This window comes from Cyanistes caeruleus, chromosome Z, assembly GCF_971803275.1.
Source record: "Cyanistes caeruleus chromosome Z, bCyaCae1.hap1.1, whole genome shotgun sequence".
Lineage (NCBI taxonomy): Eukaryota > Metazoa > Chordata > Aves > Passeriformes > Paridae > Cyanistes > Cyanistes caeruleus.
The window spans coordinates 67,614,605-67,684,751 of NC_141732.1; the positions used below are offsets into that span (position 1 = coordinate 67,614,605).

Genomic DNA, 70,147 nt, shown 5'->3' on the forward strand with positions numbered 1-70,147 from the left:
GGGAGCAATGACAGGGGAAAGGACTGGTATGGTAAGAAAGGAGAGCAACTGAGCCCCGAACAGCTCTGTGCTTCCAAATTTAAAGAGGGGAGGGTACAAACTGAAAACCAATCAGGACACAACCTGGGAGGAGATGAAGGAGGGGTTTACAACACTTGGGACCAATGAGAGGAAAATATGGGTGGGACGGTGGTCACAACACCAATGGGGCCTCGAGTAGGGGATGAAGGGCATGGAAAATGCTGGAACAAAGGGCAGGATTAACAATGACGGACAAGGGCTAGGGGCAGGCTGAGGGTGATAAGCAGGGAAGATTCAGGAACAACGGGAGGGGTTTACTAAATTGACAACTGGGCAAAACCACTATCTGACAGTAACAGGGGGAGAACAGGAACATACCATCAAATCGAACAGAATTAACAAACAGAATGCAACAGGCTTACAATGCTGGGGACCAATGGGAGGAATACATGGGAGGGACAGCAGCTACAACTCCAATGGGGCTTCCAGCAAGGGATGAAGGACATGGAGAATGCTGGAACAAGCGGTAGGGTTTACAGTGACAGGCAAGGGCTAGGGGCAGACCAAGGGTGATGGACAGGGAAAGTTCAAGAACAAGGGGAGGGGTTTACGAAAATGACGTAAGGGTGAAACCATTACAAAACTCTGGGGGAATAACAGGAACAAACCATTAAAATAAACGGCACAAAATTAACAAACAGGATGCAACACCTGGACGTGATCCTGAGGTTGTGGACTACAACAGGGGAGATTGATGGGAAACTTTACAGCACAAAGAGTAGGTGCCAGGTGTGATTGACAGGAAAGGTCCTGGAATAAGGGGTTGGGTTACACTGATGGACATTTGGGAAACTGAGGCAATTGGTTCAAGGGGACACTGGCACTGAACATTCGGGAACATGGGGAAGGGTTTTGGAATAAGTGACAGTGGAAAGAGGTGGGGGTAACTAGGAAGGAACCAGTCGTATTTCCAGGGAGCAACTTGGGGCAAACCAATCGCAAAACAGTCCATAATACTGACAATAACAAAATCCACTACCACAATTTTGTGGTGGGGTGAATAGGAGTCCAGCAGGGACTGCTGGGTTGTGTGTGACGCAGTGTCAGATTCTCCCAGCCAGCTCCCAACACCGAGTCGAGGAGTAGGCTGCACCCAGAAGTTATTATCTGGGATGCAGCTGCTGTGGGGTGCAGAAGGGGCTGGTATGAGAGGGAGTTGACAGGTGGTGGGAGGAAAAGGAGGTGGATCTAGGGAAAATAGACATCTAGAGTAAGAATATGTAACTTAACACCACAGGGGGGAATGGGACATTTGCAAATGAAATACAAATGCACCACAACATCTCCCCTTTTTTTGTTTTGAACAGGAAGAGAGGGAGAGTTTAGGGGAACTAAAAAAAATATTTTAAACTTGGGTGTCTATCCACCAAGACCCTTCTTCCACAGATGCGACTACAGTGGAGGAGGAGGAGATTACCCTTTCAAAACTTTTATTTAACACCTTTCTAAGAATGCCAAAACTGAAAGAATATGGAACTGACAAAATCCATACAACGGTTTTAACAATAGATGACACCCATCCTGTCAGTCCCCAGCCCTTGAAGATGTTGTCAAACCAGTCCTCAGAAAACTACAGGGAAGGTCCCCCATCCTGAAGAGGTCCTCCTGCTGGTAGAGGGTCTCATCACTCCTGGGAGCCGCAACAACCAAAAAGCAGGTGAGCTTGCACAAGGCTGCTGATGCACTGTGGACTTCATTCCTGAGAACCCCTGATTCTTCAGAAGAGCTGCTCCATTTGGGTCCCAAGGGGCCTCACGTTGGGTGCCAGCTGATGCAATGCCAGAGAATTCCCAGCTAGCCCGTTCCTGGACTCTGCCAAGGGTGACTGCCCTCTGACCTTAATCGGTCCGAGTGGTGGGTAGAGCAGGGCTGCTGAATGCTGTGGCAGCAAGGCTGCTCTCAACAACACTGGGTGTATCAGCATTGAGGATCAGGGCTGGGAGGGATCTCTCAATGTGATTCCCCAAGGAATTTTATTCCAGAAAAGGATCAGAGATGAAAGATCTTGGGCAGAGTTGTGCAGAGGATCTTAAAAGTGGGAGGTCTCAAGGACGGAAAGATATTTTTAACCAATAGGGTGAGAAATGGGGAGGAGCATAAAGTGGGGCATACAATGCTCAAGCCAATGAGAGACGGGATTTCTACAGGGGAGGTACAAACAGCAGGTTGGCATGAGGAAGGATTGACATCTAGGAAGGGAACATACTGGAATAAGGGGCAGGGTTGGCATAAGAAGGACAGCTGAGTAAGAGGATACAACTTAGGTTGAACCAACAACATACGGGAGAAATAGGAGCAAACCATTACAAACTATTAAAGAAAGAAAATGCACCACAACAGATGACAAATTAAAACAACACATTCCATCAAAGTTCTCGCACCCATGGCCATGCGCCAGCAGCAGAAACTCAGTCACCACTCAATTGTGTAGTGTGGCTTTTCTGGTTATTTCCTCATCCTCAGGGAGGTCATTAACTGTGGCGGATGTTAAATTAGCTTGTTTGGTGACCCAATACTCTGGGTAGTCCAAGTCACCTAGAGTCTTTGCTGCCGCTACCCATGGTAAAAACAGCAACACAGCAGGTCTTTTTAGATAAGACCAATGAATAATTTTGAAATCACTATTTTCATCCAATTGGTCTACACTCTGCTTTTGAATGGCCAAATGGTTCTTTTGAGTCCAGTTTATGATTTGGGTTTTTCTGGGTGCAAACAAGGTCACCTTGCTGCAGTACATGGGCCTCTGTGAAGGCAAGAGGGGATTCCTGCCCAAGCCCAATCCCCACAAATAAGGAAGTTCCCCATGTCTAGTTTCATAGGATGTTCTGTGGAGGCCATTTGCATGTGCATGATTAGTTCAAAGCATTCAAAGTGGTGTACTTGTAGCCGTTAAACCAGCTGGGTGACCTGGTTCGGGAACCACACGGTGACTACCTCAAGCCTGCTTGGGCCACGAGCTCACAGACACCAATGTGGTGGATGGCAAATGGCATTTATTAGGAAGTAATCTTGCTTTTTATATCTTCTAGCCTGCCACGTCATTTCTGCCTGCTTATGTCACTGCCACCTGCAGCTGGAATTAGAACTATAAGCATAACAGGTTTAACTATAAGCATAAAGAGGGGGTGGGGAGGAAGGGGCCCTATCTCCTCGTACAGCGCTCCATCTTCCAGTCGGTTAATCTAACTCTTCACTTGTCCCACATGTACTGCTTCTTGAACTGTTTTACATTGAGGTATCTATCCTTAGGTTGGTCATAGAATGGAGTGCAATACAGCACACATGCAGAGCCCAACAGGTCAAACTCTTGTGTCTCATCTTCCATGGGTGTCAGGGGTTTTTTTCCCACTGCCTCCACAGAACGAGGCAGTTTTTTGGGGAGAAATGGGTACTAGACTTCCTTTTTTTATAAGTGTGGGATGTTTTTTATGTAGGCTCTTTAATCCTCCTGGAAACTTTTGACGGTGGGAGGGGAATCCCCACCAGACAAGAAGACAATGGGTTCTATGTGGCTGGTGATGGCACACAAAGGTGATTGGTGTATTCCTTCTCCCCGATGGGACCCCTCTGTCCCACACGCCATGGTGCAAGCCCTGCTCGTCTCAGGGCACAGGCGGCGGAGGGTGTCCTGGAGTGGATACAACACAGACTCAAAGTATCTAGACACAGGAGGCTCAAACTTGCTGGAATAATCCCGGGTTTATTGTCTGTCGTCCATTCGGGGCAAGAGAGAGAGCAAAATGCTCTGGGTCTTATCTCTTATACCAGGGGGCAGGGGTGATTAGGGGATGCAGGGAGGTCACAGCCAATGGGAAGGGGGGGGAGGGAAAGAAGGTTTTCAGGTAGGAACTAACATTACACAAACCAGAGGTGAGTTTTACCCTTGGGAGGTACCAAGATTTTTAGATGCACTAAAACACCTCACCCTTTTCTGTTATACAAAAATGAGAAACATGGATTTGAGTAAGAGGTAGGTTATTTCAAAAAAAAGGAAACAGAATTTTTTTTAAAACATATTCACAGCCAAAGTATGCAGGTCTGGGGCTAGAGTGGTTTCTTCTTGCTCTCTTCAGCGGCGTCTTCTCTTGGAAGCAACAGCCACTTGCTTCTCTTCTCTTCTTGCTGGTGCTGGATTCTTTGGAACAAAAGGTTTTACCCATTTCTGAGGGATCCATCGGGGGCCTGAAGGGGTGGATACACACGCATAGCCACGCCCCCAGGTGACAAGTTCATAGGGACCCTTGGTTTGCCAAGTTTCAGGGTCCCTGATTAACACCGGTGGGTGCTGTGACAATTTAAACTGATCACCACTGTTAAAATGCCGAGTTACAGGAGGATTCATGTTTTCAAATGAGCAGTTTAGGAAATTAATAGTAAACAGAGCTTTCTGTTGGGGAGCCATCCACACTGCTTCACTACCTTGCTTGGCTAGGACTTGTTTGAGCGTCTGGTGTGTACGCTTGATTACAGCCTGACCTGTGGGGGAGTGGGGGATGCCAGTTTTATGTTCCACTCCCCACTGCTGGACAAATTCCAGGAACTCCTTGGATTTATACGCTGGGCCATTATCTGTTTTAATTTCTTTAGGGATTCCCAATACAGAAAAGGCTTGTACTAAGTGTTGTTTAGCATGCACAGACTTTTCTCCTGCATGAGCAGAGGCATACACTGCTCCTGAGTATGTATCAATACTCACATGTACATACTTAAGGCGACCAAAACTGGGATGTGAGTGATATCTGTTTGCCACACCTCACAGCTCTTAAGGCCTCTGGGATTAACCCCAATGCCTAATGATGGCACTGCCTGGAGCTGACAATTGGGACAGGTAGCCACGATGGCTTTGGCCTGATTCCGTGTCAGCTGGAACTGACGGATCAGTCCTGGCACATTTTGATATTGCTGGTGACTTATCTTTGCCTGCTGAAACACATCAGGGAGACATAACTTTTCAGCTGGGGCAGCAAGGGAATCAGCCTTCCGGTTCCCCTCAGCGATTTCACCTGGCAATGGGGTGTGCGATCTTATGTGCATCACATAGAAAGGTTGTTCTCTATTCGAGACCAAGTAAATCAGTTTTGAAAGCAATCTAAAGAGATGCTCGTTCTCAATGTCCTTGAGAACTGCCTGTTCCGCTCTGGACACCACTCCTGCTATGTAGGCTGAGTCAGTAACTAAATTAATTGGTTCTGAAAATTTTTCAAAGGCTCTTACGACCACAGCTAGTTCAGCTATCTTGGGTGACCCCTCTACAAACTCAACATCAGCTTCCCAAAGCTGAGTCTGTGGATTTCTCCAAGTCATCACCGACTTGTGGGATGTCCCAGAAGTATCAGTGAACACTGTGAGAGCTTTGAGTGGCCTCTGGCTCCTTTTCTCATGAGGAATGAGATGGAATTCCTCATGAAACAATTTGTGTGATGGTGCGTGAACTGAAATTTGCCCACTATAGCTGTCCAGAGCTAACTGGAGGTTAGCATTGCTCTGCAGCAGATGTTCAAACATCTCTTTGGTCAGTCTCTCAGGGGAGTTTTTGCCTTCTCCAGAGAGCCTGACTGGGAGGTGAATACACATAAAGTCACAACCTGCCAGTTCCCGCAGCCTTACCCTGGCCTTTTGAATCAGCTGAGCCATCAGCTCTTGTGGCTTGGTGATAGTCTTGGGTCTTTGATGGGAGAGGAAAACCCATTCTATTATTAAGAGTGGGTCTCTCTGCCCTTCAGCCCATTGGAATATTAACCCATGTAGGTGTGGCAATTTCCCCAGGACAATAAATTTGAAAGGCAGCTCAGGTTTGAAGCGGTGTGCTTGTCTTTCTGTCAAGGCCCTTTGTGCCTTTTCAATTACAGTTTTTGCTTCTGGAGTCAGCTCCCTAGGAGACAGTAACTCTCTCTCCCCTTTTAATAAATTGAGTAGGGGGCCCAGGTCCTCATTGGTGAGACCTAGCCAGGGTCTGACTCAGTTTAGTGACCCACATAGAGAATGAAGATCTGCTAGAGTTTTAGGATTACCAGTAATTCCCAATTTTTGTGGAACAACAGTCCGTGCTGTAATTTCCAGGCCCAGGTATTTCCAAGGTGGCATCCTTTGAACATTGTCTTCCTGCAATTGGAATCCAGCAGAGGTTAAAACTTTAACCACTAGGTCAAGGGTGTCTTTCAGTATGTTGTTATTGGGACAGCATATTAAAATATCGTCCATATAATGCAAAATGATAGCCTCTCTCTTTTCAACACGCACTGAGGACAGCAATGACCCCACATACCACTGGCAGATGAAGGGGCTGGCTTTCATCCCCTGAGGTAATACTGTCCAGTGGTACCGTTTCATTGGGGCTTCCCTGTTAATGGTAGGAATGGAAAAGGCAAACCTTGGTGCATCCTCTGGATGCAGGGGAATTTGAAAAAAGCAATCTTTAATATCCAGTACTGCTAGTAGCCAATCTTGTGGTAGCATGGTTGGGGAGGGCATTCGTGGTTGGAGAGATCCCATGTCTTGTATTTTTTTGTTTATTTCTCTTAAATCTCGAAGGAGACGCCATTTATCTTTCCCTGGCTTTTTTATTACAAACACCGGGGAATTCCAAGGGCTGGTTGTTTCTACTATGTGTCCCTTAGCCAATTCTTCTTCCACTAATTTTTCTAGTGCCCCAAGTTTTTGTTTGCTGAGAGGCCACTGGTTCACCCAAATTGGATCATTATCTAGCCAAGATAATTTTTGGACAAGATGCTCTACAGTGGCCTCTATCAAAAATCCTGAGGTGTCTCAGGAATAGTGAGTTTTACCCCCCACTGAGACATGGTATCTCTCCCCCACAGGGGGCACTTGTAGTCAATTACAAAAGGTCGGACACTAGCTATCCTACCGTCCGGACCTTCGATCTGGACGATATCTCTAGCAATTTTTGCCAGTTTCATCCCTCCAACACCCTGTATTTGTCCTGCTACTGGTTGTAGTTCCCAGTGTGAGGGCCACACCTTTTCCGGTATGATGGTCACATCTGCCCCAGTGTCAATTAACCCTTCTACATGGAGATGTTCTGATTTATGTGTTAAATTGCATCCTATAATTGGCTTGTTTTCACCCACTACTTCTGCCCAGTAAACTCCCGGTGCTTTGTCATCTACTGGGACTTCTGTTGGAACAGGGATTACCTGGGCTATTACCTGCCCTTTGTCTATATAGAAAGGTGGTTGGGGGCACCTAGCTAAGAGAGTGAGGTGTGTTAGGTCTCCCGTGATTGTCATGGGAGCCACCTCAATCTCTATTGGTGTGTGTGCTGTGTCTCCAATAACAAAATACCTACTATCCAGTCCAGCCAGGTCTTGTGAATTATCCTGCAAGTCTACTCCCATGACAATCCAGCGGTCAGATCTGAAACAAAAAGCTTTAGAAGTTACAAGTCTGAATCGCTTTTGCGGTTGCCAGACCTTATTAGGCAAACATTTTTCACAATTATATTTTTGCAGTCTTTCACCTCCCTTCCCCCTTTTTATTAAAGGACAGAGATTCGTTTCCACTTCATTTATGTCTGCACGCTGAGTGGATAAGCACTGTGATGTAAGTTTTTTGGCAAGCTGGTATCCGTGTGTTTCTGCTGTTTTAAAGGACAGTTTTTAGCAAAGCGTCCTGGTTTTCTGCAATAAAAACGAATTCGCTGTTGCTGGTCAGACGTCATCTGTTCATTCCTTGTCTCAGACGAAACTGCAGCAACAGGTCTTGGGGTGGTCCAGGGAGGTCTCTTTTCCTGCGAAAACATCTCTGCTTTCCTTGCACAGGCTGCTGACATCTGTGCAAGGGTCGGAGGGGGATCCACAGGCAAACCTAAAATAATTCTACGGCAAGATTCATTAGCATTTCTCTGAGCAAGTTCCTTGACTAACTCTGTCTGTACCACAGGGTCTTATACCTGACGGGAGACTTGTTCTCTTAATCGGTCTAAGAATTGCAGGAATCCTTCTGAGGGCATTTGTTTTACATTAATATAACTGCCCTTAGTGTCAGCTGTAGGTAGCTGTGTGAAAGCCTTTTCTGCAGCTGTAGTGACTTTATCTATCACAGCTTTTGGCAATGCCCTAGTTTGGTCCTCAGGTTTTTCCCATACTCCTTCACCACATAAATGCTCTAAAGTAATAGGATTATTTAATAGATCTACATATTGGTGATTAGTTTTTAATAATTCCACCAGTATGTTTTTTAGAAATCGCTTCCATGTGTTTTCCCATAATTCAAATTCAGATGGTGTAAGCAAACACCATAAAAGATCTTTAATATCTGTAGGAGCTAAATCATTTGAGGTTAATGTTGTTTTAACAATGCTTTTAAATATTTCACTATTACGGCCAAATTCTCTTTGTACTTTGCAAATTTCCTTTTTGTCTTGGTATGAAAACGGTTTATAAGTACGATTCTGTGGTCTTGTTCCAGTAAAAGTTACCGGAGCAGCAGTAGGGAAAAAGGCTGAGTCACAATCATATTGTTCTCCATTCCCGGGAGTTGCATTGAACCAGTAGGGGGGAGAGGCTTGTCCTACCCGGATATCGGGAAGGCTCGCATTTCCCCATCCCCCAGGGGCACCATGTGGCTCCACACTGGGAGCAGGCTGAGGGGATCCACCCTTCCATCCCCTGGGGCGTCCCCCGGGGCCATCAGGGCAATTTGCAGCAGTGCAACCACACCCGCCTATGGAATGTGGTGAGGCAACCTCACCTCCCTGCTCAGTCTCGGGCCCGCCCCCCGGACCGTGGGAACTGGGAAGGGCTCCGCCCCTCACCCCCCCTCGGCCCAGCCCCCAGCTCCGCCCCCAGCTCCCACCCCATTTCCAGCCCCCACCCCAACTCCCGCCTCATCTCCGCCCCCTGGACTGCCCCCCAGACCGTGGGAACCGGGAGGGGCTCTGCCCCTCACCCCCCACTCGGGTTCCGGGGTTCCGCCCCCCATGCCAGGCTCCGGGGTGCCTGTTCCCCCGCAGGAGCCGAGCAGGGGGCGGCCCCCCCTTATGCCGGGTTCAGGGGGTCCGCATCCCCCCATGCCAGGCCCCGGGGCTCCACCCCCACCCCATGCCGGGTCCCGGGGGTTTCATTCCATCATTGGGTCTGTGGAGAGACTCAGCCCCACCCCTGCAGGAGCCAGGAGAGAGCCCGCAGCCCCCCATGCCGGGTCCGGGAGGCTCACAGCCCCCCATTGGGGGGCAGAGCCAAGACACCCCTCCCCCTGCCCCTCTGCAGGAGCAAGGGGTGTAACTCTCTCCCTCCCCGCCCCTCCTCCCCACGGGACAGGGGCGGAGGAACAGGGGATAAGGTTACAGCCTCGGGGGACAGGGTCATAGGGTGGGGCCAGGCAGGGCTGGGGGGTGGTGCAGGGTGGAACATCAGGAGTAACAAAGGGGTTGTGATAAGGGTTGGGGGCGAGAACCGGTGGGTGGGAGGGATCATGGGTAGGAGAAAAGGGATACACAGGAGGATTCACCATGTGGCCGGGTAACTCGTGGCCAGCGCCATTTTGGTTCTGCACATGTTCTTGAGTAAGTTCAGCAGAGCTCTCGCCTCCTTGCAGGGAGGATTTAAAGCTATGTTTTTCGGGGTTTTCTGCGGGGAGGGAAGGGTACAGGCAGTTTTTGTCTGCCTGTAATGCCTGGGACAAGGCCTCTGACGGAGGGGCTGAGGGAAGGTGAGGGGAGGAGCAAGCCGGAGGCTTTTTCCTCTGTAGGATGGTTTTCCAAATTAAAAGGAAAAGGGAGAGGTATTCGCCAGCTGTGCTGTCCCCCAGTTCAACTTGCATAGTAAGTGCTTGTCCAACCTTTTCCCACTCAGGCAGGGAATCAACATTTAAATCTGGAAAATGCAAAAAAACCCATTTTACTAATTTCCTCAGCTTATTTTTTGAGAAATTGATATTTACAGCCTTTATAATATTCTTAATAAGGGAATATTTATTCCTTTCCTGTGTAGACAAAAGAGACATGGGCAATCTTAAGGCTTTACTACACAGGCTGGTCTAACCTTTTTTTTTTTACCTCCGAAAAAGCAGAAAAGATCCAAACTGCGGTCAGGGTTTAGAAACCACCACGGAGCCCAGGACCTGCTGCCGGTGCACCCCCCCCACTCCACGTGGACTCCCCTGGTCCCAATACCAGGGAGAGGCTCTGGCACTGGCACTACCACCACCGTGCCCCGCAAAAACCCCACAACAATTGCCAGATTTCCCACACCCCCAGCGACCCCCCCAGTACCTGTTTCCTGAAGGATGCGCGGTGTTCGAAGAAAAGAAAAGAAAGAAAAGGTTCTCGGTCTGAGTTGACTCGTGTACTCACCGAGCTACCAACTCGACCCCCATCAGAAAAACTGCGGGGTAGGTGACAGTACCTAGGCTTGTTAAAACACCCGTGGGGTGTTTTCCAGCCGTCCCAAGGGGTTCTAAAGTCCCGTGATGGGCGCCACCCTGTTGTATTTCTTCTGTGATGGCACACAAAGGTGATTGTTGTATTCCTTCTTCCCGATGGGACCCCTCTGTCCCACACGCCATGGTGCGAGCCTGCTCGTCTCAGGGCACAGGCAGCGGAGGGGGTCCTGGAGTGGATACAACACAGACTCAAAGTATCTAGACACAGGAGACTCAAACTTGCTGGAATAACCCTGGGTTTATTGTCTGTTGTCCATCCGGGGCAAGAGAGAGAGCAAAATGCTCTGGGTCTTATCTCTTATACCAGGGGGCAGGGGTGATTAGGGGATGCAGGGAGGTCACAGCCAATGGGAAGGTGGGGGGGAGGGAAAGAAGGTTTTCAGGTAGGAACTAGCATTACACAAAACGGAGGTGAGTTTTACCCTTGGGAGGTACCAAGATTTTTAGATGCACTACAACAGGTGATCTTGTTTAAGTGTTTTGGTCAGAGTAATCCACACATTCTTCCTGGGCTGAAAGATGATCCACACCTCTGAGGACTGGTTTAACACAGCCAGGAGCCATAAATACTTCAACATTATGATGGAAGACAGGACAGTGCTCTCTTAAAGAAAAATAAGAAGTAGGAAAACTGAAAAACTTACGCAATCTCAAAACCAGATACGGAGGTGGTTGAGGTTTACTGCTTCCCTTGAGCCAGCGCCTCCTAAGGGAAGCTACTGTTACATCTCTCGATTTGCTCAGGGTTTGGGGAGCCACATTTGATCCCTCTTTTTTTCATATTCATAGGGAGAAAAGGTTTTACCCCTTTTTGCGGGGCCCACTTTGGTCCTGAGGGCATGGACACATGCATATCCACTCCCCCATGTGATCAACTCAAAAGGCCCCAAGACCTCCCACATTTAGGGATCCTTGACCAGGACTGATGGTTGCTGTCGAAGTTTGAGGTGTTGATGTTGACTGAAGTGCCTCAGCACTGAAGGATTTAAATTCTCAAATGTACTGTTTAGAAAGTTGATTGTGATCAATGCTTTACATAACCTGAGATGCAGTGTGTTGACTCAGACATCTCTTTGCTGCTCCAATGTCCGCTTTAAGGTGTGATGGGGCATTTCCACAATGGCCTGGCCAGTGGGGGAATATGGGATGCCAGTTTTATGTTCGACCCCCCACTGCTGCAGAAATTCATTGAAAGCTTTGGAGGTATGTGTTGGCCATTATTAGTCTTTATAACTTTGGGGAACTCCAGCACAGAGAAGGCCTACATTAAATGTTTTTATGCATCAGTGGCCTTCTCCCCTGTGTGGGCAGAGGAGTAAACAGTACCAGAGAAGGTGTCAACCAATGCATGCACATATTTTACTCTCCCGAACTGGGGAATGTGGGTAACACCAGTCTGCCATACTTCACAACTGCCAAAGCCTCTCGGGTTTAGGCAACCCGAGCCTAAAAATGGTATAGATGACTTTTGGCAGTTAGGGCATGTTGCCATGATCGCCTTTGCCTGGTCCCGCCACAGATGGAATTGGTGCACGAGACCAGGGATGTTTTGTTGGAATTGCTTATGGCTCAGCCTGGCCTGCTAGAAGATGTTGGGCAGGTTGGCCAGTTGCACTGGGGTGGCTAGGGTATTTGCTCTTCTATAACCCTTGGCAATAAAGCTAGGAAGGTCAGTGTGTGACCTCACATGCATCATATAATGTGGTTGCACTTGGTGGGAGACTAGATGTATCAATTTTGAGAGCAACTCAAAGATGACTGGGTTCAAGACCTCCTTTAATGTTCTGCTGTAGATGCTACCCTTGCTACATAGGCCGAGTCAGTTACCAAACTGAGTGTCTCTATAAACTTCTCAAAAGCCCTGATGACAGTGGCTAACTCAGCAACTTGAGGAGAACCCTCAACCTTTTCAACATCAGTCTCCCACTGCTGAGTATGAGGATCCTTCCAAATTATCACTGACTTACGGTATGTTCCAGATGCATCAGTAGAAATTGTCAGAGCTTTGAGGGGCTTATGGCTATGCTTTTCTTTTGGAATTAGATAGAAGGCTGCATTAAATAATTTGTGGGACAGATTATGTATTGAAATTTGCCCTGGGTAACTATCTAGAGCAAATTGAAGAGTCTCATTTGCACTGAGCAAATGCTCCAGCACTTCATTTGTTAATCTCCCAGTTGTTAATCTTATCGGCAAGTGAATACATGTGAAATCACACCCTGCTAACATACACAACCATGCCATTTTCCAAATCAGCTGGGCCATCAGCTCTTGTGGCCTTGTAATACTCTTGGAAAACTGGTGACCAAGGAATACCCACGCTGTGATCAAGAGCAGGCCTCCCTGGCCCTTGTCCCATTGAAAAATCAGCCCATGTAGGTGTGTCAGCTTCCCCAGAATGATGGAATTAAAATGGACGTCTGGCTGGCAGCAATAGGCTTGCCTGCATGACAGTACTGATTGAACTCTCTCCAATGTCTGTTGCCTCCTGTCAGCCTCCTGGGTCAGGATCCTTGGGGAATCCAACCCCTCTCCCACTTTCAATAAATTGAAAAGGGGAGCTAGGTCTTCAGTGGTAATACTTCAGTGGTAATAGCCAAGGCCTGACCCAATTCAAGGACCCACACAGCTGGTGGAGATCCCTCAAAGTCTAAGGTATGTCATTGATCACCAGCCTCTGTGGCGTGATGGTTTTGTTAGTGGTTTCAAGGCCCAAATACCTCCAAGAAGCTATCTGCTGTACCTCCTCAGAATCCTGCAGCAGCCAGGGTATTGATAGTCATGCCCAGTGCCGATTGCAGCGTTTGGTTACTGGGGGCACACACAAGCACATCATCCATGTAATGTAGGATGATGACCTCTCTCACTTTGGCACAGACCATATTTTGGCAACATACCATTGACAGATGGTCAGGCTGTTCATCACCACTTGCAGCATCACCCACCAGTGGTAGCGCTTCATGGGAGCTTCCCAGTTTACAGAAGGAACTGAGAAGGCAAACTGTGGGGCATCGGCCAGATGTAGGGGAATTTGAAAAATAACATTTTATGTCAATCACAGCCAGATTCCAATTTTGGGGGAACATCGAAGGGGAAGGAATGCCTGGTTGAAGAGACCCCATGTCTTCAATGATTTCATTAATCTTCCACAAATAATGGAGGAGTAGCTGTAGCGTCGGGTGGAGGTGGTCAGGTGGGCTACCTTCCCAAAAGCGCCTCCAGAGAGGAAAGCATCTAGGAAGGCCAAAATCACACTCATGCACACACACACAGACACGCCACAGATAGCTGAATGACAGCAGAGAGCCAGAAGGGGTCTTTGTATAGAGTTCCAGTGGGGTTTATTGCAACCACACACTGAAGGGGTCCAGGAACAAAGACAGGGAGCAATGGAGGGTCCAGAGATATATATGGGCTTGAGGGGGTGGATCTGAGGGTCAGGGTCCAATAGGAACAGGGTAAAATGGTGCATAGGCAGAGACAAGGAGAGGGAGAGACAATGGGATCAGAGGGGCAGAGGATTGCAACAAACTAGGGCTAATGGAGAAACAGGGAAGGGAGAACTTTCTAGGGAGAGGACATGTAAGGTAAAAAGGGGAATGACAGCTCAAGACTAAATGGCTACATATACCTGGAGTAAAGTAAAATGGGGGTGCAAAGAACTACGGGAAAAGCTTTTTCTTACTATCTTTATGTGGGGGAATACCTTCCTTTCATGCTTTGAGTTCATACCTTAGAGGCCTCCTTCCACACCATCACTGCCTTTGGCTCCTGTGCCTCCACAAATCACTACTGTTATAAACAAGGCCTGAGATTTCTTGATGAAAGAGAAGTACTGAGTACTGGGGCAGTTACTAATTCTTCTTTCAATTTCTTTAATTTGTTTTCATCATCGTCATTCCAGGTTACTGGCTCTTCCCCTATAAATTTATCATACAAAAATTTGACCAACTTTGTATGTTCTTCTATCTATAATTTATAATACCCAATTAATCCTAGTAATTTTCTTATATCTGTTTTAGTTTTGGGTGCTGGTAACAGTATTGTTCCCCATATCCAATTAGAGTCTAGTTTTTTATATGCTTTACCAATTAAATGGCCTAAATGTTTTACCTATGTAACTGTAACTGCTTTTTGGATACTTTTAAACCTTCCTCTGCCAGAAAATTCAATAGTTTTAACTGCGGTTTCTTGGACTTACTTTTCTAATTTCTCTGAGATCAATAAGTCATCCACATACTGTAAGACTTGTGTTCCCTTCCGGTGTAAACCCTTCCATCAACTTCTCTAGGGCTTGACCAAACAAATTTGGTGACTCCATAAACCCCTGGGGCAACCTTGTCCACTGTAATTGTTTACCTCCAGTTTCTTCATTCCACCATTCAAAAGCAAACCATTCTCGACTGCTTTCAGCCAAAGGGCAGTACCAAAAGGTATCTTTTAAATCTACCATACTAAACCACTCGTGTTCAAATGATATGTTATTTAGCAAGATCTATGGGTTAGCTACTATGGGATAACGAGTGATTTTTTGCTTATTTACCTCCCTTACATCTTGAATAAGTCTATATGTGCCATCTAGCTTTTTAACTGCCAGTATTGGGGTATTGCATGGGGATATACATGGTTCCAAAATTCCTTCTTCAACCAATTCTTTAATTATTGGTGTTAACCCTTGTCAGCTTTCTGCCGACAAGGGATATTGCATGGCTCTTACTGACAGTGTATTGGGTTTCACGTTAACTTCCACAGGGGGTATATTTAACAGTCCATGATTGCCCTTCTCTTCCCATACCACTGGATTTATTCCTTTTTCATCCCCTTCTCCTAATACCATAATTTTAACCACCATACGTCCTCCCTCAGGTATTATCCCTATTCCTAATTGAACTTGCAAGTCTTGACCTAATAAATTACGTTCCAAATCAGGCATATATAACAAATCAACACACCCTTCTCGAAAATTTCCTCTTAACTGGACCTTTTCTATTACGGATGTTTTAAATGGGTTGTTCTCAGCACCTTTAACTGTACATCTGTGATTACTTAATTCATATCCTTCTGGAATCTCAGTTATGCTTGATCTGTCTGCCCCAGTGTCTACTAAAAAATATTTCTTCTACTAAAAATTCATTGCTCTGAGGGCCTATTTCCAGGTTTACCGGGGGCTCTTTCTGGTGTTCAAATTCTTCCCTCAGAGCATAGAGCCCCTGACACCCCTAATCATCACCTCTTATTATTCTTTCTAAAACATCCTATTCCCTAGCAATCCCCTCTCATCCAGTTGTCACCTTCTACAGAATCGCTGGGTGTGTCCCTTTTCATTACAATAGTAACAGGTTATGTTCACCCATGGTGACCTCCATGCTTTAGTTTCGTTCCTTTATTTTGGTCTCCTCTTTCATCTCCCATTGGTTCCCTTTTCCTATCCTTTGCTGGCTCCTCAGCTGTTCCATCTTTTCCATTTCCAATACTTTCCCTTGCAACTGCCACCATCATCTTCGCTTTGGTCTTTGTCTTTTCCTCCTCTCTCCTCAGATATACTTTTTTGTGCTTCCCTTAATAGTGCATTTTAGACTTTCTCTTGCCAATCATATAGTTTTTCCAGTTTTCTTCTGATGTCCATCCAAGCTCTTGTTACAAATTGAACTTTAACTAATACCTGCCCTTCTGGACTCTCTGGATCTATGCTGAAATATAACTGAAAATTTATTTTTAACCTTTCTAACCAGGTGCTTGGGGTTTCATCCTTTTCTTTGGTTACCAAAGGCCAATTTTGCATTTGTGGTTCTGGGTACAGCTTCCTTTATTCCTTTAATAATTAATGACCTATAGTTCCTCATGTCTCTCCTCCCCTCTTCCTCATTTGGGTCCCAGTCAAGTGGATTATGGGGCATTTTCTCTCACCCCTTGGGCCAGTTCCGTTTTCTCATTCTCAAATCTGCATGCCAGCTGCCCAGATTAATTGATTTTCCTTGGGGAAGAAGAGTACTCCTAAAACTGAATTTAATTCTTCCCAGGTATAAATACTTGGGCCTAGGAATTGATCCAATTGATTAGAAATGCCTATTGCATCTTCCAATAGACCTTTTATTTCTTTCTTGAAGTTTCATTCTTCAGAAGCTGTAAGTGAAATATTTACAAAACCAGTTCCTCCCCAAGTCCCTCCCATAGGTTCTTCCCTTAATGGCAACAACCTCTCAATTTTTTTCCCATTATTTTTGTTCTTTCTTGCCTGTAATCTTGTATTGTAAGCATGACCCTCTAAATCCTCATCCTGTTTTTCTCGTCCACTTACTCCCATGGTTTTACAACAACAATTTTCTCCTACTCTCGGTGGATCCAATAACACTGAATCTTTTAATTTTGTTTCCTTTCTATTCTGTACTTCTAAGGTACCATTTACAGATTGGGATATATGAGGAAAATATGAAAGAATATGCTGGAATGTATTTGGGGCCAATATGAGCCTTGGTATATTTTGAGAGGTGGGCTGCAGGTTTGAGGAACCAGGTGCAGCTACTAGAGTAGTTGAAGGTTGTGTGAGGGAAACACACACAAAAAAATTTGAAGTTTTGGTGTGGGTTCCATGAAGAAGGGATTTAAGGGAGCCAAAGATGAAATATCCTTTGTGGGGAAAACAGAATGAGTAGACTCTACAGGTGCGGGTATGGGTGGATGTAGTGGTGTAGTAAAGAGCTGGGGTTGAAAAGGATATTTTGGTAAAGATATCAGTTGGGTCTGGGGTGCTATAGGTTCCAAAGGGAGGGGAAAAGGGTGTGGTGTTAAGGGAACGGAGGGAGAATTAAAGCTGGTAGCAGTTGTGTTTTCTAAAGGGGTGAGTATTGGGGTTCAGATATAATTTGGGATGGAACAGAGCAAGCAGGCTAGGATGCAGGTTGGGATTGAGTTGCTGAAGGTGGGGGAGGAGAGTGTACTATAGGTATAGCTGGAGAAGGTGGTGAAGGAAGCTGATCCAAAGGATCCCATTTTTCTCCTTAATAGATTTTTCTCCTTTACACTCATCTTGTTCCTGAGACACCTTAAACAACTTCACTTATTTTTTCCCATTCCTATTTTCTCTAACCAACGTGCCGCATATTTTATTTCTTCTTCCCCTTGAGTTATCTTTAAATCAATATGCTTGTTCAGTGCCAGGTACATCCATTCTTCTTTAGACCCATACCATAGCCAATATATAGGGCCTTCTGTGATACTTTCTTTTGGACAAATCTGTAGACAATATTCAATCATTTTATTTTATCCAGACTGTTTAAAGTGGTGTCCCTATCCCATCAATCTACCATCTCTCCCAAGGGACTATTTGGAGGGATATCTTTTGACAGAGTCTTTCTTCTTTCTGACCTGCCCATTAGTTTACTACCACACTATTCCATGGCCCAGCTACTCAGATAATTGACTGCTTCACGAGAAGAGGGAAAAAATAAATGTTAGCTGGTAAATATAAAGGTGTTAAAACTTTTAATGTAAAATGGCATACCCTTAAATGATGATAGCTTGGGAAAAATAAAGATAACTAGAAGGAAGCATGGGAAAAACAAAAATGGCATGATTGACATGGTACCCGATTTTTTCTCCAGCCAGCTCCCGGCACCGAGCCAAGAATGGGCTGCTCCTGGAAAGCAGGGCAGCTTAGGGCTTATGCTCCACGGCACTGGCTGTAGAGCGTTGAGGGCAGGAGCAAGGATGAGGGAGAGGTCTTCCATGTGGCTTCCAAAAGGGATTTATTCTCTTGAAGGTTCCAGGGAAGAAACATGAAAGATATGGGGGTACAGCAACTTATGTATGGGGGAGGAGCAAGGGGAGTGTACAACAGTGAAGACTTAGGGGAGGAGCACAAGGCGGGATTACATAATATATAAACAAATGGTGAAAAAAAGGGGAGGAGCGTGGGGCACATGGGCCAATGGAGCTTGGAGGAATAGGGGAATTCCAAAGGGGACAGTCCAGGCAGGGGTTGACACAAGGGAGACAATTGACAGCTCAATGGGAGCGGAACGGGGAACATTCGGGAACAAGGGGCAGGTATCAGGGTGGATTGACAACTGGGGTAGGAGGGCACAACTGGAACCAAAGTATAAACATGGGGTGGGGGGGGGACAAATTAACAATAAAGAATGCAATTGAACCAAATATAATGAACAACAGTGCACCACAACATAAGATGGTGGAAGTGTAGCAAAAAATGACAGATTCTAAAAAATAATATGGCGGATTTTTAAATAAGATGGTAGAATAAGGGAAAAATAGTGTGGGAAAAAACAGACATGGCAGAAAGGAGTGTAAAACAAAGAAAGATGGCTTAATTTATAAATTAAAATGAAGTAGTTTATAAAATAATATGGCTGAGTTTATAAAGTAAGATGGCGGAATAAAGGAGAGTTAGCGTGGGAAAAACGGAAATAGCAGAAAGGAAGTGTAAAACAAAGATGGCTTAATTCATAAATTAAGGTGATGGATTCTATAAAATAATATGGCGGGGTTTATAGAATAAGATGGCGAAATAAGGAAAGATGGCATGGGAAAAACAGAAATGGCAGAAAGGGTGCATGGGAAAAGTAAAGATGGCTAAAAAAGACGAAACACGGGAAAAAATAAAGATGGCAGAACTTAGGAAACAAAATGGCAGAATCCCTAAAGTGAGACTGCAGAGTATACAGAATAAGATGGTGAATTAAGAAAATAAAGATAACGTAGGAGAAATGGATTGGAGATGACAGATTTTTAGATACAACATTTGTGGGGAAATATAATGAAAAGGACAGGTTTTAGCTGGAATTAATAATAATGGACTTTCTTCCTCAAAGAAGGATTTAATCTCTTACAAAATGGCTGCCACTCTTCACTCTATTTTCCCCAAGATGGCGCCTTCCACAACGGAGAGCTTACAAAACAGCAGACTCCTCCGTCTCTGTCCTGAGGAGTGGTCTGGGGACTCTTGGCTAACTCTTACCCCAGAACCTCACTCCTCAGGTGCCCACGATTTCTAAACCAGTGACAACCAAATATGAGAACGGCTGACCTTTATTGATAATAAGCAACCCCATAAGAATAAATATATAATTAAAAATCTCACTAAAGGATAATTTAATTAATCAAGATTAATTAATAAGCAAATAAACTAATAACAAACCAAATCTTTTCATTGCTGGCAAGCAACTCAATTTAATAACTCAATGTATCAATCACTAATAAAATAATTCCTAAAGGACAATATAGTTGATAGATCTTAGGAAACAAGAGGTTAAACCAATAACAAATTAAACTTTAACTGATGACACACAACTCAATGTATCAAACCCCAGTAAACAAGCAATTCAATAAAAATTGAATGGTCAACTTGATAAACAAATGAACTAAGTATTTGGTATTAATTAATTACTTTAACAGTAGGTAAATAGCTTACAAGTCAGTGAAAGCATAAACTTAAAGTTATTTAATCTTTAATTTAATGGATTAATTCCCTATCCAGACAGGTTCTAAACCATTCCTCCCAATCCTAATGACTGGGAAGACCCTCTCACAGCTGGTGGCTCCTCCCTATAAGCCCCTTTTTGGGCTCCTAGACTGGGGAAGTGGATCTCCCCCTACGAACTCCCTTGGGGTTTCTAATTCGGGCCTTTGGAGTCACCTTGCCGTAGGGTATGAGCGTTCCCCCTACAAATCCCTTAGGTTTCTAGTTCAGGGAAGTGTTCCTATGAAAACTTCCCCTATGAACCCTGTGGATTTCTAACTTGTGGGCCCCTACCTTTCCCCTAGAGTAGATACCCTCCCCCTGTCAAAAAGAGGGGCACTCACCTATCTGAGGGCCCCCTTTTTCTTTGGTGGTCCCCAGGTAGGTGTCTTTTCTTCCTACTCTAGAATCCTAGTTCCCCAGACAGTGGACTTGATATAATCTGTTTCTGAGGAACCACCCTCCAGGTATAATTCAGCCTCCCCCTACAAATTCCCTGGACTCCTAGTTCAGGGAAGGACATAAAAAGGCTTCCCTATGAGTCCCTTGGATTTCTAACTCAGAGATAAGGCTGGACCCACCCCTTGGAGCCTCTCTTTTGGGAGGAGCAGGAGCTTTAGTGAGTAAGGACAGCTGGAGAGAGTATACTCCCCATCTCCCCCTCCCTGGGGTTCCCTAGGGTGCACACAGAGTTACCTTTCACTTCCCTGTTCCCATCTGACCCTCTTGTGGGAGTCTGAAAACTCAGTACTAAGGGGTCCACACTTGCTTCAGGAGTCTGTACTAACAGCCTCCATCTCACACTCACTCACTTCACACCCCCCTTTTACCTTAAACCCCACTTCTGACACTTACCAGCATATCGGGAGCCTCACTCTCAGAGAATCCTTAAACTACGGGTTGTAGTATTGTAGTATTGTCCGCAGCCCCGGGTATAGCCAGCAAATCCGACGACGATCCTGACATAGTCCAAGATCAGGCAGCAAATAAAAAAGCTGGATGCGTGACCCCAGTCTTGCCTTACGCTGGGACCACTTTAGGGTGCTGGCTATCCCACACGAGACCCCAGAATTGTTTAGAAGGAGACCTGAGACTTCTGATGAAAGAGTAAAGTCCAGCTTGTTCATTAAAAATGCGGCCGAAGAGAGACCAAGCTAAGCTTGCGTGCCCCACGCTGCAAGCCCAGTAACTTAAAGGTCCCAAGAGGAAAAAAAAAAAAACAACATAAAACCCCTGATTGCATTAGCCAGCTTAATTTATACCCTTCCCCTAGTCCTTGATTGGTCTGGTTTTGAATCTTCTTCAGGATTGGTCTCTTTCCCAGGTCTTGATTGGTATCTAATGGCATTCATCCTGGTCCAACCATTTTCTCAATGCGTTGTGCGATTGGTGGATGCTTCTTCCAATCATTGCTCAAGGTAGTGACATGACTTTTATTACCTCACATTCCTGAATGTTCTTTTCTTCTACTATACCAAGCCCCCACAACCCCCGATATTCCTTGCTAACCCACCATATTCAAACCACTGAACCCCAACCCAGTCTCAACCCAAATAAGCAATAAACATTAATATTTACCATCAACTTGACAACCTTACATTATAATCAGACATAATTAACATTTATTTCTTACAACTTTTGTATCATGTAATATCAACCTCAATTAACACTTAAGTAATAACAGCTTTAATTAACTTCTCAAACTTAGTAAAGGTTACTTATAACAGTTTCCCAAAGGGTTTATTCTCAGGAAGGGTCCAGGTACAATAGACGCTAAACAAAACTGTGCAGGGATTTAAATGCATAGGAGGTCTCGGGGGGAGGGTAAAATTTTCAACCAATAAGGTGTACACTGGGGAGGATCACAGGATGGAATGAACAGCTCACAAACCAGAAAGACAACACAAGGGGAGGGAACAATTAAAACAAATCAATGAGACACCAAGTATTAGGGGATTTCCAGAACAGGGGGTGGGCACAAAAGGAGGACTTCACAGGAGACTTTCTAGAATAAGGGGCTGGTATAAGGGAGAATTGACAGGTGGTGGGAGGAGAAAGAGATGGATCTAGGGTAAGATAGACATCTAGGGTAAGAATGTATAACTTAACAACACAGAGGGGAACAGAACAAACCATTTGTAAACAAAATACAGACAACAGGGTCATGGGAGCCTCCCATGGTGAAAGGGTCCCGGCAGTGAAAGTCTCTGGCACCATGAGTGTGGACCCCAGAGCACCTCCTGAATGGTCACACTGGGATGTTTCCACAGTATTTTGCCAGTTTGCTTGGGTGCCTTACAGATTACTCTTGGAATCTACTGCTCAGGTTAAGTCTTAGTTTTGTTGTAATTGCTGTTCATGACAGATGTTTCTGTACAAGTAGTTGGTGTGAAAAAACCAGTCATGGATAATGCATTCTTCACTATGAGTCTTTAAGTTTCTCTGGAGGTATACTCTGGAAGATGAGACATTTGTATTATGTAGCACATACAGCAGTGGTATCTTTGCCCATTCACTGACTTTTGTAGTTCTTCCCCCACTTAGAAAAGGCATTCCCAAAACTTTTCCTATTTTTTTCTGTATGGTAATCAAAGTGAAGGTCTGGACTGGGGAAATGCAAGAGTATAGGCCAATATACGTCAAGACTTTCTGGATAGCTAATGACACAGCGTAGGACTGGATTTCATATAATTGAAATATTTTTTATGCACTTGTGATACTGAGGAGTTCTAAGTAGTTAAAAGTATCTAAGGACACCTTTTCCTCAAGTGTTTTGTCAGCTGCTTGATAGGCATCTAACAGCACTTGGTAGGATGATGCTTCATTTTTCCTGAGTGAAGAAGAGCCACCTCCTTGTACATGTTTTGGATGGAACAAAACCAACCGGTTTTTATAGTTTACATTTGGTTTGTGCTTTGTGTTTTCTCGTTAAACACACCCCACCCTCTAAACAGTTCTACCTGACCTGAAAATATGGGAGGAGAAGGCAAGTCTGACCAGTTAAAAGATTTGAAATAGTTCATGAGCTGTGAGTCCTTCATAGTCTGCCAGTTTTTAAATAGCTTCTGGGGAGCCACTTAAAAAGCAATTTACCATATTGCAGATGGCACACCCTATCTGATTCGCCTGTGACTGGTAGCTGGCATACTGTAGGTGCTGCAGGCACCAAATCTCAGTAACAAATTAGTTATCTGATTCTTTTCCCATTCCATTTTATCCAGCCCTCATTTTTTCTCTCTTTTCTAATAATGTCCTTATTTCTAACAAGAGTTCCTTCTGTCAGCAAACTGAGAACCTCAGCTTCTGGGCCAAATTTCTGCCACCTTACCTAGAAAAGAAAATGTAACAAAATGAAACCACTGTCAGACTCTTACATAAGATTGAGTACAGACAAATATATATAAAACCACTGTGGCTTCCTATTTTATGAAGTAAATAGGCCACATCAGAACAGACTATTTTCCATGAAGGTCTGCAAAACTGCATTCAGGTAACAGGAATGAAAATATTCCTCTGAGTTGAAGTTCAAGTTGAATAGCATCTTCATAAAGGGGCTGCTTATTGTTGCAACCAGGTTAGGCAAATGCTTTCTTATGGCTGAAGAAAACCTGAAAATCATTGCAGCTCGCTGTACATACCTGAAAACAATGAAGAAAACAGCCTGATTAGGCAGTGTGCTGGATAGTATCACAATACCAGGCATGAATGATGACTTAGGCTCTTTCCCACAGTATTCAAAGCCCTGCAAGCTAACTTACTACTTGCAAACACAAAGACATGGCACTAAGACTCAGGCTTTATTTCCGATTACACAAGAGCTCCAGGTTGCTCAGCACCTTGCAGAACTGAGGTCTTTAGAAGAGGTGAAGCCCTGAAGCCATTGCAGGTGAGAAATTAGGAGAAGATGGCAATAAAAAGAGCATTTAATTTTGCTATGCTAACTCCCTTTGTTACCAAGAAACAGTTCTCAAATACAACGTTTGCCTTGTTTGCCTTAATTTTGTTCTTGACCATCTAATTCTTAAAGAACTCTTCTCAGTTTCCGTCTGTGGAAAGCAACACCTGCCACAATGCTGATAGACAAAAATAGTACCAAAGAAAGACACTTGCAGTTGGGTTTTTTAATGCAGCCTTCATACGGTGTTGTAGCGTCAGACGTTTTCCTTTCCGGCCATCTCCTGGCACTGTGACAAGAGTGGGCTGCCCCCAGAGAGCCAGACAATCCAGAGGACAGCTTGTGGGAAAATGTGGGCTAGGGCACAATGCCCTACAGCTCAAGGTAGTATGGGGTGCACCAAGGATTAGGGTAAAAGAAAGAGAGGGTCTTCGGTATGAAATACAGAGAGTTTATTCTTAGGGGGGTCAGGGACCAAAGAAGCCAAAACACAGAGGTACAGCAGCTTATACGCAGTAGAGGATAAAAGGGAGGGTACGAAACTTCAACTAACTGGGGAACCTTAGGGGAGGAGTGTGAGGTGGGGTCTTGGAAGCCACAAACCAATAGGGTTACACTGGAGAGGGAGAAACTTTTATTACCCAATAGGGTTTCCAGCATTTGGAGGTTGACAGGGAGGTTTCTAGAATGAAGAGTATGTATCAGGTGGGACTGACAGGGATGGGCCTGGAATAAGGAGTTGGGTTACAATGATGGGCAGTTGGGAACTTAGGGTGATTGGTCAAGGGACAGACTGGCACAGAATTTTCTGGAAAATAGGGAAGGGTCTTGAGGTGAGTGACATTAAGGAAAGGGGGAGATAACCTGGGGTAGAACCATTCCCCTTTGGCGGGGCAAGTAACTGGGACAAACCGTATGTAAAACTTACATTAACAAAATGCACCACCACAATATGGGGCTTTTGATAGGGATTCCTGGGGGGCAAGATAAGAACATTACATTCCTATTAACAGTGCTGCCTCCCAAAATACCTGCACCATTCTCTACTTGTGCTCCATATAGGCCTGTCCAGAATGAGGGAATTGAATAGAGGTGAGGTCCAGGAGTTGACAGCCAATATGGGCATACATTGGGGAGCACTGGCAGAGGACTAAGGATCAGATGTTGAGCTGAGTTAAAAGATTCCATCTCGTTATGAGATCACAGAGCCCCGTTTGATGTGAGGTTCCAGAGCCCCACTCTGCTCTTTAATGCAACTCTGGGCAACACTGCAGCAGTGACAGTGGAGGCAGAATGTTACAAGCAGACAGGGTCATGGTCCTGACCCACTACCTCCTGCTCCTCTTTCTCCTGGCCCTGCAAGCTCAGAACACCCAGAGTACTCAAATACCTGAGCAGGGAGCAGGTAGGCAGGCAGGGGCCAGCACACAGCCCTGGCTGGCAGCAGTGGGGCCAGGACTGGGGCTTGGCTGAGCCAGGAAGCCACTACAGTGTGGGAAGTTCATGTGCAAGCTGCAGCTGTGTTCCAAGGGCAGCCAGACCTCCCTGCAGCTGTGAGAATGCAGGCCTGTCTGTGTGTGCCCTGTCAGCACCTTCCACATTCAGGTCTTGAGGTGTGACCATGAGGGCAGTGCATCTGATGGTAACTTCTTGTGAGTGTTTACTTCTAGTTGAGGACAGAAAGGATTCACCTCCAACTCCTGAAGTAGATTCCATGCTGATTCCAAGCTGGTATCTCAAACGTGAGCAGTCAGTTGAATAAGCACTCCTTTTCCTTGTGCTATTCATGAAAAATGGACCTTTGTCTCTAAATGTTCTTTTATAAATCTAATAGGGAGGGATTACCAGAAGATACCTGTGGTTCCAAGAGGGCTTCTAAGAGCATTGGTGAAATCTGCATCTGGTTAGTATATCCCACTCAGTTAAACCTGGGACCTGGGAAGCTGAGCTTCTGCTTTCTTTATGGCAGTGCTGTATCCTGGACAGCCAGAAGCGCTCAGTCAGAGTTTTGCTGCAGGGACACTCCATTTCACACCTCCTAGTGTGAGCCATAGAGATGGCTGAGCACAGTGTCTGCTCTCAGTTGTGGTTCCAGATGATTACCAGGGGCACCTCCTGCTACTGCTGCTGCTGCAGTTGTACCATTACTGGCCAGAGCTGCTGTGTGCAGACACTGGCATCCAGATGTTGGGAAAAGGCCTGTGCTGAATTTGTGTTTGCCTCACACTTAGCACAGTACTGAGACAGATCTGGCATCGCACAGAATGGATGCCATATCCAAAACAAAGAGGCAGGGATGGGTTGAAGCTGCACCTCAAGCACGAGGCTTTAGTTGAAGAAATTCCTTGTGTGTGTCATTCAGTTAGCCGAGTCTTGGGTGGTTTGGGTCTGCATTTCTTGCTGTATTGCAGTAAACCCGGTTGTGGATTCCTCTTGTCTTTGGGGACAGCGGGCTCCTCACTGCCACTTATCAAATTGCCCAGGCCATGGTACCATGCTCTTGGTAAGGGACAATGACTTTTATTTAAAGTGTTCCATGTTCTTTCTAAAGAGACAGATCATGAGATGGTGGAGAAGGAGACCTTTCCCTTGAGAGAAAATAACACCATGCCAAGCACAGATGAAGAAAAAGAAGCAGTAACAGATACCAGCACACTTGCTCATCATGAGAGACATTCAGGAAGTGAGTGCTTGGGAGATGTTTGCTTAGGGAAATAGGATCATTTCTGCTGTATCCCAGCAGTGCTCTCCATGGATGAATTGCAGGTGCCCAGCACACAGTCCTGGCCTGCAGCCCGGAGGAAAAGATAGGGGCAGTGCTGCTCCCTGATACACACTGGGCTCTTCTCTTAGAGAACTTTATGGGATCTCCCTTGATCCCTGGTGCTGAGACAAGAATCCTTGGGCATCTGAAGCACACTGTGAGATTATCCCTAGTGCAGAGTACAAACATTGTCTCTTGCATTGTCTTTTCTCCTTCCAGGGTCAGCTACTGTGCAAAAAGCTGAGACTGCTGGACTCTGTGAGCTGAGCAAGAACTATATCCTAGGGACAGCAGCAGCCTTGGCTGTGCTGCTGCTTGGCATACGGATTGGTGTCATGTCATATTGGCTGAGCAGACACACGTGAGTGGGCTTTCCCTTTAGTAATGTATCCTTTCTGTGGGTAATAATATATTTATGCTATGCTAGAGTGCCAAGGCAGCTCCTAGCGGTGCTCTATGGAAACCTCTTTAATTGTGCAATCCTTTAATTGTGCTTTTAATTCTTATCTGTGAGGAGTCTTCTCTAACCTTTGCAGCAGTGCTCACCCAGCTGTACAAGTACCTTGGCACAGACCCCTCACCTCCACCCATCGCTCCCATGGCTGACAGTGCCTCTTCAGGCGACCACTGGATTTTCCTGGACTCACCTCAGCCCACATCATCCTGATGTCACTACTGCCAGTACCAGCAGTAATACTTAACGTTACTAGAAAATAGTAATTATTTCAGTGGTAATATATAAATAACCTTAATTCCAAAAGCAATAAATTCTTGCCTGTTGTGGCTGTTTCTGTTGGGGTAGGAGGCACAGAGCTGGGAGCAGGGCTGGAGCTGTGAGACGAGCTGTGAGGGGTATGCACTGCAGTGCGGGACTTGACTGTGCCAGCCTCAGCCTGCTTTCCTAGGCTGTCAAGGCTTTCCTGCACCAGAACAGGGATATGCTGGTGAGATGTGCAAAGGCTTGTCCATGAGCACAGTTATGATGCTGCCTGAAGGACTGCCCCATGCGCGATCTCCCCTAGTCCTTTTCACAATCCAGGAACTTCTGTAATATTTCCTCTCCCCCATCCAGCTGAGAACAGGAATAAAAAGAATGTCTTTGGTAGGTGTCTGGTATCCAGCTTCACTGGAAACCACTATTGTAGCAAAGTACAAGAAGTTTCTTGTGTAAGTGGAGCATTTCACGTGGTGTTTTAATTGCTGTTTTAGGATTTGACTCAACACTTGTTTCAGGGGCTAAAGAATGAGACAAAATACATATTGGTATTTCCTGGTCGATTTTTAAAGTGATGCAATGTAAGATTGTGAAGAAGAAGGTCTGCCAGGTGGGAAGAAGTGACAGAGTGCTCATCTCAGATGAAGAAAGGAAGGCACTGCAAGAAACCAGGATACCAGGGAACTGCTGTCCTGGGCTTGTGAGTCAGATTCACTGTGGTCCTGCAGGCTTTTCCCTGTGCCTACTCCTACTTGGCCATCTACAGCCAAAGCTGGAGGTGTGAGTGCAGCAGATGTGTTGTCCAAGAAACATGGCACAGCTCTCTGAGGCTGTCACCTGCAGTGTGTGTGGAGGATATTTCCAGCAGCAATTAGCAGAGAAATGCTTAAAGACGTCTCTGGACACTGTGGGGTTTTGGGAGTTATTGTATAATTTTGGCTCAGGTGGTAGACTGTCCTAAGACAATTCAATTCCCTTAGAAGTGGTGAAGAGGAACCACTGAGCTGCTCACCCTTGACCCTTTCCTCTCTACAGCAGCTCCAGCTCCACCTCTGGGCTGTCTCTCATGGGCCTCTCAGCAGCCTCTGAGATTTCTACCTCCTGAGAGGGCAGCCTAAGGCTCTTTCCAGAAGAGAGCTTTGCCTCAACCTTTGAATCAAGCCCCACTAACTCTTGTCATACAGACATCCACATGTACAGCCCTGCATATGCAGATATGAACTGAGAGCTGAGGGATGCATGCAGGGTCATGCCCTGCAGTGCCATTTCTAAAATGCCTTGGCTGCTTCTGAGGGAAATGACATGCCCACAAGGCACTGCAGCGGGAAAATACCTCTGGATTCAACAGGGTGCAGCAAAACCCACCCCTGGCTTTCTTCTTTCATGTTGCTCTGTCCAGTTGCCTGTGCCTTGGTTTCTCGCTATATACTGGTTCTTTTCTACTCCCTCTCAGGCTTGCTGTCCCTCTGTTATGAATGGGCCAGGAGACCAGCTCCTTTTTAAAAAAGCCTTTTTTGAACAGTACAGCTCTGGGGTGGGGGCCCAAGGGGTCACGCACACCGCCACTGCTCCCACTGGACACCGCAGAAGAGAAGGATCCATGCAGCTTTGTCACTAGGGCAGAGCTGGGCCCTCCTTCCTAGGCAGTCCCCAGAAAGACTCTTTTTCTTGGCCTCGTAGTCTAGGGTGTCATCCTAGTCGAGTCCCCTCTGGTTATGTTGGCCTCTGGAGGGAAGTCAGGGGACTCCTCTGAGTCCTCCTCGTTTGATGGTACTGTTTTTATTCCTTCCTTTTCGTGTGGCTCCTTGTCTCGGGGTTTTTCCAGTCTGTGTGCGTCCCATGAGCCTCTGCTTTCTCTCGTTTACATAAAAGTCCTTATGTCATCCTCCTCCTGAGGGCTGAACAAGGTACAGCAGCTTGGGGCAGGGGTACAATGTTGGCATGTGGGAGTCTAGGAGCAGTGGGGGCAGGCCCTGGCTGAACAAGGAACGAGAAACACAGGGTACAGCAATTTGGGACAGGGGTACAAAGTAAGGGGTTTACAAACAGTAACAGTAATATGGCTAATAATCTTCTAATTACTCTTAACACCTCCAAAGCTTATCCAACAGACTCGATGCTCAGTCCCAGCCCAGACTTTCTCGCTGCCTCCTGCTCATTCTACCTTCTTCTCTGTCCCTGCTGCCTCTTCTTGCACCTCTGGTCCCATTTCCTGCACTGCTTTTGCTCTAATTGTTTTTTTGTTCTGCTTCCTGTACCGAACACTTCTGTCGTCACTTCTCGGCTCCTCTCCCTTCACGCTCAGCTCAGACTCCCAGGCGAACTGCAGCCGGAACATGGTGGGGAGCTCTCCTGCAGCAGCACGACAGCGGCGATCAGGCCCGGGACACGGGCCTCGGCCCTCAGGCTGGAGCGGGGCCGCTCCGAGCCAGTGGAAGCAGCTGTGGCCCAAGAAGCGAGGCCGGCAGGGCCGGCACAGCCCCACATCCCCGTGCCCACCCCTCACGGCCCTGTGGGAAATGGTGGCAGCGGGACCAAGGCACCCACTGGCTGCAGGCAGTGTTGTCCTCCTGCCGTGCCACACGCAGCAGGCGGCTTCAGGAGCACCACAGGCAGTCTGGGGACAGTGGTCCCACAGCTGGCAATGAGCCGCCGAGTAGCACAATGCTGTGGAATGCATTAAGAGAGAGACTGGGTGTGTAGGGAGTTAAGGAACACAGACGGGCAGTGTTCATAGGTGCCACCCCTCAGGGAGGAATGGCGCCCAAACCCAACGCCGAGGCAACTGGGCAGCCTGCCTGGGTTCTGGGTTGGAGATGTGACCAAGAGACCCTCCAGCCTGGTAGCACCCTCTGCTCGTTATGCACTGCAGCCTTCAAGGTGGGTAGCGTTCTGTGCTTGATTCCAGAGGTTGGTATTGGCCAAGTTTATGCAGCTTGTCAGCTGGAAACTGCTTATGAGCCTTGGAGACAGCCCAGAGGTGGAAAGCTGTCAATGCCTCTCTGCTTGTGGCTATAAACACCTGGGGTTTAACAGATGCTTCCTGGGCATTTATACCAAAGGTGCTCTCTAAGGCCTTGCAGAGATTCTGAGCCTGGGGTGGCCGGCACACGTAAGTCCATGAGTATTTCCTTCCTGGAAGAGCTGCTCAGCTAAAAGGCCACTCGTGTTAGCTCTTACCTGCGGGAACATCACACCTTTGTGTCCATGGCAGTACCTCATGGTGTCCAAGGACAAGCAAGAGGGAGGTCAGGACCTCTGGAGAACTGCTGAGGGATCTGGGGCACACAAAGTATTAACTTCTTCCACTTGCCATGAACCAGACACAGGAAGGTTCTAGAGTTGAATACCTGTCACCCTGGTCTTCCCAGCAAAGTGTGGAGCTTTTTCTGTGGGTTGCTCTACAGGACACCAGGCCTGATGGTGGCATGTGGCACATTTCCCTGCCTCAAAGGGAAAAAGGATCTTTGCTCAGGAGTTAGCAAGGCTCTTTGAGACAGCTTTAATCAGGATTGGAAGAGAAAAGGGAATAAAACCAGGCTCACCTGGGAGAAGCCTGAGCACTGCACACCCACCTTTGCATCATAGCAGTGGAGGGAAGCAGTGCTGCCTGGTCATGAAGCTGTAGCAGAAGTATTGGGAAAAGCAGGCTTCTTGCCAGAATGCTGTCTAGACAAATGTGTAGTGCCAAAGAAAGGCACCTGCAATTGGGTTTTTTAATGGCACCTTCATATGAGGCTTTTGATGGGGATTTCTGAGGAATAAGATATGAGTGCCTCTGCATTTCCGTGCACAGTGCTGCCTCCCAGAATACATCCACCCTTCTCTACTTGTGCTCCTTCTGTTCCTATGCAGAACAAGGAAACTGAACAGAGAGATGGTGCCTGAATGCAAAGGCAACATAGGTGTACTTTGGGGTGTACTGGTAGGGGGGTGCAATGCCCAATGTTGATGACAGTTTACAGGATGCCACGTTGTTATGAGGTCACAGAGCCCCAGTCTGCTCTTCAGTGCAACTCTGGGCAACACTGCAGCAGCAGCAGCAGTGACAGTGGAGGCAGAATGTTGCAAGCAGGCAGGGTCATGGTCCTGACCATGCTCCTCTTATTCCTGGCCCTGCAAGCTCAGAACACCCAGAGTGCTCAAATACCTGAGCAGGGAGCAGGTAGGCAGGCAGGGGCCAGCACATAGCCCTGGCTGGCAGCAGTGGGGCCAGGGCTTGGCTGGGCCAGGAAGCCACTATGGTGTGGGTGGTGGGGCAGACTCACCAGGGCAGGTATGAGGGGCTGCAGCTGCTTCAGGGTGCAGCATGGAGAGAGATTCCTAAGGAGCAGGGAGGTGGGGAGGGGCAGTTCAGGCCCAGAACCTCGGCACTGAGTTATCAGTCACTCAGCACTGGTCATCCACCCCGAGCTCTGATTATCCAGCCTCCTGGCCAGGCTCCAGTGCTGACCCGCCCATGGGTCCTGTGGGCACACCATGGTTTTTCACTTCATGTGAGAGCTGCCAGCTGTGTTCCAAGGGCAGCCAGACCTCCCTGCAGCTGTGAGAATGCAGGCCTGTCTGTGCATGCCCTGTCAGCACCTTCCACATTCAGGTCTTGAGGTGTGACCATGAGGGCAGTGCATCTGATGGTAACTTTTTGTGGGTGTTTGCTTCTAGTTGTGGACACAGAGAGTGCTCTTTCAGCCCCTGAGCTAGAGCCAGATTCCATGCTGATTCCAAGCTGGTATCTCAAGCGTGAGTAGTCAGTTTCTACTGCCTTACAAGAATAAACACTCCATTATCCTATGTTACTCATGGGAAATGTACCTTCATAGGTTAACCTTCTTTTATAACTCTAACCTAGGGAAGAATGATGACAAGGTCCCTGAAGAAATCCCTGAAGGAGTCCCTGAAGTTCCAGAGGAGCTCCTGACAGCCTTGGATGATGCCTCATCTGGTTAGTGTATCCCACTCAGTTAAACTGGGGACCTGGGAAGCTTTTCTCCATATAATAAGAATCTGCTTTCTGTATGGAAGTGCTGTATCCTGGACAGCCAGAAGCACTCAGTCAGAGTTTTGCTGCAGGGACACTCCATTTCACACCTCCTAGAGTGAGCCATAGAGATGGCTGAGAACAGTGTCTGCTCTCAGTTGTGGTTCCAGATGATTACCAGGGGCACCTCCTGCTACTGCTGCTGCTGCAGTTGTACCATTACTGGCCAGATCTGCTGTGTGCCGACACTGGCATCCAGATGTTGGGAAAAGGCCTGTGCTGAATCTGCATTTGCCTCATACTTAGCTCAGCACTGAGACAGAAATGATATCCATGAAATGTTGGCTGCCCCTGCCACATTCAGGTATGGCTTAAAGCTGGACCCCAACTGTGAAGGTGAACCTGAAGGGATTCCTTGTGTGGGATTTGGTTGATCAAGTCTTAGGTGGTTTGGGTCTGCATTTCTTGCTGTATTGCAGAAAATCCGCCTGTGGATTCCTCTTGTCTTTGGGGACAGTGGGCTCCTCACTGCCACTTACCAGAATGTCCAGGTCATGATACCGTGCTCCTAGTAAGGGACAGTGGTGTCTCCTATTTTTTCTGAAGAGACAGATTCTGAGTCTGTGCTGGAGACACTTCCTATGGAAGAAAGTGACAGCGTGCCAGGCTCAGATGATGAAACAGAACCAATACGGGACACCAGCATGCTTGCTGAGTCTGAGGAAGATTCCGGTGAGTGCTTGGGAGGTGCTGTTTTGGGAAAAGAGCAGCATCTCTGCTGTATCCCAGCAGTGCTCTCCATGGATGAATTGCAGGTGCCCAGCACACAATCCTGGCCTGCAGCCCGGAGGAAAAGATAGGGGCAGTGCTGCTCCCTGATACACACTGGGCTCTTCTTTTAGAGAACTTTATGGGATCTCCCTTGATCCCTGGTGCTGAGACACCAGAGCCAGAGGAACCGATCTCTGAAGACAAGAATCCTTGGGCATCTGAAGCACACTGTGAGATTATCCCTAGTGCAGAGTACAAACATTGTCTCTTGCATTGTCTTTTCTCCTTCCAGGGTCAGCTACTGTGCAAAAAGCCAAGACTGCTGGATACTGTGACCCGAGCAAGTACTACATCCTAGGGACAGTAACAGCCTTAGCTTTGATTCTGCTTGGGGCAATGTCTGGGTATATAGGCCTGTATCAGCTGCTGAAGAGAGGCATGTGAGTTATTTATTGCTGCCATTGGCAATTAAATGTTTGCACTGTGCTGGAGTGCCAAGGCAGTTCCTGGCAGAACTGCTCTGTTTCTGCTCTGCAGAAACCTCTATCATATCATATTTTTTCTATCATAAAATCTATCATAAAATTCTTATCTATGAGGAGTCTTCTTGGAAATCTGTTTCTACAGGAAGACTCGGGAAGACAAAGAAGCACCAGGAGAAGTCTACACTGACTCTTCCTGGGAAAGCCATGGTCAGCCTGGAGGTATAGGTGAAGCAGAGTCAGGAGAAGGATCAGGAAGGGGCAGGAGAGCCCAAGTCAACAGGTTCAGGGACAGCTGCCACGTATTTCCTGAGGTCTTTGCAGCAGAGCTTGCCCAGCTGTACAAGAGCATGGGTGCAGACCCCTCACCTCTGCCCGCATGTCCCTTCTGTGCTCTGGCTGATGGTGCCTCTTCACAGGACCACTGGATTTCCCTGGACTCACCTCAGCCTACACCATCCTGGTGTCCCTGCTACCAGCACCAGCAGGAATACTTTATATTAGAGGATGATGATTTTTTTAGTGATAACACATAAAGAAATGTATTTCCAAAACCAATTAAGTTTTTGCCTGTTGCAGCTGTTTCTATTGGGGTAGAATGCACAGAGCTGGGAGCAGGGCTGGAGCTGCCTGAGAAGCTGCACTGCACCTGCATTTGCACTGCAGTACAGGACATGTTTGTGCCAGCCTCAGCCTGCTTTCCCAGCAATGGCCATCAACAAGGCTTTCCTGCACCAGAATAGGGACATGCTGGTGAAGCATGAGGTCCACAAACTTCTCTATGAGCTCATTTGGGATGCTGCTGTGAAACAGCATGTTCTGGGCAGAGAGGGAAGGATGTTCTGGGAAGGATGGCTGAATAGTGCTGAGCACATCAAGGAGACTTGACATGGTGACTTAGGTCATGGGGGATGTGGTAGTCCCCCCCCACATAGCTCAGAGAGGATCAAGGAGCAGAAATCTGGAGCCAGACTGGGTGAGACACAGAGGGGAAGAAATGTGGTATTAATCACAGGAATGAATGGTATTAAAAATTAAGTTGTTAACATAGACAATAATTATAATAAAAATTACAGTCTTCTCCCCCACACAATGGAAAAAAGCCATTAGGTGGAACAAAGCAAAGGAAGCGTGCTCTGGTGTTTTGTTTAAGTGAGGCACTTGCAGATTCTGTGTAGCACCTTAATTACTGTTTTCAGATTTGACTTAACTTTTGGTTCAGGGAGATTAAGATGGAGGCAATATACACCTGTGTTGGTGGCTGGTTCTGAGGGTCTTTTTGACCCCCAGCTGCCACCAACTACCCCAGACAGAGGTCCCGCAAAGAACGGCTGTCCAGGAGTCTTGGGTGGTTTCCCAAGGGGTAACCCCTATGAGCACGGTCTGAGGCATCAAGTGATCAGCTCTTTTAGATGTGATTTCAGCTCTGTGATCAGCTCAGCCCAGCTCTGCTCACCGGTTACCCCAGCTGACATGTAGACGACAGATGGGAGGCTGTGTAGCATTCCACAGAGTCCTTTATTGGCAGGCTTCAGCAAAGGGGGCTGTTGGGAAGGTAGAATTAGAAAAGAGTTATAAATATGACTTCTTAGCCAGAAAGGCTAAGGAAGAAATACAAATGAAAGCACGGTTTGAATAATTCAAAGAAACCAGTCTGGTATGCCAGAACACATTCTTTCCCCCAGTAAAACTTAGCTGAGACCCCTCTCCCCAGCCTTATAAGGAAAGGTCTGAAGGACCCTGAAATAACTAGAAATATGCAAAAAGCAGCGATTTCTATAGGCCACACACAAATGTTACTGTATTACTATACTTACAAAGATTGGTTAGTAAAGGAATAGAATATTCAAAGGTATAGGTTGTATAAGTAATTGTAAAGGAGAGCTCAGCCTCTTTTTCCCCGGCTCTCTCACTTCTGTTCTGTCACTCTCCTTCTTAAGTCTTGAACTCATGTATTCATATTTTACCCCCTTTTGTATTGTTCCCTCTGAGCCTGCTTTGAGCTTCATCTGCTGGCTCCTAGCAGGGTTCTCTCTCTCCCACGCCCTGAAATAAACTACTAACATCTAACTCGACTATAGAGGTCTCTGCCGTGTCCTGGACCGTCCACACCCCGAAGTATCTCTTACAGGGGCCAGTGACGAACTTCCACTGAACAGGGCAAAAGCTGGGGTTTTATAGGGAAGGGGAGAATTGGGAAAAGGACCAATGGTTTACAGGGAGATAACAAGGGGTCCTGAAGCAGGAAGGGATCCACAGCTTAGTCACCATGACTAAGTTGTTTTGTCTTGTCTTAAGGAACAGATCTCCAAGGAAAAAGCCCTTTGGAGGACTTTCTTCTTCTTGTATAACTCCTCCACACACCTGTATGAGCAGTTCAGAGATGGGGGTATCCGAGTTGAGATCAGAAGCCAATTCTACTGAATATACAAGGCATTTATATAGGGTTTTACTTGTATGATACTTACATAGGGTTCTATTTTTGGTAACAATTTCTCATTGGTTATACATTCTTCATGATATCAGTTACCTGGTAACCATTACAAAGTTTCACAACATACTTCTTGGTCACTTCTACCCTGGGGAGTAGTTATCTGTGTCTGTCTCTCCCATGGTTTCTGTTTGATTAGGCGTAAGATGTTAGGCTCCTTTATCAGTTCCATTGTGCCCTCTGTTCTATTCAACTTGCATCTGGGTATTTTCTGTTCAGTTTCCAAAGTGATGGAATGTAGGATTGTGAAGGAGGTCTTCCAGGTGGGAAGTGACAGAGTGCTCATCTCAGATGAAGAAAGGAAGTCACTGCAAGAAACCAGGATACCAGGGAACTGCTGTCCTGGGCTCATGAGTCAGATTCACTGTGGTCCTGCAGGCTTTTCCCTGTGCCTACTCCTACTTGGCCATCTACAGCCAAAGCTGGAGGTGTGAGTGCAGCAGATGTGTTGTCCAAGAAACATGGCACAGCTCTCTGAGGCTGTCACCTGCAGTGTGTGTGGAGGATATTTCCAGCAGCAATTAGCAGAGAAATGCTTAAAGACGTCTCTGGACACTGTTGGGCTTTGGGGGTTATTGTATGTTGTGGTAAAGGTTGTTAGAATGTTACTAACTTAGAGATGGTTAGTTTATGTTTGTAGCTGTTAGCCTGGAATGCATCCTCCCCCAAGCATTGGCTTCTCTTCTCCTCTCCTTCTCTCCTTCTCTCTCTCTGCTGGGGGATGATTTTACTGTGGTTAGTGGAGTTTTTCTTCGTCAGATCTCTGTCTTTGAGCCTTGCAGCCGCCAGGGGCCGTGCCGATCCCACCCCCCCTACCCGGCAGCGGGGAGGCAGCGGGGAGCCCGACGGAGTGGAGGGAGGGCGCCGCTGTCATTTCCAGCCGCTCCGGGTTTCTCTAGCACGAGAAAGGCGGGAGAGGGACGGGAGAGGGACGGGAGAGGGACGGGAGGAGAGGGACGGGAGGAGAGGGGGGAGGGTGGGGAAGAAGCACCACTGCTGCTTCCCCGCAGCCAAATCAACTCCGCGCTTTCGCTGGAACTGACAAGGAATTCCTAGATACTTCCTGGCTTGGAGCAGATTGTCACGGTTTCCTCTGAGCCCAGCAGAAAGGGCCCGGGAAGGCACAGGGGTAGGAAAGGCCAGAGCCCACTCTCTGGCATGCGGGAACTCACGGCTTTGTTCTCCTCGTCCCTGACCTGTAGTCACTGCCTCCAGTTTCTGTGCATTTTCCGGTTCCTGTGTCCCATCTAAAGGAGACTGAGTGTGTACCTTTGCCCCACCTCTTCCCCCCTGAGCTTCCAGGTTTGCTTTGTACATCCCACGCAGAGTAAGAAGTTTCTTATTCGAGGGAATGTACGCCTGTTATTTCATATCTTAGTGTGTTTAGCCTTGATTTGTATGAAGTTTGTAAATGTGCTAGCTGTGAAAAATAATTGGTTCTCTCTAATGTTCCCACCCTTCAAAGAAGCCCCTGTTAAAAGAAGCACCCCAGACCCCAAACCTTTTGTCTCATTCTCTGGAGTTCCCTTCACAGAAATAAACTGTGGAACACTGTTACGGCATGGGGTCAATGGTAGGGTGCCACAACCTTCCCAGAAGTGTCTCTGGGAAAGCCGCTTCGGACAGCGCCACACACCCACACAGACATGCAGCCAGATAGATGCAGTTGGAGTCAGTGGCGAGGAGTCAAGAGGGGCCCTTGTATGGGTTCCACAAGGAGCGTTTATTTCTTCTGACTCGTGAAGGGTCCAGGAACAAAGGGCCCAGAATAAGGGCTGTGCAACACATTTTGTACTGGGGGTGGAGAACAACTGGGACCAATGAGCTTAGGGCCAGGGGGTGGTACAGAGGAGGGTCCAGGGTGCTAGAGCCAATCAGTCCAAGGTAGGGGGGGATTAGGGAAATCAGGCCAATGGGGAACCAAGGATGAGAGACGATTCTAGGGATAGGGGAAGGTCGGAGGAAAGGAGGCAGGGAGGAGACTGCCCAGGGGGAGGGAAAAGGGGCTGGCCAACAGGCCAGGGGGAAGGGTAGAACTGGGGTACATGTGTCATCAACAGGGAGACTCCATAAGAGAGGCCTCAACCATTAAATTATAGTGGCATCCCTCCAAGGGGATTTCCCACTCTCCTGGATAGGGGGCTCACAAATCCCCACAGAACATAACCCAGCAGAAGAGTCCTCCCTGTTTCTTTACTTGTTTGAGAGACTTGAGTTCCAAAAGTAAATTGTTAAGCTCAAATCCTACTCCTTCTGGCACCGAGCCAGAGTGAGGAAAAACCCCATCTCTGAGCTAGCCAAGAAACTCTGGGCTCTGATCAATTGTACACTTCTGGCTCAGGCGGTAGACTTTCCTTAGAAAATTCTATTCTGTTATAAATGGGCTTGGACTTTTTGGGTGAAAAACAAAGTCAAACCCTTTCTTAACCAAGAGAGGCAAGAGCCCAGGATAAGCCAGGACTCTGCTACAGCAATGCCAAACACTCTCCCTTAGATCAGACTCCATGGGAAGACTCCAAGTGAAGTCCTGCTGCCCCTTTTATAGACCCCCCATCCAGGATTGGTCCATTCATGATCCACTCTCTGACTGGCCCATTTCCAGGGCTCTCATTGGTTCTTAAGAGGGGTCACTCCTGACCAATCATTCCTCTGGGGCATCAATGATTGGTTGTCTTCTCCACCAATGGTTGTTTCCAGTACAGACGTCACTCCTGGGAGGTCATGTTCTTGAGTGTTCTTTTAGCTGAACCTTTCCTAACACCACGCAGTACCTCACCAGCCCTGGGCCATCGTCATCTCCACTTGAGTGCCTTCACACCAAACCACCATACCTCATCCATTTCACTTATAAACCCACAAGAACCCACACTCCCTAACCACAAATATTAGCTAGGAACAATTTATTTTGAACAGCTATTAACTTATAACCCAATGTTAACAGTTAATCAACATGTTACAACAACTAGTTTACTTATAACAACTCTCCCCTCTAAAACTTTGATACTTCTTGTAGAGTTTTTCTGCTGTCTCTGGCTTTTGGTCTTCCTCTGCGTTAGTAGTCTTTATCAGATGAAGTTTCCCTGTATCTCCTTTACTCAGCTGTTTTTCCAAGCTTAGGTTGAGTGATTTTTGCACAGTTTTTGTGATGGTCCGAATTAAGTAGGGAATCAAATGTTTAAGGAAAGAGATAATGATTAGGGCACCTCCAACAGTTATCAGTACTTTCTTCCACCATTCACCATCAAAAATGTTATCCCACCAATTCGTTTTTAATAAGAGGGTCAATTTCTGGACAGGAACATGGACTAATTTCCTGATGTTAGTGCTGATGTTCTTAATTACTTCACTATGGTCATCGATCTCAACACAACATCCTGATGAATTAAATTTACCACGTACTCCCCCTTCTTCTGCCAATTAATAATCTAATGCCAGTCTGTTCTGATAGATCATAGCTCTCATTTGACGGGCTTATGCTGAGAGTAAATCGAGAACCAGACTAGATTGATTAGGTATGACTTCTACTATTACTTGTAAAAGAATCATCTGATTGAGCATGTACACAGGGGTTCTACAGCCCCATGATCCATCCTGGGCCCAGGTAGCAGGACCGTAAGTGGCTATTATTCTTTCTGGTAGCCATTCATCTTCTTCCCATTTCTGTGCCCCTCCTATCAATGTTTCCCTCCTTTTTCTTTTTAATTCATCATACAAAGGTACCCCTAAATGTTTTTCTTCTATCCAGGGAAGTAAGAACTAAGAGGGTTTGATTATGCCTAGTGTGCTACTCCCTGCCCAATTCTTTGGGAGCATAACATAAGCTGGTCTCCCACAGATCCAGTAGAGACCATTTGGGGCCTTCCCGAATCCTGGGGGCTCTATAGTGTCTACACCAATTCCACGCCAAAATGTTGACAATCTCTTTTCTCCTTGAAATGGATTAGTCTCCTTGGTGGCACACTCATATAATTTCTCTCGCTCAATGTAGGAACATCCCTTTCTTTGATCCTTTGCCCAGTACAAATATGAGGCTTGGGGAATCCATCATTTATGGGTATCATTTGTTACTAGATAATGTTTACAAGGTAGCTCACCTACATAAAAGGTGAATTTAGAGCCTCTTTTCCATAAACACTCCTCACCAGTGGCATCAGATCACAAGCTCCATACTTCCCCTTCTGGTCTTTTCTCTTGTATGGATTCTCCTTTTCCTAATATCCTTAGTAAATTCTGTGGACTCAAAGGAATTCCTTCCTATGGCCAGATTTCAGCCATTTAGGTGTCACCACAAATCCAATAGTTAGTAATGTTAAATTCATGACTTATTCTCTCTGCCAAGTACAAGATTAGGTTTTTCCCTCCTAGTACCTTTATCCAAGGTCCCTGCTTAATTATCTCTTTCACCTATTTTTCTTTGATCCAGTCAAGCTTATAAACCCCTTTGACAGCCCCTCTTTTTATACATTATTTTCTCTGAACAAATCCACTTCTCTTTCATAGGGCATTCCCCCAACAATTTTTGTGTAAAGTTCCCTACATTTTCAGACAGCCAATAAATTTTTCCATCCTCGTTACAAGTAGTAAATTCTGAAAAGTTGATACAAGTGGGATTCGTGTCTGAGAGTCTCCTGCATATATAGGGTAGTAGCACTTATCACAAGGAGCTGCTTCTCCTGTCAGGATCATTACTTGTAAGAAGAGAAACATCAGTGGGAGTCCAGTACAGGGCACTTTCCCACCCATATCTCACTTTCTCACCTGTGACTCTCTTTGTGGGATCCTGATCTGTTCTTGCCTCCCTTCTTTTGCATTCCTTACTGTCTACTACTTCTTGTTGCAGAAGCTCATTTTTTCCCCTTTTGTATCAACTTGCTTGTTTCTTTTAGAGCCTGATTGCTAGATGTGTAGGAGAATGCCTCTATTTGCTTCCTAGGATCTTTTGATCTGCAACAAGAAATACCAGAGGTTAACAATAAACCTTCAACCTTATACATTCTAATAAATTAGACAGTCTCTTAAATAAACTATATACAGTTAAAACCCCATCCCTAAACAATTCTTTAAATAGATTATATACAGTTAAAACTTAATACATTTTTGTCCTGGGGTGACTTTATGATACTGGTATCCCCAGTCACCTGGTTTATGTTACATATTAAGTTCTGCACCTTTAAGACTGGCTCTGAGAGCAAAGTGGGGGTAGAAGAAACGCGTAGTTTGTGTTGAACAAAAACATCACTACCTCGCATCCTGCTCCTGGACTGTGGTGTCTGCAGCATGGACAGACAGTGGGACAGAGCTTCTCTTTTATGGTTAGTTAGTTTTTAGCGAGCTAAGGCAGAGAAGTTCCCTGAACTTTTTACCTTTTTTTTGGATCTGTTCAAACCTGCTCTAGACTGAAAAGCACCCAACCAAACCCTGGGAGCTCACACCTGTGGCCCACTGGTGCCTGGGCCTCAGCATTTTCCAGCGCTGGAAGGACTGATAAGAACCTGAGCAGGCCAAGCTACACCACATGGAAAGGACTTTTCTTCCTGGATTTGCCATCTCATCGAACAGCGAGAGGTTTTATTGTTTAATATTATTCAATTTCTGTTAAATAAACAGTTTTTTCCACTTCTCTCCAAGGAAATATTTTTCCCGAACCAGCTGGGGGGAGGGGCTATTTGAATTTTGTTTTTTGGGGGAACCCCATTTGGAGGTTCTCTCCCAAATTTGCCCTAAACTAGGACAATTTTAATACATTCTACAAGGTTTAAGTATTTAAATACAGTTAAATAATAATTATGGCTCATAGTTGGAACTTTTTGAAACAAACTCTTGTTATTTCATGTTCCCAGGAGGTTCATTTGGACATTTCTTCTTTAAAATGAGCTTGGTGTCTGATACTTCCATTGTTGTCCGTTCTATGGGAGAAGAAGCTGATTCCTTAGGAGCAGAGACCGGTCCTTTTACTCTGGTGACATGCATCCATCCCTTTTCGTGTGTTTGAATCGCTGTTTCAGTGGTTAGTAGAACTTGGAAGGGACCTTCCCATCTTGAAGTTAATGGTTGTTCTCTCCATGTTTTAATTCTGACCCAATCTCTGGATTTAAATTTATGTATTTTGAAATCAATGGGAGTAGTTTGAGGGAGATATCCTTTCTCCCTTAATTCTTCCAAGGTGTTGGCCATAGTTGGCATGTATTTCTTTACACTTTGTTCTCCCTCTTCTTATGTCCCAATGTTACCCAGAGTGGTCAGGAAAGGTAAACCAAACATCATCTCGTAGAGGGAAACCCCCAAATCCTCTCTCAGTTTTGTTTTTAACCTCATTAAAGCAAGAGGAAGACACTTAAACCAATTCATTTTTGTCTCCTCTGTTAATTTTGTGAGGGCTATTTTTAGTGTTTGATTTATTCTCCCAACCTGTCCAGAACTTTGTGGCGTCCAGGGTGTATGGAGTCTCCAAGCAATATTTAGGGTCATTGTTATTTGATGGAGGATTTTTGATGTGAAATGTGGACCTCTATCTGAATCAATCATATTTACTAGTCCATACCTTGGTATAATTTGTTCCAAAAGGAATTTACTAAGTACCTCCGCTGTCACCTTGGTTGTTGGGTATGCTTCAACCCAATGACTTAGATGGTCAATTATAACCAATAGATATTTGAATCTTTGTACTGGGGAAGTTCAATATAATCTATCTGTATGATTTGGAAAGGTCTTCTAGCCAATTCTCTTCCCCCTTGAGGAAATTTCCACATTACCTTTTTATTTACCTGCTGGCAGACCATACATTCCCGAGTTACAACCTTGATGACCTCAAATACTCCAATACAGACATAAGTTCATACAAAGTGATCACATAATGCCTGGGTTCCCTACTGAGTTGAGGCATGGAGGCTCTCTAACACATTTAGAGCTAATGTTTTGTTTAATACTTGCCTCCCATCCAGCATCCTCCATTTTCCTTTTAATTTTTAATAGCACCATGCTGTTACAATTCTTCTTGCTCTCTTTCATTTAACATCAGAACTCCCTTGTCTTCTTTATCTCTATCATTCTTATCCCCCACTTCTACCAACTGTAGTGTCTCGCTAGTGTTTTCTAAAGTGACTGTCTTTTGCTACTTGGTCAGCTAAGTTATTTCCTCTTATTCTCATTGAACCTCCTTTCTGATGTCCTTTTACATGTACTACTGCTATTTCCTTCAGCCCCATTATAGCTTCCAGCACAGCTTTAATTAAACCCTCATGAATTAACGTCTTTCCCTTTGAGCTTATGAACCCCCTTTCAGTCCAAATTTTTCCAAAGGTGTGTACCACCCCATAAGCGTATTTAGAGTACGTATAGATGTTTCTGCTCTTTTGATTAAGCCATTTCAATCCTTTTAACAGTGTGTAGATCTCTCAGCACTGTGCAGGTCAGCTATCAGGGAGCTTTCCTTTCTCTATAACAGTCATGTTATGTCCATCAATAATGGCGTATCCTGACATTCTTTTTCCATTTACTACTCTGGATGAACCATCCACAAACAAAATTTCCCCTCCCTTTCTCCAGAGGTCCTGACCTCCCTCTTGCTTGTCCTTGGACACCATGAGGTACTGCCATGGACACAAAGGTGCGATGTTCCCGCAGGTAAGAGCTAACACGAGTGGCCTTTTAGCTGAGCAGCTCTTCCAGGAAGGAAATACTCATGGACTTATGTGTGCCGGCCACCCCAGGCTCAGAATCTCTGCAAGGCCTTAGAGAGCACCTTTGGTATAAATGCCCAGGAAGCATCTGTTAAACCCCAGGTGTTTATAGCCACAAGCAGAGAGGCATTGACAGCTTTCCACCTCTGGGCTGTCTCCAAGGCTCACAAGCAGTTTCCAGCTGACAAGCTGCATAAACCTGGCCAATACCAACCTCTGGAATCAAGCACAGAACGCTACCCACCTTGAAGGCTGCAGTGCATAACGAGCAGAGGGTGCTACCAGGCTGGAGGGTCTCTTGGTCACATCTCCAACCCAGAACCCAGGCAGGCTGCCCAGTTGCCTTGGCGTTGGGTTTGGGCGCCATTCCTCCCTGAGGGGTGGCACCTATGAACACTGCCCGTCTGTGTTCCTTAACTCCCTACACACCCAGTCTCTCTCTTAATGCATTCCACAGCATTGTGCTACTCGGCGGCTCATTGCCAGCTGTGGGACCACTGTCCCCAGACTGCCTGTGATGCTCCTGAAGCCGCCTGCTGCGTGTGGCACGGCAGGAGGACAACACTGCCTGCAGCCAGTGGGTGCCTTGGTCCCGCTGCCACCATTTCCCACAGGGCCGTGAGGGGTGGGCACGGGGATGTGGGGCTGTGCCGGCCCTGCCGGCCTCGCTTCTTGGGCCACAGCTGCTTCCACTGGCTCGGAGCAGTCATGTCAGCTCCCTCAGAAGCAGCCGAGGCATTTTAGAAATGGCACTGCAGGGCATGACCCTGCATGCATCCCTCAGCTCTCAGTTCATATCAGCATATGCAGGGCTGCACATCTGGATGTCTGTATGACAAGAGTTAGTGGGGCTTGATTCAAAGGTTGAGGCAAAGCTCTCTTCTGGAAAGAGCCTTGGGCTGCTCTCTCAGGAGGTGGAAATCTCAGAAGCAGCTGAGAGGCCCATGAGAGACAGCCCAGAGGTGGAGCTGGAGCTGCTGTAGAGAGGAAAGGGACAAGGGTGAGCAGCTCAGTGATTCCTCTTCACCACTTCTAAGGGAATATAAGTAAACTAGTTGTTGTAACATATTGATTAATTGTTACTACTGGGTTATAAGTGAATAATTATTCAATATAAAATGTTCCTAATTAATATTTGTGGTTAGGGAGTGTGGGTTCTTGTGGGTTTATAAAGGAAATGGGTGAGGTCTGGTGATTGGTGTGGGGGCACTCAAGTGGAGATGGTGGTGACCCAGGGCTGGTGGGGTATCGCGTGGTGTTAGGAAAGGTTCAGCTAAAACAACAGTCAAGAACATGACCTCCCAGGAGTGATGTCTGTGCTGGAAACAACCATTGGTGGAGAAGACAACCAATCATTGATGCCCCAGAGGAATGATTGGTCAGGAGTGACCCCTCTTAAGAACCAATGAGAGCCCTGGAAATGGGCCAGTCAGAGAGTGGATCATGAATGGACCAATCCTGGATGGGGGGGCGGGGGGGGGAGTCTATAAAAGGGGCAGCAGGACTTCTCTTGGAGTCCTTCCACAGTATCTGATCTAAGCGAGAGTGTTTGGCATTGCTGTAGCAGAGTCCAAACTTATTCTGGGCTCTTGCCTCTTGGTGTTTTTCTGTGGTTTGTTTAAGAAAGGGTTCGACTTTGTTTTTCATCCTAAATCCAAGCTCATTTATAACAGTTTCTGGGGACTCATCTCGGATTATCACGCCTAGCAGTGGTCCCGGCGTAGGACAGATTTAGGTGTGCGTACACTTTTTTTACCCCTGGACTACTTCGAGACCATGGAAGGGACAGGTGATAATACCTGAAGACCGGCAGAGGCATAGCAACCTGGACGGGTAGGACCTCCCTTTAGAGGGAGCGAGGCCCACAACGCACAGGTTGATGTCATGGGTGGGGTTTGAGGTGAAGGGAGTACGCAGTGAATGAGTGTGAGAGAGATGGGGGCTGTTAATACAGACTCCCAAAGTGTGTGGGTACCTCCTACTACCGCATTTCTGGACTCCCACGAGGGGGCCAGCCAGGAACAGAGGGAAGTGATTGGAAATTGAGTGAGTGGACCCCAAGGACCCCTGGGCTCCTGAGTCAGAAATTCCATGAGAGGATTTGTAGGGAGATTGTGGAGATGGGTAGTACCAGACCTTACACTGCTCTTGTGCAGGCTCCCATCCTCCCAGAAGGAGGCTCACGTGGTGGGTTTGGTCACAACCAGAACCTTCACCCTCTGAGCTAGAAACCCCAGGGAGGGAGTTGATAAGGGGAAGGTTCCTTCCAAACTAGGGACCAAAAAAGGGGCTCATAGGAGGGGACTGGAGGAAGGACTGTGGGATCAAATCCTTCCTGGGAGGGGATGATTCCCTGGAGGCAAATCAAAGGATGGATTTGCTGCCTGGAGAATTAGGACCCCAGAGGTGGGAAGGATACTCTTATCTGGGGACTGCTAACTTAAGGTGGCCTCCAGATGAAAGAGTGCCTCTTCTAGACAGGGGAAGGGGAGGGTGCCCACTCTGGGGGGTTGATTCCCTGGAAACAGACCAAAGGGAAGGTTTTCTGTCCAGGGAATTAGGACTCTGAGCTAGGAACCCCAAGGAGAGGGGGTTCATAGTGGGACAAGCTGGGGCAACAGAGTAGTCACCTTGCAGTATGGAGACTTCAGGAAAGAGGGCCACTGGCTGTGAGATGGTCCTCCTAGTCACTAGGACTAGGAGGGAGGAATAGAACATGTCGTGGTAGCGATCAAGTTTCTTTTATAGTTTGGAGAATTCCTATATAATTTAATGTTTTACTTATAGTTTGTTTGGAGGCTTTCTAATTTGGTTATAACTAAATAATTTACAGTTTCTTTGGAACTTGATGTTATTTGCTTGTTGCTTGGTGTTGATTTGGAATGTGCTGGTATTTCATTTTGGAATTTTGGACGCTTCAGTGATGATTTGCTGTTAGTTTGGGATTTTTAATTTACTTTGTGAAACTGCAGAATCTTGGGGAGTGTAGTTCTGGGGTAAGGACTAGCCGGAAGTTCCCAGATCACTCCTTAAGAAGTAACAGTTCTTTGTGTACGGTGGTACTGCCATCTTAGATTGTAGAGGGACAGTGGAGTTTGACCATTTTGGATTTGAAGTGGAGTGTCCATTTTACGTTGAGTAGTCCGCCGTTTTGTGTTGCCCAAATTGTTTGGGTGCTGCTTCATTTGTCTGCCATTTTGTTCTAGTTAGCCACCATCTTTATTTTATTTCTCCCACAACTATTCCAATTGACCAGCATATTTATTTCTGTTTCCCATCCTATTTTAATTACATTTAAATCACCTGTCATTTTGTTTTTGACCACCGTATTTATTTTTGTTTCCCACACTATTCTAATTGCCATTTTCATTGTCGGCCATTTTGTTTATGACCACCATATTTATTTTTGTTTCCCACATTGTTCTAATTACTTTCAATTTTCCATTGCCCTGTTTTTGATAACCATATTTACTTTGGTCACCCATATGATTCTAAAAATAATTATTTCAATTGTCTGCCATTCTGCTTTTGAATATTGTAAGTAATCTCTTTTCCTACACTATTACCCTTATTTCAGAGAATAATCATCTGCAATTTATATTCCAGTTGTTAGGTTGTAAACATTCAGTTGTATTTATTGTTTAAGCTGCTGTGGTCATTTCTAATGTGGGTTTCTTTAAATGGGTATTTTGAATATTTTATTCCTGTTTAAGTTTTTCTTATTTAGTTTTCCTATTAAGTTCAGATATAGATAGATCTTAATACCTTTCAATTTGGTATTATATTCATTATTATTTCTGTACTTTGTTATATTAATTGAAATTAATAGTTTAGTTTAAAGCAATGAAAGACAATAAGGGACAGTGTGTAGTAAAAAGTAAGGGTCAGAAAGGGAAAAGAAAGAGCACCCCTAAGGAGATAACCCCTAATAGTCCCCTGGGAGAAATGTTGAACAGGTGGGAAAATGAGAATATGTTAAAGGACTTAGATAAAATAAAAATTATATGGTATTGCACTGAAATATGGCAAATAGAAAGCATTTCAGAGGGCCTTGTATATTGACCTTGGTATGGATCCAAGAAAAAATGGTTATGCTTGGCATTAAGTAAATATCTTAGATTAAGAGAGGCTCCACATGAAGAAGCAGCAAAATATGTGGCTTGTTGGCTCAAGAAAGCTGAAAAAGAGAAAAAGTGTGAAGGTATTTAAGATGTCTGAAGAGTCCAGGTGGGAGGAAGGAGGGAAGGTTGAGAAGAAGAGGGACCCTCTAGATAATCTCCCATAACTCCTCCTCCAACTCTGTCCATTCTCAATCATCCATCCTGCCTCAGCCCAACTTATACCCTCAACACCTTACCCTGTCTTGCCTCCATCTTCCCCCAAATCCCCATCCATACCCTTATATCCTCCTCCTGAATCTGCCTTTCCTATCACCCCCAAGAATCCCAATCCTCCTTCCATTTCCCCAATGCCACATACATCCTCCTCAGAACCACCTTTGGGACTTTAGGTTCCCTCAGCTTCCTCTGCATCTCCTCCAATTATTTCGGCAATCCCAGCCAGGTCTTCAAACCCCTACCTAACTCATCAAGAGTATTCCTGTGCCCAGTACCCTCCAGAATATCCCTTTCTATTTCTCCCCTATATCTCAATGTGTTGAAGAAGGGATGAGGTTAAAAGAAAGAATAGGGACAGAACTGGAAAGTGTGGGTGCACTGGACCCACAAGGGATAGAGGGGACATATGGTTGTGAAAAACAGAGTGAGACTCTAAAAGGCCATGGGTACAATACTAGATTCCAAGTTGAAAAAAATAGTAAAGAAAAATGATCTGAACGGATGTTTCCTTTGAGAGAAGTACCTATGGGGGGCACTAGAGGGGAATAGGGTTTGTAAAGGCCCCACTGACTGTTTCTGAGAAATTTTAAAAAAGAAATAAAAAATCTGTTAGAACATCCAATTGGGATATGTTGGAGTCTGAGACACGGAGTGTATGCCCTTGTTTCTGATGTTTAGCTCTGAGATCCAGAAAAACACTGAATTTCATACAATATGAAATTTATAAGCATGTTTTCATGGTGATACATAGAAACAACTGTTAAAATCCGATAAAAAAGCTAAAAGTGTGAGTGTGTAGATTAAAGAGTTTTCTTAAGTCACTGAGTGAAAAAGTTAAAGTTTAAAGTTGTTTAGAAAGCAGAAGGCAAGATGGAGGATTTAGACTGTTGTTTCTTTTCCTTCTTCTTTCTTCTTCATGTTCTTCTTCTAGAGGTTTTTGGGTAATAGTAGATGACTGAATAGAAAATTCCACAGTGCAGCACACAGGTGTTGGGTCATTGAGTCATTAAGAAAAATAATATACATGTCTATTGTTAATTGGATAAGAATGAGTATAAAGATAAAAGAATTGCATAGTTTAGGACCATTTTGTGCTTTCAAAGCCAAAGTGAGCCACAAAGTGAGCCACAACAAATGAGCCACAGATTGCAGTGAATTCTACTTGTGCAGATAGTCTGGAGAGACCTGCCAAGTTATACGATAAAATCCTAATAAACATGAGAAACAAGATCCGAACAGGCTTTGGAGTTTTTGTCCCGATCTGGAAGACTGTGATAAGTGGGACTCCCTGTGAGGGAATATCCCCAAAGAGCTCAACTCAGAGGAGACTGAGAAATCCAAGAGTGAAAAAAAGTACAGAAGAAGTGCAGCAGAATCAAGAGAGAGAAAAAAGAAATGAAAAAGAATTATTAAAAGAGTTACAGGGATATCCAACCAACTGTATCAGTTTTGGGGTCCCAGTATATATACCTGGGAAGAGTTAAACTCGATACCGGGTATACTTTTCTCCCTAGAGGAGAATCAATTAATTTGTGGGGCTGCAATGAGGATTTGGGAAAGGGAGAATCGAATTGGTCTCAGGGGAGAGGAAGAAGCACCCAATAACCAGCCAGGATGGGATCCCAACGAGGAAGGACAGAAGAATATGAGTGACTATAGAACACTGATGATACGAGGAACACAAGAGGCAGTCCCAAGGGCAAATAATGCGAAATTAGTGTTTGACAGTCACCAAGAAAAGGACAAGACATGTAGTGATGGCTCAAAAGACTAAAAGGAAATTTCCAGTTATACTCTAGCATTGATCTGGAAAGTCCAGAAGGACAAGTGTTGGTAAGAATACAAACAGTTTAGTTTGTAACTAAATCCTGGGTAGACAACAAAAGAAAATTGGAAAAATTGGTCAATTGGTAGGAGAAGGGCCTTAATGAGTTATTTGAGGGAGGTGCAAAAAGTATGTTTAAGAAGAGAGGAAGAGAAAACCAAGGCAAAGGCTAAAATCATGATAGCGGTAGCAAAAGAAAGTACAGGAGTTGATAAAAATGAGCCAGTGAAGGAGGAGGAAGTGGAATTGAGAAGATGGGCAGAGAGGAAGAAAGAATGAGATGGAGAGAGAAAATCCCCATGGGTCAATGTGATTTGTTTTTACTGTAATGAAAGAGGTCATTACCAAGAGGTTTTGTAAGAAGAGACAGCAAGATGAAAGTATAGCAAAAGAACAGGCTACCTTGGAAAAAATTTGAGAGGCGATGATTAGCAATGTCAGGGGCTCTACGCTCTGAGGGATGGAACTGAATATCAAAGGGAGCCCTTGGTAGAATTGGAAATTGGCCCTCGAAGTGAAGAATATTAATTTTTAGTCTGGGGCAGACTGATGAAGTATTTCTGAGATTCCAAGAAGGTATAAATTAAGTAATCACAGATGTAGAGTAAACAGTGCTGAAAATAATCCATTTGAAGTATTTATTATAGAAAAGGTGAAGGTAAAAGGGAGTTTCCAGGAAGGGTGTGCAGATTTGTTGTACATGCTGGAAATAGGGTGCAATCTCTTAAGCCAGGACTTACAGTACCAGAGGGAGGACGTATGGTAGCCAAGATGTTGGTATTGAGAGAAGAAGATGAAAAAGAAATAAATCTCAAGGTGTGGGTGGAAAAAGGGCATCAGGAATTATTAATCCCCATAGAGATTAAAATGAAACCTGACATACCACCCATCAGGGTGAGACAATATCCAATATCAGCAGAAGGAAAATGAGGGTTGAGTACAGTAATCAAAAAATTAATCAAAGGGGGAATATTAGAACCATGTATGTCACCACATAATACACCAACTTTACCGGTCAGAAAACCTGATGGTACATACAGGTTAGTTCAAGATTTGAGAGAAGTTAATAAACAAACCATTACCAGGTACCCAGTAGTGACTAATACATATAATTTGTTAAATAAAGTACATGCATAGTTTAGTGTCATCGATCGGAAGGACGTCTTTTGGTCCTGCCCTTAGAGAAAGAAAGCAGGAAGTGGTTTGCATTTGAATGGGCAGATGAGGAAACAGGACAGAAACAACAATTGCAGTGGACCCGGTTACCCCAGGGATTTACAGAATCCTCCAATTTATTTGGTCAATCCTTAGAGGAACTAGTGAAGCAGTTTATGTACAGTAAAGAAACACAAGTCCTACATATGTAGATGATATATTGGTCTTAGGGAAACTGAAGGAAGAGGTCCAAAAGATGACAGTTGTTTACGGAATTTCTTAGAGGAAAACGATCTAAGAGTGTCAGAGAAAGAATTACAATTTGTAGAACCTGAACTGAAATATTTAGGGCATTTAATTGAAAAAGGATATAAAAAGTTAGATCTGAGCCGAGTTCAAGGGATATTATCATTATTGGCACTGAAGACCAAAATGGACATAAGGAAATTATTAGGGCTAATTGGATATTGTAAATTGTGGATAGAAGGTCATACTAAGTTAGTTAAACTCCTACATGATAAATTGGTAGGGGATGAACCTATCACTTGGAGTAATGACAATGAAGAAAAGTTGATAGAATTGAAAGAAAAACTGGCTAGCGCCCCAATATTAAGCTTACCTGATGTAAATTGATTATTTGAACTATTTGTTAATGTTGAAGAAGGAATAGCCTATGGTGTTCTGGTGCAGGAGTGGTGTGGGGTCAAGAAGCCTGTAGCTCACGTGTCTAAATGATTGGATCCTGTGGTTAGAGGATGGTTGTCTCCAAGCCATAGCTGCGACAGCAGCCCTCATAGAAGAGAGCTATAAACTAACGTCTGGAAAAATCGAAGTGTACACCCCACATGATCTGAAAGCAATTCTAAGCAAAAGGGCAAGTCACTGGATATCAGATAGTAGACTCTTAAAATATTAATTAGTTTTAAATAATAGTGAAAACCTGGAATTGGTTATTACAAAAATTCAGAATCCATCACAGTTTTTATATGGAAGACCAATAGAAGAGGAGTTAGAGCACTGATGCCTGGAGATCACTGATTTACAAACCAAGGTCAGAGAAGACCTTCTGGTGAGGTCCAGACCAGAAGGACCAGAAGACCAGACTGCTGAGGGATCTGGGGCACACGAAGTATTAACTTCTTCCACTTGCCATGAACCAGACACAGGAAGGTTCTAGAGTTGAATAACTGTCACCCTGGTCTTCCCAGCAAAGTGTGGAGCTTTTTCTGTGGGTTGCTCTACAGGACACCAGGCCTGATGGTGGCATGTGGCACATTTCCCTGCCTCAAAGGGAAAAAGGATCTTTGCTCAGGAGTTAGCAAGGCTCTTTGAGACAGCTTTAATCAGGATTGGAAGAGAAAAGGGAATAAAACCAGGCTCACCTGGGAGAAGCCTGAGCACTGCACACCCACCTTTGCATCATAGCAGTGGAGGGAAGCCGTGCTGCCTGGTCATGAAGCTGTAGCAGAAGTATTGGGAAAAGCAGGCTTCTTGCCAGAATGCTGTCTAGACAAATGTGTAGTGCCAAAGAAAGGCACCTGCAATTGGGTTTTTTAATGGCACCTTCATATGAGGCTTTTGATGGGGATTTCTGAGGAATAAGATATGAGTGCCTCTGCATTTCCGTGCACAGTGCTGCCTCCCAGAATACATCCACCCTTCTCTACTTGTGCTCCTTCTGTTCCTATGCAGAACAAGGAAACTGAACAGAGAGATGGTGCCTGAATGCAAAGGCAACATAGGTGTACTTTGGGGTGTACTGGTAGGGGGGTGCAATGCCCAATGTTGATGACAGTTTACAGGATGCCATGTTGTTATGAGGTCACAGAGCCCCACTCTGCTCTTCAGTGCAACTCTGGGCAACACTGCAGCAGCAGCAGCAGTGACAGTGGAGGCAGAATGTTGCAAGCAGGCAGGGTCATGGTCCTGACCCACTACCTCCTGCTCCTCTTTCTCCTGGCCCTGCAAGCTCAGAACACCCAGAGTGCTCAAATACCTGAGCAGGGAGCAGGTAGGCAGGCAGGGGCCAGCACATAGCCCTGGCTGGCAGCAGTGGGGCCAGGGCTTGGCTGAGCCAGGAAGCCACTATGGTGTGGGTGGTGGGGCAGACTCACCAGGGCAGGTATGAGGGGCTGCAGCTGCTTCAGGGTGCAGCATGGAGAGAGGTTCCTAAGGAGCAGGGAGGTGGGGAGGGGCAGTTCAGGCCCAGAACCTCGGCACTGAGTTATCAGTCACTCAGCACTGGTCATCCACCCCGAGCTCTGATTATCCAGCCTCCTGGCCAGGCTCCAGTGCTGACCCGCCCATGGGTCCTGTGGGCACACCATGGTTTTTCACTTCATGTGAGAGCTGCCAGCTGTGTTCCAAGGGCAGCCAGACCTCCCTGCAGCTGTGAGAATGCAGGCCTGTCTGTGCATGCCCTGTCAGCACCTTCCACATTCAGGTCTTGAGGTGTGACCATGAGGGCAGTGCATCTGATGGTAACTTCTTGTGGTGTTTACTTCTAGTTGAGGACAGAAAGGATTCACCTCCAACTCCTGAAGTAGATTCCATGCTGATTCCAAGCTGGTATCTCAAACGTGAGCAGTCAGTTGAATAAGCACTCCTTTTCCTTGTGCTATTCATGAAAAATGGACCTTTGTCTCTAAATGTTCTTTTATAAATCTAATAGGGAGGGATTACCAGAAGATACCTGTGGTTCCAAGAGGGCTTCTAAGAGCATTGGTGAAATCTGCATCTGGTTAGTATATCCCACTCAGTTAAACTGGGGACCTGGGAAGCTGAGCTTCTGCTTTCTTTATGGCAGTGCTGTATCCTGGACAGCCAGAAGCGCTCAGTCAGAGTTTTGCTGCAGGGACACTCCATTTCACACCTCCTAGTGTGAGCCATAGAGATGGCTGAGCACAGTGTCTGCTCTCAGTTGTGGTTCCAGATGATTACCAGGGGCACCTCCTGCTACTGCTGCTGCTGCAGTTGTACCATTACTGGCCAGAGCTGCTGTGTGCGGACACTGGCATCCAGATGTTGGGAAAAGGCCTGTGCTGAATTTGTGTTTGCCTCACACTTAGCACAGTACTGAGACAGATCTGGCATCGCACAGAATGTATGCCATATCCAAAACAAAGAGGCAGGGATGGGTTGAAGCTGCACCTCAAGCACGAGGCTTTAGTTGAAGAAATTCCTTGTGTGTGTCATTCAGTTAGCCGAGTCTTGGGTGGTTTGGGTCTGCATTTCTTGCTGTATTGCAGTAAACCCGGTTGTGGATTCCTCTTGTCTTTGGGGACAGCGGGCTCCTCACTGCCACTTATCAAATTGCCCAGGCCATGGTACCATGCTCTTGGTAAGGGACAATGACTTTTATTTAAAGTGTTCCATGTTCTTTCTAAAGAGACAGATCATGAGATGGTGGAGAAGGAGACCTTTCCCTTGAGAGAAAATAACACCATGCCAAGCACAGATGAAGAAAAAGAAGCAGTAACAGATACCAGCACACTTGCTCATCACGAGAGACATTCAGGAAGTGAGTGCTTGGGAGATGTTTGCTTAGGGAAATAGGATCATTTCTGCTGTATCCCAGCAGTGCTCTCCATGGATGAATTGCAGGTGCCCAGCACACAGTCCTGGCCTGCAGCCCGGAGGAAAAGATAGGGGCAGTGCTGCTCCCTGATACACACTGGGCTCTTCTCTTAGAGAACTTTATGGGATCTCCCTTGATCCCTGGTGCTGAGACACCAGAGCCAGAGGAACCGATCTCTGAAGACAAGAATCCTTGGGCATCTGAAGCACACTGTGAGATTATCCCTAGTGCAGAGTACAAACATTGTCTCTTGCATTGTCTTTTCTCCTTCCAGGGTCAGCTACTGTGCAAAAAGCTGAGACTGCTGGACAGTGGGAACTCAGCAAGAACTACATCCTAGCGTCTGTAGTAGTTTCAGCTGTACTGCTGCTTGCAGGAGTGGTTGGGTATATAGTCATGGGTCAGCTTCTGAAGAGAGACACGTGAGTTGGCCTTTCCCTTGAGTTATTTACTACTGCTGTGGGCATTGAAGTATTTGCAACATGCTAGAGTGGGAAGGCAGCTTCTTGCAGCGCTCTACAGAAACCTCCATGCAGTCCTTTAACTGTGTTTTTATCTCGTATCTGAGGAGTCTTCTTGGCAATCTATTTCTACAGGAGGATTCAGGGAGATGAAGAAGCATCAACAAAAACCCACACTTAATTCTTTTTTGGACAGCAAAGATTAGAGTAAAACTAATGGCAAAGCAGAGTGAGGAGAATGCCCAGGAGGGATCAAGAATGTCCAAGCCAACAAGTTGAACAACAGTTGCCACCTGTCACCAGAGATGTCTGTGGTAGAGCTCACCCAGCTGTACAAGACCATGGGTGCAGACCCCTCACCTCTGCCTGCTGCAGATGCCATTTGTCTGATGGCGCACAGGTGTTCTAGGTGACCTGTGTTTCTATATATCTTTATAAATTTATTGTATTTCCTGTATGTCAATCCATGCAGTCTGTGTTTTTAAGACCCAAAAAAACCAACATTATGGAACTTGTGTGTCTTGCTTTGGGTTCATGGAGGGGGTGATGTGCTGGGTCCCTTGGAAAAGCAGGAATGGACAAACACTGGCACTCTTATTTCTCTCTGGGCTCTGGATGGGATTGCCTGGCACAGGTCTCCAAGTAGCTGCACTCTGTAAGAAGTTGCACTTCATAATTAGAAAACCAAAACAATCTGGTACCTTTTAGATTGCCTTGATTGTCTTAAAAATCTTCATTTCATCAATTTGCAGAAAAGACAGAAATTGTTTACATCTTTGTAAAAGGTGACTATGGGAGACCATGAGGGTTGACTTCCCTCTCTGGGAAGGCTCTGATGCCTGATTCAAAAATCCTTTCATTGTTTCAATAGTTTCACAGTATTGGAGGTTTCTTCCTGTGGATAGTGTTCTTGCAAATCTCTGACTGCTGACAATGGAAGGAGGATGCATGGATTCAGTCCTTTCTGAATGCTGTTTTATCTGGAAGTACCCCCAGAACATAAAAGCTGCTCTCCACTATGATGCACAAGAGCCTTCTGTCATTCCTTTTGGTATCAGCACTTACAGAGGCATTTGCTTCACAATATCACTTACTTCTGTAATTTACATCTACTTTTCCTTTTTAAATTGAATTCCTTTTCCTTGCAGAAAAATGTTGTCTAGTTTTATTTCAGAATTTCTGAAAGCCTCCAGAGGGAAAAAGGGAACCTTGAAGCTTCTGAACTCTTGACAGCACAGGGGGATGAATGACCACTGCTTTGGTAATTTGGCCAGACTATTGCTGCTCCAAGCCAGGTTTCACTGTCCTTCATGGCCACCTGGGCACACTCTGGCTCACATTCTGCTGCTGTTGACCAGCACCCCCAAGTCCTTTTCTGATGGGCATCTTTCCAACCACTCTGCCTCCAGCCTGCAGTACTGCCTGGGCTTGTTGTTACCCAAGAACCTGGAATTCCTTTGGAACACCTTTTTGAATCTTTTACCACTGGCTGTGGCCCATTGATGCAGCTTGTCTAGATGCCTCTGCAGAACCTTACGGCTCCCCAGCAGATCAACATTCCCACTCAACTTGGTGTCATCCACATGCTAAGGGTGCACTCCATCCTCTTATACACATAAAGATACAAAACAAAACTGAATGTCTGGTACCCTGATTTTTTACATTCATGTAATGAGTTTATTTACAGACCCAAAGACATGAAACAAGGAGGTTTCTTGAGAAAAGAAAGGGTCCTCTTGAGAGGACAGAAAGCCACCAGGCCTCTTGCCTGTTTTCTGCATGCATTTTCTTTCCCACTAATAATGTCATACGGCACCTCTGTGCCTAAAAGGTCAGAACAAAATAGCAGAATAGTAAAATGCAAAACAAACAAACATCCTGCTTTAGGCAGGATATTCCTTTAGTTCTTCCTCATGAGAAGGGCTGACTAATTATTTTCTCCCTTCTGTCTTCCAGTTTGTCTTATTCATACCCTTCTCAAATTGCAAACAGTATTTTACTAATCAGAATTAACACACTGTGTAATGTATCTGCCTGTGTGGGAAGAAAAAGCAGTAAAAACTCCTTTTGTATGTATTTGGTTGGAATGATTTAGTAAGTTTTACTCACAGCTAATTCAAAGCTCTAATAATAGCCTGGTGGAACACATGCAACTCATGGTTTAAACTTCTTAGTTTTAGATAAAGGCTTAGGCAAACAGGTGACAATAATTGACATGAGCATTGCAAAGACAGTACAGAATTACCTCTTATCATACTGCTGTTGATCCTTCTCAAGTGCTGGGACTGTTTTTTTGCAGTGCAATGTGAAATACAAAGACTTCTGTGTGTACTGTTCAGGCTTATTAGCATCCCCTTTTCAAAAGCAGGTTGAACCAGGTGACCTGTAAAGGTCGCTCCAACCCAAAACTTTCTGTGACTGTGTGGCTTTGCGTCACTACAGTGGTAGTAGCTCTTTATTTCGGTGACAAATACATTCACTATTATTTCTGCAGCAGGCAGAGAACTAATGAGGCAGCAATGACCCTCTCCCTCATTGTCATGAAGAAATAATGAGGATTGAACGTAGAATTCTGTTAGAGAGAAAGAATTCTAGGCCTGTGAATATCTGGTTCTTGACCCTTGCTTTGATATATTCTGTCTACTGTCACAGTGTCCCAACAAGTCTATTCTACATTTTTAATACATGGTTTAGAAGTCAGATACTCCTTCCATTGTAATGCCTAAAGATAATGAAAGAAATCATTATCACATATCTAAAACAATTTTCCAAGATTTTCTGCACCCTTGTCCCATTTGATTAGTTTTGGGGGAAATGACCAAAACCAATATCACTTGTTCTCTTCTTCTGGATTTCACAGAATAAAGAGAAAAAACACACCAAAAATCCCAGAAAAAAGTTATTCGGTGCTTACTTTTAAGAAGGATACAGTTTTTAAAAACAGCTTACAGATTTTCTGGAAATGATAATTAATTTCCTGACTTTTTACCTATGCACCAAACAGTGAGAGTGTCATTCTGGTATTTCTATGAGAGCTGATTCTGAACTAAGAGACTGAGACATGCATTGAAATGCATCTGATTTGTTTCCCTTTTAAATTCTAAGGATACAGTTGTTGAAAGAGAAGCACCACAGAAAAACATGTTCAGACCATCCAGTTTCTCTCCCAGCCTCCAGATCCTGTTTTCACTTCAGGTTTCAGTTTTTATTATTTCCTATCAGCCAGCAGAACTGTTGCATGGCCCAGAAACTCAGAAGCTCTTTTCAAGGGCAGTACACTGTTCACTGTTTGGTGTATGAAACTGATGATCATCAAAAGAATGGGACCTAGAATTTGTAAAAGAGCTATTCAGGTAGAACATTTCTACATTTATTTTTCAGTTAATACACTTACTGTCAAGTGATAGATTTTTCAGCTCCACTTCCCATGTTTTAGTGATGTAATAGGAAAAAGAGTCTTTGATTCTTCATAATAAAATGAAAGAAACAGCAGCAAGAGTTTACACAATCTGTTTTTGTTAGAGAAATTAAAGAAGACACCATGAGGGTAGGAAGGAACAGACAATCCTGAGACACAGAGAAGATCACTGATTACCTAAAGTAACATCAGAAAGAAAGTGAGTACAGAAAAATCTCTTAAAATTTTGTTTTACTGTGATGCCTGTATTACTATGCAGAGCCACCCACTCCCATCCAATCCAAACACTCCCAAACACTTACTTTTATCCACCTCTGTTTCTTACCTTACAGTTAAACAACTGCACTTTAACTGATTTAACTGATTTAAGATCTATCTTCCTGCTTTTTGTTTGAACAGCATCTTTCTCAAGTTACTCCCAAGTCTTGCTGAGAACAATAGGTGCTGCAGAAATAAAAAGATAAATCTGGGTACAGAGAATTTGATATAGAGGAACCAAGATTTGCCTGCATAAAGAGATGATAGATGAGCTAGGCTTTAAAAATGTGCAGAAAGTAAAGAGACAGCCACACAAAAAAGGACACGGAGGAGAAATTATTAGTGTTAATAAATGCAAAGATATCATGAGTGCTTCAGAATGTCTGAAAAACAAATACATTATGAGCCAGGAAAATACACTGCATGTCCAATCACTGTAGATGATACATCTATTTGCTGGATGGTAGACTAACTGTACATGGCCAATCCAAAGACTTTTATATAAATGACTGATACTGAAGAAACAGAGATGTGATGAGCAGTCAGAGAAGGGAAAGGAGACTAGAAAGTCTGGAAAACCCAGGGAAGATGCAGCTTGGACAAGCACAGGTAATGAAAGAAAGTGAGAAAAATGCAGCTGTCAGAAACCAGGGTATGAAGGATATGACATATGCCTCTATTCATTCTGGCCAAACCCCTTGGAAGCAGAGTTGGAAGGAAGGAAGAGGAGAATGACAGTTACTGGAAGAGGTATCTATGCACAGATCAATAAAAATGCATTTGGTTCTTGAATTAAAGTAAATAGAGTAAATAATCAAAGTAAATAGCAGCCTTTTCTCCTCTCACTGGTATTGACTGGTGTCTGTTTTTTTAACTGAAAATTATACTGGTAATTCTTTTTTGTTTAATGATGAAATCAAGTTCAAGTTAGAAATATTTTTCATAATGCTGTAGATTGAGTTCGCCAATAGCTGAATCACAGGCTTGTAGCAATTTGCTGAAGAGGGAAAATCACTGCTACAACCCCAAAGTAAGCAAAGGGTGTTTCTTGTTCTATCCAGAGAGGAAGCAGTGAGCACAGTATTAGATGAATTGCAGTCCTCAGTTTCTGAGATTGAAATCAGCCATACTGTCAATACAGTCAAATAAACCTAGAGTTTCAGCATCAGCCTGACTACAGTACTTCAACTGAATAAGAAACAAATTTAATATTTAATGAATTATTATATCTACATATTTATATGTGTTTATATCCTTCATAATTTCTAAAGGAAAAGTAAGACTCATTTTGCAAAAGCTTACATGCTAAATTTCTGGCATGTGAATGCTACTGAGTTAGATGATCCTTCTCACACACATGGTACTTGAAGGGTCTGAAGTTGTGGTCAGATTCTACAGTACACTAGGCATATTAAAGGACTAATACCAATGAATTTATTACATATTTTGCAGAAATGCGCTCTGATTTCCTAAACTTTAAAATAAATAGTCTGTACAGGAACATCTTACTATTCTCCAAACTGCGGGGCAGTTTGCTAAGGGAACTGCACTGTGACCTCTGTGTGTGATTGACAGCAATGAGCAGAACAGAATATTGCCAGTATCCAGACAAAGGCAGAGTATAACCTGGGAGTATAAAGTGAGCACTTTTTTACACAAGACTTTCAGTCTGTCTCAAAGAGCTAAAACAAACAAAAGAATTAAATATTATAAACCAAATTCTTAGGAACAGTGCAAAAATGCTGTCTGGTGATCTCTCTGACTCTATATAGGGACTTGGGGTCTCTAGATACTCAACAACATTTTACTTAAGTATCCTTGAATAGTTGGAATAGTTGTGCAATGAAAACCTACATAAGTGAGTCAGAGGATCCCAATCGTCTCTTGACTTGAGACAGCAGAAACATATTTTAGTGGGTTCAGGTTACATCTATGCTCAATTTAGGAGCTGGTTCCAGCTTTTTATCAATGTGACTGGGAGTAGATTTAAGGATTTGGGTGAGTCCAGTGCTCTGGTACCTCAGAGGAGATGAGGCTGCATTGTTATGCACTCCTTGTTACGGCTTGCTGCTGGCTGGAATGAACGGTGTGAGCTGTAACCATACAGTGCTGTCAAGGTACAAACACTGTCCTAGTGCATCTCTTCGGAATGTGCTGCAGCTACAGTACTGTGCAAGCATGGCCCACAGCTTGCTGAGGCCAGGATGTATGTTTCACAGAGGCCTTGTGATCACACTGTGTCAAACAATAATCCCGGAAGAAATAAAAAGTTAATTCAAAGATTTAGGTAATTGCACCTCTATTTTGTAAATACACTATTTATCTTACAGTACATTGTCATTTAAGGGTTATCTTACGTGAATTTACTCTGGGACTGTTTTACAGTGCTTTATTCCAGAGTATAAATCCAGTGTGTTGGTGCCTTTTTCCCAGAAAAGGGCTATGTCCTTCTGGCATAGATGGACCCACTTCAAATGAACAAAGTATTCTTATTTTGGAATAAGACTGAACCTTCTCACAGTTTTTCAAGGACAGCTAATTTTTTCTGAATTCGGTATCTAATTTGAGACAGTTTTCAAATGTAGGCTCCCTACTTATTTCAGAGGTGTCAGGAAAATTATATCTATTCTGAGGAGTGATGCCCTAATTGTTGTGCCAACTTCTACCTGCACTTGGAAGCTTGACAACCTCTGGGTATATTGCAAGTCCCACATGAGTGCAACCTGAGCTTTCTTGCCATTGCAGAGAATACTGTGACAACACTGATATTCCAATATCTGGTTATCTTCATTCAACTTTGATATGCACAAAACAAAACCAAATTAGCAACATATAAATACACAGAAATACCCAAGAAGCATTTTCACTAAGAATACAAGATCAGACTTCATGGATTTCACTGCACATTGTGCCATAACCATTGAAATTCCGTGGGCTTCCAACATTCATTTCTCCTGGTGTATGCAACCCTGTGTGCTCAAATACGGGGTAAATTTATAAGCCCAGAAGTTGATTAGAATTAGGATAGGATTCCTGCATACAGCTGCACCTCTGAGTGTAGGATCTCACATGGTCCAGCTGAAGCACAGCTCTGCATTCTCTCCCACCCCTAACTTCACAATCTTCTGCTCAGCAAATCACAAATCAGGCCAATGAATTTAAGGTGGTGCACAGAATAGAGAGCAGGAAGGAAACTGCTGTGCTTTGGAAGGAAACTGGAATGCTTAAAGACCAGAGATGCATGGAAGGTACTGCTGGGGAAAAAGTAAAACAGGACCTGGCTCAGCATGTCAGGCTTGAGGATGTTCCTCAGGTGGCAGCAGGGACACCCAAAGACAATAGGCACTGTGGAAACATCAGTATCAGGTTATTGAATGTTAGCCAGAATTTTCTGTGGTTGTTGATTTTGATTGCCTGCCATTAATCTTTTTGGGTACTGTGGCAGCAGTTTCTAATGTGTCCTTTTCAATTGGTGGTCTCAAACTATTTAACCCTTTGAGCATACTAAGACACCCCAAAAAATCTTTACAACAATATGTCCTTCCAATCATTTATTTTTCAGTTTATTTCTGTGTTATTAACTACTTGTGACTGGAACAAGTTATCAGAGAATAGTGGGGAGGTCAAAATATGTGTATGTACACCAGCTGATCTATATCAGCTCAGTTCCTGTGGTAAAAATCAAGTTGGAAAACATAAATGCTTGGTAGAAATTTTTTGTTTGTTATAGTGAGTCTAAAAGCAGTTCAAGTCTCAGCTGAAAAGGAGGGTATTGATATTGGCTCAGCAGCAATTCCTTTCAACATAAGACTAAAAAATGCTTGAATTCAAGTACATTATTCAGCCACATATTGATTGTACTCAGTTTCCTCTCTTTTTTAGAGGAATGTAGCAGTAATCACATAGCTGGTTTCTTTGCTTTCAATAATATATATTTTTCACGAAATTTGAGTCTCTAATTTTGGAAAAAAAAAACTCTGCAAGATTCTTTTAATATTGTTGGCTAGTTAAACTTGTAATTTGCATTTCTTTTCTTACAAATACCTTGTGGTTTCTCAAAGAAGCTTAATGTGTAGCTGTGTCAGTGCATCCTTATGCTATACTACCTAAAGTCTAGATGTGTGATGTGTGAAGATTATAGTCTTAACAGAGGATTCTCAGGTAACTCTTTTACTTAAATCCTCATTATTCAGATTCAAGAAAAAATTTAATTTATCCCACTGAATTTAGTGTACAGCACATATGCAGATCAGATTTAACCTATTTATTTCATATGAACTAAAGGTATGGACACTGTTTTAAACCTTCACAAAATTTAAGATGAAGCCAGCTGAATTTCTCAGGGAATTGGCTGTTAACACCACCAGTCTTATGAGAGAAAGTTCTAAGTAACTGGTGTTTCTAGTTATATTTAGGGAACTTGTGTAAAAACCTTCTACAAAAGATGATTTGATTCAAATAGAGGAAAAGGCTTGGTTTTGTTCTTGATGAATAGCCCTTTTATGTTCACATTTCTGGAATGTGTGTCTCATGGTATCGGGCATGAGCTGTATTCATAATTCAAGTCTGTGGGGAAGACATGAGAGATGCCACACCAAAATTATATTCCTTTATTAACAAAACACTACAGATTGAGAGTACGACCCCTGGTCTTCAGTCATTATGTGACAACATCAGTTCCTTTATTCTTATGTGAGAAAAGTGTGATTTATTATTATCCCTTTGTAAAGAGTAGTATTAAATAATTTAATGAATAGAGTATGTCTTTCTGCATTGTCATCAGGATTACTTCACAATGAAACACTTCACAGAGCTGGGTGAAATCTACTTCTGGAATTATACCAGAATTTCATACTTAGAGCTCTCATCTACCACTAGTTTTCATACTACGGAGGAATTAATTTTGAGACTCTAAGACTAGTATTGTTCAATGTTCTTTTGAAGGAGCAAATGGCTTGATTGATTTCAGCCTTCAGGAAGAGACTTTTTCTCCCATCAGGTGACTGATCCTGCATGCTGTCACATGCAGGCTGGTGTTCCCAGAGACTGTAGGCTCCTTGTGCAAGGACAGCTAGAAATACTGCAAGTGAGAGTATCGTTAGCCCATTCATTGGGCTAACAGGTGATTCAGAAACCTCCTGATGCAAAGTCCTGCCTCCAGCAGGAAGCACTCTGTGTACATGTGCAGGACAGGTGACTGGTTTGGGAGCAGCTCTGCAATGGGGACCTGAGGTCCTGGAAGACCAGGGAACCTAGATTCAGCAGTGTGCCCACACAGTGATAAAGGACTATCCTGAGGACAAGTGCTCAATTCCCCTCTGCCCAGGACTTGTAGGTCTGAATCTGGAGCAGGGTGTTGAATTTTAATCCTGCACTATGTGAGATACAAACCAGAGAGAGTCCAGCAAAGGGTCACTAAAACATTTTAGAGGCTGGAGGAAGGAAGCCTAAGAGACTGGCTGCCCAAAAACCTTGGCCAGTAATGCCCAGATGGGTACCAGGAACAGCTGCTCAGCAGACATGGTAATGCTGGAGCAGGAGTGAGCTGGTGCAGGGGATACCTAATCTCACTGGTGAAGCCTCCAGCTGGTCTCAGCCTGGATATTGAGACCAGTGGCTTCACGAGATTTGGCAACTGGGTGCAGAAAGGCAGCCTGACTCAATTGTCTGAAACAAAATGGTTTAATAATAGGAAAACAACAAACACTAAGCTGAACTAACTTTGGAAAAGCGGTACAAGGAGGCCTTTAGCACACTTGGGAGCAGTGGCAAAAAGGCAGGGTCCACAGTGTCATGGGGATATATGTAAGCTTGGATAAGAGGAGGAGCAAGGGAGGGGTTTAGGGAAAGGGTCCAATGGGGGAAGGTGGTTAAGAATATTCAAAATTTTTCAGCAAAACTTAACCAATCACAACACAAAGAACACAAAACTTTCTAGTTAACACATTTGAATCAGAGGGGATTATGGGACTAGCCCTTACTACGAAGGGTTTTCCCATGGCCTTAGGCTGTCATCCTTGACTGTTTCATCAGCATCAACTCCAACACACTGGTTCTTAAATACTTCCCTTATCCGGACCCATCATGTTTTGTAGTTTGCTAGGTCTCTGCTCTATTCCTACATGCTTGGTTGCAGTTTCATCCTCCTAAGACAACTGAGGGCAGCCTTTGTTCAGACATGCTCTGAGGTTTAAGCACGGGCTTTAGCTATAATATCACCTTCTGTAACTGAACAAAGAATGTTATTTCTCTCATGTATTTGAGGAAACGAATTTATCCAGAACCACTAGTGCTAGAGTGGCATGAAAAACACACTAAATCACAGACATCAATCACTTTGCAGTAATGCCAGCAATTATTTCCATAAGCTTTCCTGACAGCAACTCCATCTATTCTTTTTAGCTGCAATATTCATGCCACAATTCAAAATTATATTGACAATACCCACAGATTAAGAGGCAGTATTTTCCCTGTCTATAAGCTTTTGAAAAGCATTTTGATTTTCCCATAGGTTTTTCTATAACTGCACCTGCTTCCTGCATCTCTGAGCACAGAATGAAATTGATTACTTGAAGCAATTTTTGCAAAGGGTGTAGGGACAGCATCAGTGCTGATGCAGATCAGCAGTGCCACCCTGCAGGACACAGAGAGAGCCACAGCTTCCCTCTGAAGCTGAAGCTAGAAGGGTCCTGACACTCCTGCTTTGATCCATGGCTGCTCCGTCATCATCGTAACCTGCAAGACCTCTCACCAGTGATAGTGTGCTGCCTCTGTCCTGAGAGCCTGACATGTGTCCCCAGACACTGCTCTGGAGCAGACATCAGGCATTTTTGTTACTCAAAATTTCAAAGACTTGAAAATTAGCATCCCCACAGCCACTTTCTTTTTTGGAAAGCTGCTCAGGTAAGAAGCCTCAGTAACAGAGTTTTCTTATAAATCACGTGTACTATCATTTTAACATATATTTTGCGACCACTGTTTAGATAAACATCCTTCCTCAGTGGGCAGAAAAGCAATTTTTTCCTAATGCTGTTAGAATCCTTCATCCCTAAGAAAGCAATATACGTGGGATCCAGATCCTGGTTTGATTTTTCACAAACCCATCACAGTTGCATCTACTTTGATAAATACAAAACGCATTGGACTTTTTGAAAAGTAGGGTTTTTTAATACATTAAACAGATTTAAGATATACTTAAGTCATATTCTAATATTCCATACCCAACTATTTTTGAATTTTTAACAATGACAGTCCCAAACTTAAATGTTTTCTATGCTTCTAAATTCAGCAGAGTCAGCAATTTAAATAGTAGGAATTGTTGAACCTAAAAGGCAGTTTATCTCTGGAATTATTTGCTGTATGTATGCTCAGCAAGCTGGTTTGTCACAGTGAGAGCAGCTGCGACAATCCTTTAAAGCCCTAGGGTTCTCTGACTCCAGGGAACCAAGGCCCAAATAAAATGAGTGGGTACAATGGAGTGCATGAAAAAGAAACACTTAAATGAGAAATAAAATAGGGATGATGCCCATAAACTGTGCACAGTATGGGGACAAACTCCAAAGACCAGGACTTGGGGCAGACACAACAATATATAGGGTAGGTCTGAGGGCGGGGTCTGAGGGCATGAGTCCAGTCACAAACTGGGGTTAGAAATATGCAAAACACTGCAACAAATAATGACCAATCAGGGGAGGTAACTGGGAACATTCTAGAAACGTAACCTTATACAGGGTGACTTGATTAATGTATTAACTGCCGTAAGGCCTTAGAGAAATGCTTCCCAAGGCTTGAAGTTAAAGGCTGGTGATTCAGGGGTGAAGTCTTTCTGGCCCTGTGTCCCAGAAGGGCTGACTCCCACATCTCCCCCTTAACCAAGAATAAAATACCTCACTTAATGGTAAAAATGGAGTTGAGAGACCTCTGCAGAAGTCTCTAAAAACATCCAAACAAACAAAGAACAACCAGCAGTACAACAACAATAACCATAACAATTAATAACCCTGTTTTAACTATTGACAACACCCAACCCTTCAGTCCCCTACTTTTGAAATGTCTGTTGAACCAGTCATCTTCTATTTGAAGCTTTTTTAATCCATCCTTCAGCACCTGAATGCTCTTGTGTATTCTTGTGTATTAACTCCCTGTGGCTGGAGAGGTTCATACAGCACATCCACTGAAAGTCCTCACAGCAGTGCCCATGTGCCAAAAGGAGAAAATCTATTGAATCTTTTCACCCTGTGAAAAGGTGGCATATCTGATGGTTTTGACATCTACGAGCAGGCCACCCAGGGCAAGGGAGATAGCATTGGTTTGCTTACTTAGCAGGCACCTGAGATGATCCAGTTGTGCTAGGGCTTTGGCTGCAGCTACCCACAGTAATAACAGGGAGGCTGCTATTCTCTTGCTCTTATTCCGGTATGTGGTATCATCTTTGCAATGAGCTCTGAAATAATGTGTAGATCTTTTTCCCTTTTCTTTCTGTCAATAATCATTTTCATGTCAGGTGCCAGCAAAGTAAGTCTCCCCAAGCTACAGGGTCTACCCTTAATATGGGAAGGAATACTGAGCCATGCTCTCTCTCCGCAAATGAGAAACACAACCCTGTGTGGTTACCTAAAACCTATCTAAAACCAATATCTAAACTGAAGTGGGTACCTACTGGACCATGAGATTATGGGAGAGGTGTAATTACACCACAGATTTTCACTTTTCTATGTGGTATGGTGAGGGAAAACATCCCATAGAGCTGATGGCTTATTATCTATGTATTGCATTTTAGCTCTGTCCCACACTATTAATTAACTTTGGGGGTATTCCAGGACTGGTGGTCAGTGTTAAGTGATGCAGTGCTGGAGTTTCAGCCGGCTCAGTCCAGGGCACCATGCCCAGTGTGGGGAACAGCTCCTGAATGAAGCAGCAGGAGCTGAACCTTAGAGCTACTGCTCTACAGCACGTGAAGCTGTCAGTGCACAGGAGAGGCAAAGGATGAGGAGGAGGCTTTCTGTATGGGATTCTGGGAACAGATTTATTTCCTGAACTGGACAGGGACAAAGAGGCCTGAGCACTTCTTTGCTTGGGATTAAATACCAGGAGGTTTCAGGGGGTGGGTACAACATTTAATAAATATATACATACAGGTGAGGAACATGAGCTGGGATTTACAATACAGAAACCAATAGGGATAAGGGGGAGGAGAGAACAGGTCACATGGGCCAATGGGGTGTCGAGGGTTTGGGGAGTTCCAGAGGGGTGGTACCATCAGGGATTGGCCCATTTTGGGATTGACAGGTTAAGAAAGGGCAGGGTTGTAGTGACAGGCAGGGAAGGTTCGAGAATAAGAGGTTGGGTGTTGTGGTTTTAAGCCAATAACTAAGAAAATTAGTTGCTTCTTGCTGTGAGATATGGATTAGAACAAGAGCAAAACAGGCATACAACTTAAAAGGGAAAAAAAGAGAAAGTTTATTGACAAACTACAACAACAAGAACACCAGAATAAACCTCCAGAAAAAACCCTTCCATCCCCTATCTACCCACCACTTCCCCGTTCACATGACAACAGAGACAAAAACTCTGGAACTTTGATGGTTAAAGCAGTCCCAATTCTTGCTAGTCTTTTCACCAGTCTTTATAGAGAAACAGAAGTTTCTTCTTGTTAATTTATGGAGTTTCTCACAAGAAAACTATTTTTGTTATAGTTTTCTATTGCCCTAATGTTAGCTGCTCAGAGCTGCTATTATTAGAGTTCACTCCTCCCATTTTCACATCACTCTGAAGTGTGCATGGGCCATGAGTCTAGAGATAGTATTTTAAAGGATAAGTTATTCAAAGGCAAAAAAAAAAGTCGTCTTCATCTGTTTCTGTGAGCTTCACCAGAAAACAGTTTTCTCATTGCCTCTCAAGGCTTCAAATCTCCCAACAGTTTTCTCATTGCCTCTCAAGGCTTCAAATCTCCCAGCACTTCACTATACTATAATTACTCTTTACTCAAATTTACACTTTGAACACTATTCCTCTCTAGATCCTGTATCATGAATTAAAGGAGTTCTTTTCAGGACTTCATTGTCCATCTCCATAGTTTTAACAGGGAGATATTTCAGCTTAATTAAAGCATCTTCTTAATTCTCTACCTTTCCTGAAGCTTCTTTTCTTTCTTGTCACTGGTAGTTTATAAAGTCTCTTTTCATGTTGATCTCTCTCTCTCTCTCTCTGGATAAAAAGATTAATCCGCAAGTCTCATCTGGGTAATGAAAGAGTTAAAATCTTGCCCAGGCTTTTGTAGATGGTTTGGTGATCTCTGCCGAACAGGAGCTGGAGCCGTCTGTGATGGAAGGTCTTCATAGCTGCTCTGGAGCGTGTGGCTGTCTCTGCTTGCTGCAGGTCCTGAGCCTCTATCCTTCTTCACTCGGCAGTTTCTAGTGAATTAGTTACAGCAAAACCTGCAGCCGAGCCAGAGATCGGCCCGGCCCGGGCCCGAGGAAAACCTTCCCCAGGCCCCCCCATCTCCAGGCCTGGAGACGGGGCAGGCCCGGCCCCATCCCCGCCCGGCCGCATGGCCTGGGCAGGGACGGGAGGCCTGGAGCTCTGCCACCCTTCACAGCCAGAAAACAAAGAGAACCCAGAGAGCTCTGCTTTTACACTTTAAGGTAGGGTTCACAAGTTGATCCCACTTTTCAATGGCCTAAACTGCTGTCAATTCCCAGCAATGACCGATAATTGGTCAGGAGAAAAGACTCCAGGCAGTTCCCAGCAACTCCAACTCCCTTAAAGGTAAAGTAACTCCATGACATTGGGTTACAAGGATAGGCAGCTAGGGGAGGATACAACTTAGGGGCAAACCAGCTCTGGGAGAAACATTGGGGAACGTAGGAACAAACCATTAACTGTACAACCATAAATTAACAAACTATTAAAATAAACACACACTGCAACAGTTGAGTGTCCTTTCTCAAGTTGTTCTGTGACTAGAGAATTTTAGCACAGCCAAATTCTATTCTGGGAGGGGCCATTCATCCACCCATACATGGTTATTGGTTTTCCAGGTTAATTTGAGAAGGCTGTGGTTCTCAGTGGCCCCAGTCAAAAATCCATCTCTAGGTGTATCCCCCATTGCATTAGACTGTTTCTACCCCACAGAACTGTGGGTATGTTTGTTTTAGTCCTGACCAAAAACGGTCTTGTGGCGATGCAATTATCAGGTCCTTTAATTTTTATTAAATCCACGCTCTGGAAACTGTTGCTGTCTCCCCTGATTCCAGATAGTATCCTTGTGGCTGTTTTAAGAGCCCAGTTAGGAGGCCACCTGGATTGCAATATAACATCTGCAACACTGCATAACAGTGACATCTGCCGCAGTGTCTATGAGACTTGTTAAAATAACCTTTTCA

The 70,147-nt window shown here is 44.7% G+C and overlaps 3 protein-coding genes and 3 long non-coding RNA genes across 8 annotated transcripts; 3 read left to right on the plus strand and 3 right to left on the minus strand.

Annotated features, from left to right (window-relative positions):
• Positions 1-21,835: 21,835 nt before the first annotated feature.
• Positions 21,836-24,993, minus strand: LOC111941459 (uncharacterized). The gene is made up of 2 exons (XR_015281163.1): positions 24,884-24,993; positions 21,836-23,595 (listed from the first exon to the last, which is right to left on the minus strand). It is a non-coding gene; the product is annotated as an uncharacterized LOC111941459 (long non-coding RNA).
• A 98-nt stretch (positions 24,994-25,091) lies between these two features.
• LOC147648537 (uncharacterized) lies at positions 25,092-27,384 on the plus strand. Of its 2 annotated transcripts, none has more exons than XM_086869843.1 (6): positions 25,092-25,257; positions 25,523-25,594; positions 25,687-25,755; positions 26,404-26,535; positions 26,836-26,977; positions 27,153-27,384. In XM_086869843.1, exons 1-6 carry the CDS (start codon positions 25,146-25,148, stop codon positions 27,220-27,222), a joined length of 597 nt encoding a protein of 198 aa, XP_086725969.1. In that variant the 5' UTR covers positions 25,092-25,145; the 3' UTR covers positions 27,223-27,384. The 2 variants fall into 2 exon arrangements, with proteins under 2 accessions (XP_086725969.1, XP_086725970.1); XM_086869844.1 differs by having other exon boundaries at positions 27,156-27,384.
• A 492-nt stretch (positions 27,385-27,876) lies between these two features.
• LOC147648538 (uncharacterized) lies at positions 27,877-30,948 on the minus strand. Its single transcript, XR_015281164.1, has 5 exons — positions 30,877-30,948; positions 30,682-30,796; positions 30,512-30,609; positions 29,496-29,683; positions 27,877-29,308 (listed from the first exon to the last, which is right to left on the minus strand). It is a non-coding gene; the product is annotated as an uncharacterized LOC147648538 (long non-coding RNA).
• A 271-nt stretch (positions 30,949-31,219) lies between these two features.
• LOC111941486 (uncharacterized) lies at positions 31,220-34,124 on the plus strand. 2 transcript variants are annotated; one of them, XM_023944626.2, is made up of 6 exons: positions 31,220-31,496; positions 31,994-32,071; positions 32,181-32,273; positions 32,916-33,041; positions 33,373-33,520; positions 33,708-34,124. In XM_023944626.2, exons 1-6 carry the CDS (start codon positions 31,220-31,222, stop codon positions 34,096-34,098), a joined length of 1,113 nt encoding a protein of 370 aa, XP_023800394.2. In that variant the 3' UTR covers positions 34,099-34,124. The 2 variants fall into 2 exon arrangements, with proteins under 2 accessions (XP_023800394.2, XP_023800395.2); XM_023944627.2 differs by lacking the exon at positions 32,916-33,041.
• A 14,818-nt stretch (positions 34,125-48,942) lies between these two features.
• LOC111941415 (uncharacterized) lies at positions 48,943-52,810 on the minus strand. The gene is made up of 2 exons (XR_015281167.1): positions 52,432-52,810; positions 48,943-52,351 (listed from the first exon to the last, which is right to left on the minus strand). It is a non-coding gene; the product is annotated as an uncharacterized LOC111941415 (long non-coding RNA).
• On the plus strand, positions 52,775-55,550 carry LOC147648539 (uncharacterized). The gene is made up of 6 exons (XM_086869851.1): positions 52,775-53,060; positions 53,557-53,628; positions 53,721-53,789; positions 54,438-54,569; positions 54,901-55,048; positions 55,223-55,550. Exons 1-6 carry the CDS (start codon positions 52,775-52,777, stop codon positions 55,266-55,268), a joined length of 753 nt encoding a protein of 250 aa, XP_086725977.1. The 3' UTR covers positions 55,269-55,550.
• The last annotated feature ends 14,597 nt before the right edge of the window (positions 55,551-70,147 follow it).

What these genes read in the sequence shown, in the direction of transcription:
- LOC111941486 (XM_023944626.2), top strand. Translation starts at nt 31,220, where the DNA reads ATGCAAAGGCAACATAGGTGTACTTTGGGGTGTACTGGTAGGGGGGTG. An exon ending in TCCAAGCTGGTATCTCAAGC is followed by an intron (nt 32,072 to 32,180) that starts GTGAGTAGTCAG and finishes ACTCTAACCTAG; the next exon opens with GGAAGAATGATGACAAGGTC. An exon ending in CTTGGATGATGCCTCATCTG is followed by an intron (nt 32,274 to 32,915) that starts GTTAGTGTATCC and finishes TTTTTTCTGAAG; the next exon opens with AGACAGATTCTGAGTCTGTG.
- LOC147648537 (XM_086869843.1), top strand. Translation starts at nt 25,146, where the DNA reads ATGTTACAAGCAGACAGGGTCATGGTCCTGACCCACTACCTCCTGCTC. An exon ending in TCCAAGCTGGTATCTCAAAC is followed by an intron (nt 25,595 to 25,686) that starts GTGAGCAGTCAG and finishes TAAATCTAATAG; the next exon opens with GGAGGGATTACCAGAAGATA. An exon ending in ATTGGTGAAATCTGCATCTG is followed by an intron (nt 25,756 to 26,403) that starts GTTAGTATATCC and finishes TTCTTTCTAAAG; the next exon opens with AGACAGATCATGAGATGGTG.
- LOC147648539 (XM_086869851.1), top strand. Translation starts at nt 52,775, where the DNA reads ATGCAAAGGCAACATAGGTGTACTTTGGGGTGTACTGGTAGGGGGGTG. An exon ending in TCCAAGCTGGTATCTCAAAC is followed by an intron (nt 53,629 to 53,720) that starts GTGAGCAGTCAG and finishes TAAATCTAATAG; the next exon opens with GGAGGGATTACCAGAAGATA. An exon ending in TCACGAGAGACATTCAGGAA is followed by an intron (nt 54,570 to 54,900) that starts GTGAGTGCTTGG and finishes TTCTCCTTCCAG; the next exon opens with GGTCAGCTACTGTGCAAAAA.